Source organism: Pinus tabuliformis, chromosome 6, assembly GCF_031772625.1.
Source record: "Pinus tabuliformis cultivar Carrire ecotype Pingquan chromosome 6, CPIR1, whole genome shotgun sequence".
In the NCBI taxonomy this organism is placed as follows: Eukaryota; Viridiplantae; Streptophyta; class Pinopsida; order Pinales; family Pinaceae; genus Pinus; species Pinus tabuliformis.
Window position 1 is genome coordinate 784647819 of NC_142292.1, and position 72089 is coordinate 784719907.

The window sequence follows — 72089 nt, forward strand, 5'->3', positions numbered from 1 at the left end:
CACATGTCATAAACTTAGATGGATTATAACACTTTATTCACAAATTAAGTAATTGATTGATAACATTAAAAATAATTATGGAACATTGAGTGTCAACCAAAGCAAAGACACCCTAAATATTAGTTACTGTTCCCAAAACTCATCCACATTTCACAAACTTAGATTGATTACAATAATTAATGCACAAAAAATACTCATCCACATTTCATAAACATAGATTGATTATAATAATTAATGCACAAATTAAGTAATTAATTGATAACATTAAAAATAATTATAGAACATGGAGTGTCAACTAAAGCAAAAATACTCTACACTACAACACAAAGAGGGTTTTAAGACAATATTTAAGACAATTTTTGGGCAAATTGTCTTAACCTAAGACAAGAAACCTTGTGTATTTTCTTAAATATTGTCTTTAAGTAGGGGTCTCAAATTAAATTGTCTTAAAATTAAAATGTCTTAAAATATTGTCTCTATAAAGACAATATATAACACAAGAATTTTTGTGACAATTTCCTTTTTGTCTCTTTAGGGACAATTTTACTTTTGTCTCTCTAGGTACAATAGTTGAGATTAAAAACATATTGCCTTTAAAGAAAGAATGTCTTTGATCCTAACTATTATCTCTCTAGAGACAATAAAAGATTACATTCAAAGTTAATACAATATCACTTTTGTCCCTTTAGAGACAATATAAAATAATGAATCTAATAAAATATTTCATGATTGAAATAAATCAATATTAAAAGTATTTAATTAAAAATAAACTGCATTGATTAATTCATATTAGGGCACATTGGAATCGAACCACTGACCTCCTGCTTATAATGCAAGCGCTCTTCCATTCAGCTAGCACCCTTTAAAGAATTATGTGAGAGTTATGGTAGTCCCTGAAATTGCATATATAGGCATTGATTTTAAAAAATGCTTGACACATAATCACGTAATCTTTGTAAGATTTAAAATCATGCAGCCCCTATTTTTAACTTGATAAAAATAACTAAATGGAGTTAGTTCAATGTCACACCCATGTATCATGACTCAAACAACAAGCTACTATTATAAATAATTTACAAACTATTTAATCTAGTCATACAAAAAAAGTAACTAGAATTATCACAAGCTTTCAATATCTTGCCACAACTATTGAATGGTTTATGTTTAGCATGTTTCCATTATTCATATATTCCAACAATATGAAATTTTTCAAGGAATTTTTCACATCAAATAAAGATAAAGTATAGAGAAATTGGCATAGCCATCCTCCTATCTATCCCTAAACATTTTGCAGCAAGTTAGATAATCTATCAGAGTTATCATTTGATGGGGCCAGCCCATGTGGTCCAGCCGCTGCAGTGGTGAGGTGTAAACAACCATAGTGAATATAATAATGTGGTGGTTCTGTTGGTTGGTTATGTGGGTTGATTTGTAATCGGCGCCGTATGGATTTGTTTTTATGAGGGTTGTACCTTAACGCTCTGTCCTTTGAACATCTGTCCTCCTCGGGATCCCACGAATCCGTTCAGGGTTTGGGGTTTTCACCCTTTCGTGCCCACCTCACTCTTGTTATTTCGCTTAGTATTTTTGCTCTGCAAGCTCTGTAACTTGCGGTCTTTTCCTCTAGGTGCGGGTTCCTGTTACTTGTTTTCTCGGTTCGCTGTTACGACTCCTGGTTACCCTCTCAGCTTCAGTCGTTTCTGTTTGGTCCGATATGGCCCTGTTCCTCCGGCGTTTTATAATTGATTTGGTAAGTCTGCGTGGCGTTGCTTCTCGGCTTGCATGTCAAACGTTGCTGTGGTTTGAGTTTTCGTTATTTTCTTTCCTTAGAGGGTCCCCATATCTGCATATGTTGTTTATACCCTGTGTATGATTTCGATTTTCTTCTGTTGACAATGTCCGCCCCTGTGACTACTGTTTGCTTCTGGCACCGGTTCGGCTCCTCTTCACGGTTCTTGATAACTCGATGGCAGCGTCCTCAGTTGGAATCTCTGCATGCTTATCCGGTAAGTTTGGGTTCTATGCCGGAATTTTTTTTGTAACCTTCTTTTCCTATTCCTAATGTTGTGGCTCCTTCGTGAGCAGGGTTCCTCTCGAGGTTGGCTGGAAGTTATGGTTCTTCGAAAAGGTAGGGCTCCGTTGCCTTTTGTCTGCTCGCCTTTTTAGAGGGTTTTTTCTTTTACCCAGTTTATACTGTCGCCTAATCTAATTCTTCTTGCGCATGTTCTTGCAGGTGTGACTGTTCGTGGTTACCGGTGTTTGAGCTTCCGGCAGTTCGGCAAACAGGGGTAGTTTTCCTTTTGGTGTTTGGCAACTTGTCTTAGGGTGTTTTGACTTCAACTGTTGAACTTGGTTACTGGTCTTAGACTACTCTCCATATGTGCTTGACTCTTCGTTAGTTGCTGGGCGTGGGTATGATGCTGAATCTTGTGCGAGTCAGTTTCTTGTTTGATGTAGGGTTAATGTCTTCGACTGTGGTTTTGAATTTAGGCTCTTAACGCTGATAGAATGTAAAGAAAACTTATATTGGAAATCTATACATATATATTTTGACCGACTGTGCGGTGTATTCATATGAATTTTAATTTAGGAGAACGACAAGGACTTGTATCATTTTTTTCCACATACCTGTGATGAGGCTTTCCTTAATGGTCTGGTTGTATGAGCTTTGGCTACTACTTGTCATCTAGCTTGTTATTCTTCCCTCTGGACTCGAAACCTGTAGCAAACACATTCGGCAGTCTTGCATGATACTCTATTTGTACAAATGCACAGTTTCTGGAAGCACGATAGGAATATATATATATATATATATATATATATATATATATATATATATATATATATATGCACAGAATGTTTTTCTTATTATTACTTCTCTATTCTCTTACACGAAGTCGAACCCCTGCAATGGTTTGTTTCACCCATTTTATAATACTGTCTACAAATAGTTTTGTAACTGCTGTCAGGTGTGTTGTTGGTTATAACAGTTGTTTCATATGCGGCTTTTCCATAGCTAGTTAGTACATTCTGTTTTACATGTATTTCTCAACCGTAATATGGCTGTTTGGAAAACAAAAAACGCTACCTAATCACTACTGTTCCTAATTAAAATTAAAAACCATAACAATATTGTTTTTCTTTGTTTTTTTGGCAATTTAAAGAGTAAAGTAAAATAGATAAAAAAAAACAAAGACAGATCTACTGTCCATCCAACGAACTGTGTCCTCTGTCCTTTTCGGAAACCACTGCCCTGTTAACCAGATGCTCCTGCATCAGGCTCCCGGGGTAAAAGAAATTCATGGCTCCGTTCCATGAGTTCCTCCACCGAATAACCAGCCTTCTGTATCTGCGTCGCGTCGAGCCATGAGCTGTCCTCCATTGGACGGTCTCTCCACTTGACGAGGTAACACAGATATTCCTTCCTGCGTGTCTTCTTGGCTACCTGGGTGCTGAGGATCCCTTCAATCTCATGGGACTGAGCCGAAGGCAATTGTTTCTTCCAAGAACCGTCTCCAAATTGGGTGTCCCGTTCTGGCTGTACCACACTATCATCCCCTGCCTGGGCATTATATGGGAACATGTCTGGCACGTTGAATATAGGTGAGATGCCTATGTCAGGTGGCAATTGGATCTCGTAAGCGTTGGCTGAAAATTTTCGTAGGATCTTGCATGGACCAATTTTCTTATATTTCAACTTATTATATGTGCCCTTAGGAAACCGTTCCCGGCACAGATGTGCAAGGACCACATCCCCAACATTAAAATATACCTCTTGTCACTTTGAGTCTGCTTGCTGCTTGTATTTCTGCACGCTGTCCTGTAACCTTAGCTTGACTTTTTCGTGAAGCTCGCTCATTGCTTCTGCAAAATCTTCCCCATATGTGCTTCTCCGTTCCAGCTTTCCCAAATCTCGCAGTTCATGTATTCCCCGAGGGTGCATGCCATACACAATCTGGAATGGGCTAAGTCCGGTGCTACGATTGGGCGAATCGTTATAAGCAAATTCTGCCTCGGCGAGAGCTCGATCCCATAATCGTGAATTTTCTCCAGTCATACTCCGTAATAAATTCCCCAAGCTCCTGTTCACCACTTCCGTTTTTCCATCAGTCTGCGGATGATACGCAGAGCTGAAATTCAGTTGCGTGCCCAACTTTTTCCACAGGGTGCACCAAAAGTGTCCTGTGAATTTTACATCCCTGTCTGAAATGATAGTTCTCGGTAGGCCATGTAATCTAACAACCTCCGTGAAAAACAAGTGTGCCACGTACGTGGCGTCACTAGTTTTCCGGCAAGGAATAAAATGAGCCATTTTTGAAAATCTATCTACCACCACCATTACTGAATCATATCCCCGCTGCGTTCTAGGTAGTCCTAGGAGAAAGTCAATGCTGACTGAATCCCATGGCATGCTTGGAACAGGTAGTAGTGTGTAAAGTCCAGTATTCTGACTGTGTCCTTTCGACAGTTGGCAGACTTTACACCTGGTTACATATCTCTGTACATCCCTGCTCATTTTAGGCCAATAATAAAAATGTCCGAGTTGCTCCAAAGTTTTGTTGATGCCAAAATGTCCCGCTAATCCGCCACTATGCTTTTCCCGTACAATATTCTCCCTCATCGAACAGTCCGGGATACATAACTGCCCACCTCTGAACAATAATCCTTCCTGTAAATTATAGTCCAACCACGGGCTCGCATTCCTTAATACGGGATTTTGGCAGGCTTCAAAAGCTTCCTTGAAATCTGTGTCCATTTGGTACAAATCCTTCAGATGTTCGAATCCCAATACCTGTATGCTACTCTCCTGTAAGAGCAAGGCTCTTCTGCTCAAAGCATCTGCCACTTTGTTGGCTTGCCCACTTATGTGTTTTAACACGAAAGTGAAACTCTGCAAGTATTCTACCCACTTGGCGTGCTTATGGTTTAACTTGTGCTGCTGCATTACGTATTGCAATGCCGAATTATCAGAAAACAAAACAAATTCATTTCCCAGCAGGTAGTGCCTCCAATGTTTTAAAGCTTGGACCACTGCATAAAATTCCTTGTCATCTGAGGAATATTTCTGCCGGCTTTCATTCAGTTTTTCGCTGAAAAATGCTACTGGTCTATCTTCCTGACTGAGCACAGCGCCAATAGATGTTCCACTTGCGTCACATCGAACCTGAAAAAGTTTATTAAAATCGGGCAGCCTCAAGATTGGCCTCTCTGTGATCTTCCGCTTCAAAGGCTGGAAACTGTCTTCTGCCGCCTTGGTCCAACAAAAAGGCTGACTGGCCTTTTTGATGGTCTCTAACATTGGTGCGCAGATTTCACTGAAATTTCTAATAAATTTCCGATAAAAACTTGCCAGACCATGAAAACTACGTACCTCAAATAAGCTCTTCGGTGACGGCCAATTTATAATTGCTGCAATCTTTTTCGGGCCCATTTTCAATTCATTTTCTGCAACTACAAATCCCAGATAGACCAGCTCCTTTTGCAGGAAAGTGAATTTCTTCAAATTTAGCAGCAGTTTGTTCTGCTGCAACTTCTCTAACACCTTTCGAACATGTTGAAGATGCTCTCTTTTTGTTCTGCTGAAAATTAAAATGTCATCAAGATAAAATATCACGAACTTACCAATAAATTCCTTTAACATCTCATTCATCAACCTCATAAAATTACTAGGAGCGTTACTCAATCCAAATGGCATGACCAGCCATTCGTACAGCCCTTCATTAGTCTTGAAAGTTGTTTTCCATTCATCTCCTTCCCTAATTCTGATCTGATGATAACCGCTCTTGAGATCAATCTTTGTAAAATAAGCTGCTCGACTAAGACAATCCATCATGTCGTCCATCCTGGGTAAGGGAAATCTATATCAAATCGTAATTTTGTTTATAGCCCGCGAATCTGTACACATTCGCCATTCTCCACCCTTCTTGGGTGCAAGTACGGTTGGTACTGCAAAAGGGCTCAAACTTTCCCTGATCAGTCCCTTATCCAGCAACTCCTGCACTTGTTTACGAATTTCCTCATTGTCTTTCGGGCTCATCCTATACGCTGCCTTATTTGGTAAGCTCGCTCCAGGTATAAAATCAATATGATGGCTAATACTCCTCTTGGGAGGCAACTTATTTGGAAAATCGTCAACTACAATGTCTTGGAATTCTTCCAATAACTCCTGAATTTCTACAGGCAGTTTTGACTTTTCTGTATTCAGCAACATCGGTCTTGTCCTCCTTACAATTGCGTAATTGACCTCATTTTCCTCAATCTGTTTCACAAACTGTTTTCCTCCAATTAATAATGTTTTTATTCCGCTTGGTTCTATTGTGTCTTCCTCTTTGATGGGTACAAGCGTGTGTTTGACCCCATCTTTCACAAATTTATAGCAATTTCTCTTCCCATCATGTGTCACCTTCCGATCATACTGCCACGGTCTCCCAAGCAGTATATGGCACACGTATGTAGGCATAATATCACAGACCACCGTGTCGAGATATTTGCCAATGTGAAATTCTACCTCGCACTGTTCATCTACTAGTAGTTGGTGGCCCTTCTGTAGCCACGACACCCTGTAAGGTGTGGGGTGTTTTAACCGCTTCAATCCCAGCTTTTCCACCATTTCGGTGGCAACCAAATTGTCTGTACTTCCGCTGTCTATAATCAATTTACAGCACTTCCCCCGTGATTTGCAAACTGTTCGAAACAACGCTTTTCGCTGGGTCTGTTCAGCCACCTCCTTGGCTGGTTTCAACAACACTTTGTTCAAAATTAAAGCTTCCCCTGTTTCTGCCACGTTTTCGATCTCCTGGGGTTGTGCTTCAGCTTCCTCAGGCTGTGCAACAAATGCTCCCCTCTGGCCAGCGCGTTCAGCTTCCGGGCATTCGAAGGATCTGTGCCCCCACTTATGGCACCTGTAGCACTGGACATTAGTCCCTCTTCCGCGACCATTTCCTCTTCCGTGCTGATAAGATCGACCTCTTCGAAACAACGCTTTTTGCTGGGTCTGTTCAGCCACCTCCTTGGCTGGTTTCAACAACACTTTGTTCAAAATTAAAGCTTCCCCTGTTTCTGCTACGTTTTCGATCTCCTGGGGTTGTGCTTCAGCTTCCTCAGGCTGTGCAACAAATGCTCCCGTCTGGCCAGCGCGTTCAGCTTCCGGGCATTCGAAGGATCTGTGCCCCCACTTATGGCACCTGTAGCACTGGACATTAGTCCCTCTTCCGCGACCATTTCCTCTTCCGTGCTGATAAGATCGACCTCCTCTAATGCTTTCTCCCTTCTCCGCTATCCCTGAAGTTCTGGAACTGCTGCCTTCTTCGCTATTGGTGGCAGTGCTCCCTCTACCATAGGACTGTCCGCATCCTCTGCCATTCCCTCTCCCTCTCCTATTATTCTGTTTCCTGTTAATTTTCTCTTCAGCCTTTACAGCACTCTGGAAGGCTTCTTCAATATTTCGGGGAGAGAGAATATTGATTTCGTCCAATATTTCCATCCTCAAGCCATTCACATACCTCGCTGTTTTTTCTGGAGTATCGTCCGTATAACCAGCACGTAAATTTACTCGATAAAACTCTTCTGTGTACTCTTTTACAGTCATACCTTTCTGCCTTAAATTCTGTACTCGCCGATAAAGTTCAACCTGGTAGTCTTTAGGCAAAAACCTGCCCTTCAGTTTTGCCACCATCCTTGGCCACTTCCTTATCGGCAACTTGTTCATCCGTCTTCTGTCCGCTTGGACGCTATCCCACCATAGGGCAGTGTGTCCTTTTAGCTTAGTCGCAGCAAATCTAACTCTTTTATCCTCACTAATCTCCTCATTTTCGAAATACTTGTCTAACTCACTCACCCAATCCAATAAAACATCAGCGGACAGACTGCCATCATAATTAGAGATTTCCGGTTTGGGTTTGCTGCTGGCTAACAATACTGATCTCAACAGTTTTAATTCCGGGGCTTCTTCCTCTGACCCATCTGTAACAGTTGCTGCCTCGTCTTCACTGTCATCTCCAAGTTCCGGGTCTCTTCGCCTTCCTGCCTCCACTGCTTCCAAGCGAGCAGTAAGGATTCTCAACTGCTCTCTCAAGCCCTCGTCTACTATTCTGCGTGCACCTCTTCCTCGTCCTCGTCGTTGTACTTCCATCTTTCTCTACCTCCTTAAAAAAAAGTCGCTCTGATACCACTTGATGGGGCTAGCCCACTTGGTCCTGTCACTGCAGTGTTGAGCTGTAAACAACCGTAGTGAATATAATAATGTGGTGGTTCTGTTGGTTGGTTATGTGGGTTGATTTGTAATTGGCGTTGTATGGATTTGTTTTTATGAGGCTTGTACCTTAACTCTCTATCCTTTGAACATCTGTCTTCCTCGGTATCCCACGAATCCGTTCAGGGTTTGGGGTTTTCACCCTTTCTCGCCCACCTCACTCTTGTTATTTCGCTTAGTCTTTTTGCTCTGCAAGCTTTGTAACTCGCGGTCTTTTTCTCTGGGTGCGGGTTCCTGTTACTTGTTTGCTCGGTTCACTGTTACGACTCCTGGTTACCCTCTCAGCTTCAATCGTTGCTGTTTGGTCCGATATGGCCCTGTTCCTCCGGCATTTTAATATTGATTTGGTAAGTCTGGGTGGCATTGCTTCTCGGCTTGGATGTCGAACGTTGCTGTGGTTTGAGTTTTCGTTATTTTCTTTCTTTAGAGGGTCCCATCTCTGCATATGTTGTTTGTACCCTGTGTATGATTTCGATTTTCTTCTATTGACAATGTCCGCCCCTGTGACTATTGTTTGCTTCCGGCACCGGTTCGGCTCCTATTCACGGTTCTTGATAACTCGATGGCAGCGTCCTCAGTTAGAATCTCTGCATGCTTATCCGATAAGTTTGGGTTCTATGCCAGAATTTTTTTTGTAACCTTCTTTTCCTATTCCTAATGTTGTGGCTCCTTCGTGAGCAGGGGTCCTCTCGGGGTTGGCTGGAAGTTATGGTTCTTCGAACAGGTAGGGCTCTGTCGCCTTTTGTCTGCTCGCCTTTTCAGAGGGTTTTTTCTTTTACCCGGTTTATACTGTCGCCTAATCTAATCCTTCCTGCGCATGTTCTTGCAGGTGTGACTGTTCGTGGTTACCGGTGTTTGAGCTTCCGGCAGTTCGGCAAACACGGGTAGTTTTCCTTTTGGTGTTTGGCAACTTGTCTTAGGGTGTTTCGACTTCAACTGTTGAACTTGGTTACTGGTCTTAGACTGCTCTCCATATGTGCTTGACTCTTCGTTAGTTGCTGGGCGTGGGTATGATGTTGAATCTTGTGCGAGTCGGTTTCTTGTTTGTTGTAGGGTTAATGTCTTTGACTGTGGTTTTAATTTAGGCTCTTAACGCGGATAGTATGTAAAGAAAACTTATATTGGAAATCTATACATATATATTTTGACCGACTGTGCGATGTATTCGTATGAATTTTAATTTAGGAGAACGGCAAGGACTTGTATCATTTTTTTCCACATACCTGTGATGAGGCTTTCCTTAATGGTCTGGTTGTATGAGCTTTGGCTACTGCTTGTCCTCTAACTTGTTATTCTTCCCTCTGGGCTTGAAACCTGTAGCAAACACATTCAACAGTCTTGCATGATACTCTATTTGCACAAATGCACAGTTTCTGGAAGCACGATAGGAATATATATATATATATATATATATATATATATATATGCACATAATGTTTTTCTTATTATTACTTCTCTGTTCTCTTACACGAAGTCGAACCCCTGCAATGGTTTGTTTCACCCATTTTATAATACTGTCTACAAACTGTTTTGTAACTGCTGTCAGTTTTGTTGTTGGTTATAATAGTTGTTTCATATGCGGCTTTTCCATAGCTAGTTAGTACATTCTATTTTACATGTATTTCTCAACCGTAATATGGTTGTTTGGAAAACAAAAAATGCTACCTAATCACTACTATTCCTAATTAAAATTAAAAACCATAACATTATTGTTTTTCTTTGTTTTTTTGGCAATTTAAAGAGTAAAGTAAAATAGATAAAAAAACAAAGACAGATCTACTGTCCATCCAACGAACTGTGTCCTCTGTCCTTTTCGGAAACCACTACCCTGTTAACCAGATGCTCCTGCATCATCATTACCTGTTAGTAATGATAAAAAATGAGAGTCAACCATGTCCTCATATTTAACTTGCACCCTAGAAGAGAAGGCTAGTGCACAACTAGCATCTCCTTGGCCATTCAATGTAACCAAAGCTAACCATATCCTCTGCAATTACACTTCTAACAAATTCATCCATAGCTTTCAAAACTCAATTTAATCCTACTACATAGTAGTCAAAAGAGTATGGTATATTTTGTTTTACCACATATCCAAATTACACCACGAAACCACAAAAGTTGAAGTCATAATTAAAAAGAAAATTGATCAATTTGCCTTGAATTCATCTTCAGGAGTTGCAGTAGGTTCCAGCTCACAACAATTTTGGCATAAATTTGGGGATTCTTCATGCAAAAGTCTCTTTGCTAGAACTTGATGAGAAAAGCTAAGAAGCTCCTTTCTCGAAAACAAGTTAATTGCCTACTTCCTCTCATACATTTTCTTGAGACCATCAATCCTAACAAGAGAAACCACCCTCACTCCAACCTCTTCCACAAGCCATTTGCAATTTTTGCCATTTCATACCTACATTTAACATATGGACGAGTGTCTTTGTTCCAAGTAGAATTCCACTCTGTATAGGGCCCAAAGATTAGCCTTTTAGGGAAATATCCCAATAGTAACTTTAGGACTTTTCTCCGATGCAACAATATGAGAAATAATATTTAGCACGTTGTTGTTGGGATACTTTCCATGGTTAGAATGCCCAAAACCCTAGTAAAATCCATCATCCATCCAGTTAGTGATAATCATACCTTCAATGAAATTAAGATCCATTTTACAAGAATTACAATCTATGAAAACTAGTTGAAAGTGCAAAGTTTTAACCAAAGTTCTAAGCACAAATAGAAAAGTAGTTAGATTAGCAAGCACATATACAGAAAATGCAATCCTAAGTACTACATACAAAACATTTGTTGAACAACCAAAGAAATAAATAATAACAGAAATATTTTTCCAAATCAGAAGGAATTGCAGACAGAACAGAGAATCAACAAGGTGCACATGCAAGAAATTTATCAAGAGGTTCCTTATAGAGAAATTCAATGTAAACACACTCACCTGAAATCTTCCCTACATTAATCTCAATGGTTGGACCATCATTGCTAGAATTTTCAAAAGCATCCTCTCATCCGCCCCAATCACTATAGATGCAGACAATATTATGGCATTGTTGGCAATCTCCTTGATATTTACCACATTTAACCCAGTCGAGTTTTGATTGATATTATGGTTGAGATATATCCTCTTAAGATACAAAACCATGCTCTAAATCATCCTTTTTATCTTCAGTGATTTCAAAATCACTTCTAGTTCCTTCATCTTCATGTCCTTCTTCAAGCAAAATTTCCTCTGGCAATAACAAAGAAGCATTTGTAGGAAGAGAATTTCCTAGTGAACTTTCAACCTCATTGCCAGAATCCCTTCTCCCTTCGATGTTGTGTTGACCCATAGGTTGAAAATCATCATAATTTGTAGTTGCTCCTTTATGTGTTGTTCCATTGTAGTTCCTCTTAAGAAGTCTTCACATAAGAAGAGAGTTTCCCCAAAAATCCAACTTCCAGTATATCTCTGTATATATTGTACATATTCAATTAAAAATTATACATATTTTTTAAATAAGTACCCTGTGAAACATTGTACAGGCTAAGACAAGTCTTATTTAACTAAAGGTCATATAAAGGCCTTGAATTATTATTATCTACTTTCAAAGACATTGAAAAATATAACAAAATGATTCAAAAGTAACTCGTTCTCAACGAACGAGCTGGTATCCTAGTAGTGCAAAGAGAGATTCATGTTCAATCAAGCAACAAATAAGTCTATGTCATGCACATGCTCCCAACTTTTCCTGAAATCCATCAGCACCAGCAACTAATGCACGCCTGTCAATCTACATATAATAATAAGAGATAAGAAATCAGAATTATGAATTATGATTCAAATTATACCCAAAAACTTTATGCCTCATTCATAAAGCAATATATATACCTCTCCTTGCCTTAGGTTTCTTTCTTTATCAACCATTCTAGTCAATGCTTGAATATATTTAACACAATCATAGAAAAAACATATTCTAAGGCCATAGCAAGATCAGTTAATTCATGATATTCCAACCACAAAGTTCCCATTGCCTCATAATTACTCCATCTGTGCTAATGTTTCCATCGCAACAGTATTTAGACCCCCACCAAAACCAATTTTTGCACTCAACTCAAGATCTCGTGCTGATCTGAAAATCACTTGTGAGTGATCTCAGTTAAATAATTAATGAATGAAGGTATTACAGACTCATGTGCTGGTGTGTATCTATGTTATCTTAGGCAACGGATTGATTAGATTGCAAAAATACACACACACTAGAAAATGGAAAACAGAAAGAAAATACAAGAACACAACAAATTAATAAGGAGTTCACCCTATCCTCCAGGGCTACGTCTCTGGTCCAGCTTTCAGTGGTGGCCTTCTTTCATTGTGTCTTAAAACAAAGTTTTTATAGTGAGGAGCTCAATTTGAGTCTCCTGAAATAGATAATGCTTGGTAGGGTGGTACTTGGATTCCCCAAGCCATTAGAGTGCACAAACTCTTTTCCTTTCCAAGTCTTGACCTCTCTGGTCTTTAATGGGAGGAGCCCAATGTGGTACTCAATTCCTGATAGGTCCTCACGGGGATTGCTTAAACCTCTCAATCCTTCTATTTGCTCGATGCTGCGTTATGCTGCAGGTCAGCTTGGCTCTCTATTTTTCTGCCTCTTGCTTCACTGTCTCTCTCGTCCTCTCTTTCACTATTTTTCTTCTCTGGTTCTTCCTCTCGTTCTCTCTGTCTATTCATGGCTTAAAGCCAATACATGCTTGACTGTTTGCTTCCTCTTCTGCCCCTTCAGATTGCTTGCAGCTGTTTGCTTGGAGTTCCTTGCCTCTGCGTGATCTCCAACGTCTCACAGGGAGGTGGCCACTTGCCCTCTCACGAACTACGCTAGCTCTTCCTCAATGGTTCAGTATTTCAGTTACACTGTGGAATGACTCATCTGCCAACTCAACAGTCAAATCAAACTTCAAACTTTTATATGTTGCGGCTTAATTCCCTCGTCAAATCATGTTTTCCATCGGGTGAAATCTCCGCCGTCAGATCTGGAGCCCCGAAATCATACGGTGTTCACTCTTTTCACTCGATTGACTTGCTTGACTGTTAGCCCATGATGAGAGGAGGTTTTCTCTCTCATCTGCTGGACACACATCGTGCAATTTATGGAATCGCTCGTTCTCTGCCCAAATCTGCTTACCATCCAATATGCCTCCGATATTCCACCGGTTTTGGAGTGTGGGACCCACCTTTAGCCTTATCGCTTTCCCTACGGCTTCCCGGGTTCCCATGTGAATGAGCACTCTGGGCTTTTCCTTCTTGAGGGGTTTTGCCCAGCGCTAGTCGTGCATCAGAAATGGCCTCCTTTTCCCGATCCGGGTTTCCTATCTGTTAGTTTGCATCCTGCGTAGTCTCCATGGGCCTTGGTCAGCATGCTTTGACCGAGGTCCTCGTCGTTCCTTATTGGCTACAAACTGCCACTGTCCAGAGGTCTTCCTGATAGCTCTTTGTTCATAAATTCGAAGTCTGTCATGATTTGATACAGTCATGGCACTTTAATAATTTTCATGGATTCAATTCGGATCATGGCTTTCCCACTGAAAAAGCTTTTGGACCACCAAAAGTTGGTTTTCAAGCATCAACTAAGTGAGGGTACAATTGTCTCACTTGTCCAATCTCTAGACACTTTGCACTACTCGACTTTGAACCTTTGAGCCCAACTCTAAGGTACTCAACATCTCCCCTGTGCATCGTCCTCACCTTCCTGTCTAGAATCGTGTCTTCCTGCAATTCATTAAGATATTCAGGTAGCAGGTCATCAATAGAAGGCAATTGACTCTGCTCTTCGGGATCCTCAATTAGTGAAGGTTCAAACAATCTCAAGCAATCTGCATTTACGACTGAGTAGATGTTCATGTAAGCTGGTAGATCAAGGTGAAAAGCATTCTCACCAATTCTCTCAAGTATCATGAAGGGTCCATACCTGGCAGGCTTTAGCATTTTACCTTCACCTTGCATCCTGTCCTTGCTGATATACAACCAAAGTTGGTTACCAACTTGGAAACTATGCTCCATCCGATGCTTGTCATACCTTCCCTTGTATTTGGCTTGGCTCCTTTCCAGTTGTTCATCCCAAAGCTTAGGATGCTTGCTGCAATATCCCCTGAGAAATTGGATTACTGTCCTATTGACTACTTCTATCTGGCCATTAGTTTATGGATGAAAAGCTATGCTTTTCTTTAGTTTGGTGTCCATTAGTTCCCATAGACTTGACCAAAAATTTCCCACAAATCGGGTGTCTCGATCAGATACAATAGAAGTGGGTAATCCAAAATGAACCCATACATGTTCAAAAAATAGTTTTGCAGTTTGTTCAGCTGTAATTTGTTTATTACAAGGTATCAAAATACACATTTTTCTGAACCTATCCACAACAACATATAGATAATCATGACATTTCCTAGATTTAGGCATACTCCCATAAAATGCATGGAAACACTTTCCCAAGGGTGAGAAGGAACTAGTAATGGAGTGTACAAGCCTACTTTTCTATTGCTGGGCTTGCTTTTAGCACACATAATACACCCTCTTACATATCTAGAAACTGTCTCATTCATTTTTCGCCAATAACAAAATCTTTGCAGCTATGAAACTATTTTACTTACCCCAAAGTGACCTGATATTAGAGAATTATGTGTTTCTCGAATTATCTTTACTCTTTCAGTTTGTGGAATGCATACCTTCCCACAATGGCATAAGAGTCGGTCTTTTACATGATAATCCAATTCTTCTACTCATTTGCCTTGACTTAAAGTTTCATATACATCTTTAAAGTCTATATCTTGAACATATTGTTTAATGTAGCTGTCATGTAACACAGAATTATGCTTAAGTATAGTAGATGCATTTATAATGGGTCTAGATAACATATCTGGAACTTTATTGTGTATGCCCTTTTTATATCTAATGACTAAATGAAACTGTTGTAGAAAACCCATCCATCTACAATGTCTTGATTGTTGCAACTTAGTTTGGGAGTGTAGATATTGAAGTGGTTGATGATCAATATGTATTACTGTCTCTTTGCCCATTAAGTAATGTTTCCACTTTTTCACACTCTGTACTAATGCATACAATTCTTTATCATATGTACGATAGTTAACCATTGCAGAATTAAATGTCTCAGAATGATAACATATGGGTTTACCATGCTGTGTCAACACTGCTCCCATGGCATAGTCACTAGCATCCGTATAGATCACAAATGGTCTTTGGAGATCAGCCAGTGCTAGTAAAGGTGTTGTACTAATCTTTTCTTTCAACGTGTCGAAGGATTTTTGCTGTTTGCCTCCCCACTGAAACACCTTGTTCAATGCTGTTAAAGCATGTAAGGGAGCTGTAATTAAGGAAAAGTTAGAAATGAACTTCCTCCAATATTGTGCTACTTCTAAGAAGCTTCTAACTTCTATAGAAGATTTGGGTTTAGGCCAGTTTACAATGACTACCACCTTAGAGGGATCTATCTTCAATTCACCACCCCCTACTATGTGCCCCAAATAATTCAAATATGTTTTGCCAAATTCAAATTTTGAGAGTTTAACATAAATTTTTTCTCTTTTAAAAACATCTAATGTCTACTTAACACGCTTTAAGTGTTCTTCCCACGTTTTTCTAAATATCAGAATGCCATCCAGATACACAATAAAAAAATCATCAAGAAAATGTATGAGTACATTATTCATTAATCTCATGAAAGTAGCAGGAGCATTGGTTAAGCCAAAAGGCATAACCAGCCACTCATACAATCCCTGCTTTGTTTTGAAAGCAGTGTTCCATGCATCTTGTTATGCAACTTTTACCTAATGGTATCCACTATTCAAGTCTAGCTTGGAGAAATAAACAACTTCTTTCAATTGATCTAAAAGATCATCTATGCGAGGAAGGGGATAACGATTTTTTATTATTATCTTATTTAGTGCTCGGTAATCAATGCACATTCTCCATGAACCATATTTCTTTCTCACCAAAACGATTGGTGACCCACATGGTGATGTGCTAGGTCTGATGAACCCTTTCTCGAGCAACTCCTGTAGCTAATTCTTGATTTCATCATTCTCTAAAGCAGACAACCTATACATTTCAATGTTAGGCAATGGAGCATCTTGCTGCAAAATAATATCATGCACTATTTCCTTTTTGGGTGGCAAACCTTTAGGTTCTTGAAACAAGATATAATACTCTGAAACAACCTTTTCTAAATTAGCTTGCTATTTAGCATCACAACCCTCAAATACATTGGTTTTATCAGGTTTCTTTTCCTTTACAACCATCAGTAAGAATTGTTTGCATGAATTTGTCATTCGTTTCATCTGCCCTGAGTTTATGAGAGTATAATTATTCTTGAGCTTATGAGCTCTTACAAAGTATTCAATTCCATCTTTAACAAGTAGATACTTGTTCTCAACTCTATATAAAATAGCTTTTCTGTCATACAAGTAAGGACTTCCGAAAACAATTCCACATATATCCAAAGGAATTATGTCTAACTCAACCTCATCTACAAATGCTGACCCAAAAGAAAACTTGATTTTTCATTGTCTAGTCACTTGTAGTTGTGCTTTATCATTTAACCATCCTAATGGGTATGGTTTATTGTGAGGTGTAGTTACTAATCCCATCTTCTTTACAATTTCTTCAAAAATTGAATTTACTTGTGAGCCACTATCAAACAAAGAATCAATCTTTTGATGTTTGGAAATAACTCGAATATGGAAAAGCTCATGTCTTTTTCTCTCATTTTCTCCATCAATAGTAGATTGTGTGGAATTACTAGTAGATGCCCCAGAATTCTTACCTTTTATACCCGTGGCTGCAATGGTTGTTTCATCTCCTGAGTCTAACCCCAAATCTTTCTGAATAGTTACAACAGTCTTCTTCCTCTTTCCCTCGAACTTCTTAGGTCTCAGCTCTGGATGCAGAATCCAACAATGCTCATCATCATGCCCATCCTTTTTACAATGAGTGCATGAAGCCTTGCTTTTCTGTGCAGTGTTATCCTTCCTTGCTTTCGATTTCTGCTTTCTTTTCTCCTTATTCTTGCTTGCAGTGGGTTGGGATGATCCCCCAACTTCTAAACTTCCATTCTTTCCTCTAGCTTCTAGATGAGTAGCTTGTACAGATACCTCATCTATACTAGTGGGATTAAACATGAGGATAATGTCCCTCATGTAGCTGTGTAGACCACCAATGTACTTCATCAGAGTCTCAGGTGAGTCTAATGAGATTCCTAGAATCAATGCTCTCTTTCTAAATTCTTGAGTGTACCCTTGCACACTTTTTCCTTTTGAAACTATCGAAGAGTTTGCCAACTCATCATGACTTGCTGCATGTAGGCCAATGGATAGAACTGCTTTTTGATTGCAAAAACAGATTCACTCCAGACAGAGATAGTCTTACCATGTATTTTCATGTCAACTTGGGTCTTGCCTTCCACCAAACCAAGGCAATGCCTCCAAGGCATAGGCTTGCCAGCTAAATCTTGCTCTTCTTTGAATCGATATTCTGCACTCGGCAATAAACATCAATTTGTATAATCCAATTGTCTGGCTTTTTTGCTTTCAACTCTCCATCATATATAAGTAAATCAAATTTGACATCTAGTTTGATCAAAGATGCTTTCTTTTTGTGTTCAGGGCTATTAGGAGGTGTGAGAAAGATTTTTTCTTTCCCTTTGACTTTTGGGTGGTCATGGAAATGAGACTCATCTTCTCCTTTGTCTTTCTTAGAGCCTGATGAACCTTCATCCTTATGTTTTCTAAAGTCCCTATACATTTCCTCTACCATGGACTTTATGGCTAGGAAACTACCTATGAATTTAGGGTCTGGCCCCATAGAACCTTCCTCTGAGATTGTCTTCCGAGGATAGACCCTCCCAATTTCAGGATTAGTTTCGACCAACTCTCCTTCTCCTAACTTGAGCTTTGATCTAGTTAGCATTCAACAACTAGACCAACACAAGCTTGTCTAACCTCAACAACCTAAAGCTCTGATACCACTTGATATGAAAATCACTTGTGAGTGATCTCAGTTAAATAATTAATGAATAAAGGTATTACAGACTCATGTGCTTGTGTGTTTCTATGTTATCTTAGTCAACGGATTGATTAGATTGCAAAATGCACAGGCACTGGAAAATGGAAAACAGTGAGAGAAACACAGTAAGCAAATATAAGAACACACCAATTTAATAAGGAATTCACCCTATCCTCAAGGGCTACATCTTCAGTCCAGCTTTCAATGGTGGCTTTCTTTCATTGTGTCCTAAAATAGACTTTTTATAGTGAGGAGCTCAATTTGAGTCTCCTGAAATAGATAATGCTTCGTAGGGTGGTACTTGGATTTACCAAGCCACTAGAGTGCACAGACTCTTTTCCTTTCCAAGTCTTGACCTCTCTAGTCCTTAATGGGAGGAGCCCAATGTGGTACTCAATTCCCGACAGATCCTCACGGGGATTGCTTGAACCTCTCAAGCCTTCTATCTGCTCGATGCCGCCTTACACTGCAGGTCAGCTCGATTCTCTCTTTTTCTACCTCTTGCTTCACTGTCTCTCTCGTCCTCTCTTTCACTGTTTTTCTTATCTTGTTCTTCCTCTCATTCTCTCTGTCTTTTCATGGCTTAAAGCCAATACGTCCTTGACTATTCACTTCCTCTTCCACCCCTTTGGATCGCCTGCTATTGTTCGCTTGGAGTTCCTTGCCTCTGCGTCATCGCCAACGTCTCATAGGGAGGTGGCCACTTGTGCTCTCACAAACTATGCCAGCTCTTCCTCAATGGTTCGGTATTTTAGTTACATTGTGGAATGAATCATCCGCCAAGTCAGCAGTCAAATCGGACTTCAAACTTTTATATGTCACGGCTTAATTCCCTTATCAAATCTAGTTTTCCATTGAGCGCAATCTCCGCTGTTAGATTTGGAGCCCCCAAATCCTACAGTGTTTGCTCTTTTCGCGCAATTGACTTGCTCGACCATTAGCCCACGATGAGAGGTGGTTTTCTCTCTCATCCGTGGGACATGCATCGTGCAATGTATGCAATCACTCATTCTCTGCCCAAATCCACTTACCACCCAATATGCCTCCGATATTCCTCCGGTTTTAGAGCACGGGACCCGCCTTTCGCCTTAGCGCTTTCCATATAGTTTCCTAGCTTCCCATGCGACCGAGTGCTCTAGGCTTTTCCTTCTCGAGGGGTTTTTCCATACGATCAAAAACAACCTTTGGGCTTCCTATCTCCCATTTTGCGTCCTACGTAGTCTCCATGGGCCTGTGTCAGCGCGCTTTGACCGAGGTCCTCGTCGTTCCCTGCTGGCTAGAAACTGCCACTGTCCAGAGGTCTTCCTAATATCTCTTTGTTCATAAATTCGAAGTCTGTCCTGATTTGATACATTCATGGCACTTTAATAATTTTCATGGATCCAATTCATATCATGTGCAGCTGCTAAAGCTGTCGCCATTGCAGCTATCTTTTCCTTTGGTACAGGGTGAAGACTTCGTGATAAAGCAGGTTCCTTTTGAAATATTGTAAAGATATGTAGCCTTTGTTCTCTTCTTTCGAGAACTAACTTCTCACATCTCAAGGATGTATTTTTGGAAGATGCAACATCACTATCACCTACCCAAGCAACTGCCATTGCTAATGTCATTGCATCTAGAGAAGCATCTGAAGAAGCCCAACCTGGAGCTATCACTGCAATGACAGCCAGCAAAGGGCATACATTTTCATCACTACCATGAAATGAAGGAAAAGATAGAGAGTGAAACATAAAATATTTTTCTGAAGCAGCTGAGAAGACAATGCCTCGTAAAGCTCAATTATAGGGAATGTAAGTATGGTAGAAAATATGATATCGTTAGACATTGTACAATTGTTCCCATATCCTAGTACTATATAATTAACCAAATTATATGAGCAGGACATATATTTAAAAAAATTACATATTTAAGCATAATAGCTACTATAGATATCAATCCATTTAGTGAATTTAGACATCCATATTTTGAAGGAGCCACTAGTTGATCAATCCACCAATTATAACATAGACTGAGGGATCTCTTATGAAATCAGAAGTAGGATCATTATGCACTTGAACTCCATACACATAAAGAGAACAACAAAGAATTAACAGAGAGTCAAGACCAAGTCCAACAAAAAGGAACAAGAAAATCACTCCAACTAGCTCTTGTGAAATCAGAAATGGGATCATTATTCACTTCAACTCCATACATAGACAAAGAACAACAAAGAATTAATAGAGATTCAAGGCCAACAAAAGGAACCAGAAAATCACTGCATTTATTAGATTTGTCCAGTAAATTCCATACATAAAAGAATAGATGAGTAGAAAATTAATAGACTCAAAAGCCAACAAAAGGAACACAAGTATCATTTGACTCGAGGCCATATCAAGAAAAAAGAGAGTTAGATGTGTGACCAAGAAATATAGCATGAAGCCCTTCATTTATATCAGACTTGTGAGGATCCCAACATTTAAGAAGGGTATTGGTTGATATGCCAATTGGACAATAAATGAGAGTTGGTTGATATGCCAATTGTACAATAAATTACTTACTAAGTGTGCTTACAACTATGTACATTGAGATGCCCTCCTAGCACCCTGTCTCAAGTGATACCTGGGGAGGTATGAAAGGGAGGTTCAACCTAAAAAATCATCTTAAACAAAAAGGAGGAAAGGAGAACTCAAACTAACTCCCTACCATCACAAGGAAAACTTTCTTAACCCCAAGGCAAGTCTTTGGCAAGTGCTTAGTGAAGATGTCAGCAACATGCAATTTAGTGCAATAACATTGCAAATCAATAGTGCCCATGAATCAATTGTTGGATGTAATGCATGTGGACTTTTATATGTTTGGTGCATTGATCAGCTAGTGGCTCCTTGGAAATATGGATAATTACAGTGAAAAGTAATTATGCATAAGCATCCCATAAAAGCAGTTTAGAAGAAAATTTCTCCACTTAAAACTACTCCAAAAAATACCATTCCTACATGGGCAACTCTATGAATTCCACCAAGATGAGACAACATTATTTGATAGCTTATTGAGCTAACCATTTTTCCATTGCATGGAGACAAAACCACTAATCTATTACAACAAATTCAAGTGCCTCAAGAAATTATATTAGCATAGTCAGATTCTTTTTTAAATGAAAGCAAAAAAGATATTTTGTTAGCCCACAAATACTTACAACCAAACATGGTTTCCAAAGTTCCTATACCCAAGCCTTAAAAATAAAATTAGATAGAACTCAAACAAAAAGGTTCACAGAGTCTGCATTTCTTGAACTATCACATGCACCAAAATGAAAACCAACAAATATGTGCATAGGAGTTTCATCAAAAAGGATTCTATTACCTCAAGGAATCCCTTTAAGACAACCTTTCTTGGCATTTTTAGAGAAACAATCATTGAAATTTCTACCTCCATGAATAACCAAAGAAATGGTTGAGCCAATAAACTCAATTCATGCCTAAGGGCACCCCTTTTTAGGTTCTATGATGCCTTGTGAAAACATCAGCTACCCAGGCCCATTGCAAAAGGTATAGTCTATCAAAGCAAAGAATTAAAGACAAGTAATGGACACTGAATGTTAACAATACGAAGCATTAAGCCCTAGCGTAACACATATAAAACTCCATTTTAGAGGTGTTCATCCCATGTCCTTCCTAAAAAACCAACACCAAGTGATCCTTCTATCGCATTCATTAAGAGAGATTATCCATTCTTTCACAAAAATATATAATTTACAGCGAGATCAACTTGGACAAGAAAATTATTGAAATAAATAGTGATAGATGCTCTATATCATTGCTTACACTACCTATGAATTGAATTTGACCTATGCTTTCCTTGATGATGCAGGATCTGATGGTTTTGAATTTTAGGTACTACCAACCAAATTTGTATTTTGTTTCACCGTGATAGTCTACTGTTATGAAATATTTTCGGTAAAATATTGCACTCGTCAAAACCTGGTAGAAATCTTAACATCCTTTATTTTTCAATCTTGACATTAAGCCCCATAGCTTAAGATCATCCATGAACATATATTATGAGGTACCAAATTATGGGATATTTCTTAAATCCAACCTAGCCTTCTTATATGTTGTTAAATAGGAGAAGTTATCCTTCTTCCACAATAATTATTAGCAGAGGAACTATTCCATCTAATTGAGAAACCATGGAAAGATACATCAAAATACTGAATTTAACCCAGAATGCAAAAGTAGCCTCCTATGCAAGAATTTGGATGGTTTCCTATACAAGAATTTTGAAAAAGGCCAGTTTTGAAAACCTACTTCCCAAAAAATTCTAAAATTTGAGAATGTCTTTGATATGCACGATCTTCAACAAGTATAGGCACCTACAATGATCTTGTTGAATAGCAAGAAATATAGAAGAGGTAACGAAGATAAATGCATTGAATCAATGACCAAGAGTTTAAAAAAAAAAATTCTTTAATACCTCAGTAAAAATATCAGATTGCAAAAAAATGTGGCTTCATCCTATGCAGAAAAAAAGAGTGAAATAACAGACTGCAAACCATATTCTCTAAAACTATTCCAACTATCTTATGTTGTAGTTTATTTTTATTCCAAAGTATATGGTGTGGACACAATGATTGCTTTCATAGTTTCTATATTTAAAGCTTGTAAATTTTAATGTTTTCTTCATGCCAAAGAAAGATTGTAGTTCAAACAGTCATCATTGTCCTAGAAGATTTGTCTAATATCTAGTGTGAGAAAGAAGAACCATATTTTGGAAGGGTTTATACACAATAATTTCCAGCAATTTCTAATAGATTTGTTGGTAAAATGGTCAAAGCATTTTGTAGCTTGCAACCATTTCTATTATTACTGTAGAGTTTCTAAAAAAATTAAGTGGGTTCTGAAAAAGGTTGTTGGATTCCTGCTTTCTATTTCATGTAAATTCAAGTTGATCCATTAGTCTAAAATTTTGTTAGACACCTAATCTATTAGGGCTGGTTGGGAGGAATTCCAATAGTCATTGAATTCCAAGTGACCTCTTGGATGATGAAAACCAATGGTAATAAAACTACGTATTAATATGTAGATCTTGTGAATATAATAAATCCACACAAGTTATTCAAATATTTCCTATCAATTTTGCGTGTCTTTGACCTGCTATCATTGTAGGTTCCTCTCTAGCCTACTTGAATGCGTGGAAGCCATTAGTTTTGTCGCCTTAATGTGGGAACCCTAACCAAAATTGTGCCCTCTCTATGCATGTCAATTTTTCTTGATGAAACTACACCTAAGCATTTTACCATTTATGTTTTCCATATTGGAAACCTAACACACTTAGCTACCCCTATACCTAGTTTTGTCACATCTCTAACCAATTCTCAGCTACAAGTTTGTCAGTTTTATTTAATTCATGTTAAGAAAACATTGGCATATGATTCTTCCTCCAATCCTACACCCATTTCTACCCTGCATCATTTGAAACCCCAGAAATGTGCACTACTCTTCTCTAGTGGACTCTCTTATGTCTGTTGTAACCCTATTTACCGACAATTAACCTTCAAATATAGTCAACCCTATATTCAAAGAAAATATCATTTATTTATGTGTAATAAGAACTTACCACCATTAGTTGGCATGGTAGCCTTACCAAATGAATATTGTGCATCAAAAGAATTGATATAACAAAAAAAAATGCCATGTGTTGGAGAAACCAAACCTTGAAAGAAATGTTGCATCACACTTTGCAAATTGCAGCCTCATCAACAACTCCAATCTTTAGACTTTCCAATAATTCTTCAAACTTCCAAAATAGTTTTATGCCCCTCTATTCCTCACTTCCATGAAATATCCTCCAAACACAATCAAATTCCTTCGTGAGGGCTTCCCTATCCCATTGAGGGGCACAGTGTTGAAACATATCCTTCACCCACCCTAATAGTGTTGATGTCCTCTAGAATTTTAGACAACCCTATACCATGCTCCCATATCTGAAAAATTAAGCAAGCTAACATATAACATCTGGATATGCATATTAAAAAGAATCGGCACTTAGTTTAAACCACTAAATATATCACAACAAAGAACACAATCAAATTCCTTCATGAGGGCTTCCCTATCCCAATGAGAGGCATAGTGTTGAAACACATCCTTCACTCACCCTGATAGTTATGATGTCCTCTTACAGATCCTACAACTGAAAAATCATTTCAGATGACCCTATCCCATGCTCCCATATCCTGAACAGTCAATAAGTCAACGTATAACATCCTGATATCCATATTAAAAAAAATCAACACTTATTGCAAATGAATAAATATATCAAAACAAAGAGGCATATTGCCAATATTAGAATTTATTAGCACGTTGGTAGTACTATAATTTGTTTAAATCTTCATCTAGCAAGAATATGATAAACCTAAAATTCTGAAAATTTTGTCAAACTTTATAAACAAAAAAATATAATCTTTGAGCATCATTTCAATTTTCAATGTTTTTCAACTGCTTCTAAAATTGTAAATTCAAGAAATAAGATTGATACTAAATACCATGGAATTTAAGAAACTCGTGATGCATAACTTTTAGTCTCAATTGGATATGTTTCATATCCACTATGTCAATAATTACAAGACACTAAGCTTAACTCTCTTCTCCAAAACCAGCTTAACAAAAACAAGAAATAAAACTAAGTAGAAAACCTACAGGATTTACAAACTATTATCACCTCCCCAAAAAATGGTTTAAAGGCTCATACCTATGCTTATTTTTCTGGTCCCGGTTACACAATCTGTGTGTCCCCAGTGGGAACTAGTATGACAACCCACCCATCAATAAGTAAAGATACCATACCTACAGTGGCAACTCTATGAATTCCACCAAGACGAGACAACATTTTTTGGTAGCTTACTCAGCTAAGAATTTTGTACCAACAATGTCCATCCCCACTCCATAGTGAGTGACCCTTTCTTTGTGCTTATATTTCTTAATTGAAAAATAGAGACGAGAGCATATGCCTCACCTTCTAGCTAGGATTTATCTCGTATTAGGTTTCGCAATTCATATATTATATTCATTTGTGTGGATGGTTTGTTTATTTGCTTGTTTCTTCTATTCTGATTTCAAATATATCCATAATTTGGAGTGATACACTAGTAATATTTAATCTAAGATCTAAGATAATAAACTACGTAATAGAATATTTCAAAACAATGTAAGAACTAGCGTGACAAACTATTCTAATAGAATATCCACAAAAATTTAAAGATGAATGAAATCTTTCTTAATGATTGACAATCATTGGATTGACAAACTCACAATATGACCTAAAGTTTCCTACCTATGAGTGTTCTCCAGTGAAAACCTTATTATATTGTGTAATGTGGTGTGTGGATGTTCTTATGTTTGGCTAGCTATTTTTTTCTTGGTTTTTTATTATGGACCAAAGTAATAAATACCATGAAGCATATGCACAATAGTTGTTGAATAGATAAAGAATATATATTGAACTCTAATATAGTGTTAAACGCTAATGAATAGATCAAGAATATAGTTTCCTGATCTCATTGACACTAATGAATTCAAAATCTGGTCATTCTACAGAGCTCTGATAACATAAATAATTGTGACATTGCTTTTTATCTATATCGCAATTTCCACTATGATTGGATTACACTAGAACCTCATCTGACTGTGGGAGTGTTGGGGTGTTGAGTATTTCCTGGTCCCTAAATGGCATGATTTTCATTTTGGTTTACTGCATTGCTGGTATTTCAAATCAGTAAAGCCTCAAAGACAATGAATTATCGTGTATACATATTGTTAGTTGTGAAAGACTTGGAGCAACATAGTGACAGGAACACTGTTGTGGTTGAGATTCCAAATTTATGCTTTTTATTTTTTTTGGTGTTTGGTGTTGCAGGACGGCATATCAATCCTATTGTCACCTTTGGCCTATTTTGAGCTAGGAAGGTTTCCTTGCCAAGGGCTATTATGTATATGATAACCCAATGTTTTGGGGCCATTTGTGGGACTGGATTGGTTAAAGCCTTTCAAAAGAGTTTCCAAGACAAATATGGTGGCAGAGCTAATTTTTTGCACCCCAGATACACCAAGGGTGTGGATTTGGCTGCTAAAATCATCCGCAACTTTGTCCTCGTTTACATTGTTTTCTCCGTAACTGACCCTAAGTGCAGTGCTTGGGGCTCCCATGTTCATGTACGCTAAATATACATATATGTGGTAGTTTCATATTTTCATAGGGACATACAAAGGGCAGGAATTTTCATTAGACCTGCTTTTAGTGTGTAGGTTTTGGCTCCATTGGCTATTGGTTTTGTTGTTTTCATGGTACATTTGGCCACCATTACCATCACTCGGGCTGACATCAACCCTGCAAGGATGTTCGGAGAAACATTGATTTATGGCCACAAACAATCTTGGGATGACCATGTAAGTGTTTATTTCCATTTTTTTGTCCTTGTTAGGGTATATTGATAGTCTATTATAAGAACATTCTGGAGCTTAAGGTTTGACATATATAAAGAGAGTTCTTGGACACAACAAGTGTAGTATAGGAGAATAGAAGGAGTTAACACACCATATTGGGATCTTTTGAGTTTTCATGTCACTGCAACATGTTTCTTGTCAGCAAGTTATAATGGTAGATGCAGTGTGCATATAGTTTAAGAGTTATTCAATATAGACCAATGAATTTCGTAATCTAGATCTTAGTACTTGTTATATCTGAAAATTCGTGAAGATTTTGCTTATTAATATTATTAATACCAGCTGATTGATTCAAGTTAAGATTATTCATTTGGACTAGTACTTGATTAGGGAATACAGAAGCCTGATGACTATGCCTTGTTTGTGCAGTGGATTTTTTGGGTGGGTCCTTTTGTGGGAGTTACACTAGCTACTGCCTACTACCAATACATTTTGAGAGTAGCAACTGTCAATTCCTTGGGGTCATTCAGAGGAAAAGTTAATGCTTAATTAGGAAAGATTCATTGTAGGTTAGACTTGTCTGTGTATTAGGTACGTAGGTTTACAATAAATGAATAGTTGCCAAGAAGTATCACTAACAATGGATGAGAAACCAGTGAAGAAAATTTATTTGTGGAGGGTAACTTCTTCTCTCAGAGCCTAGATTTGGGGAAGTTGGCACAGACAAGGTTGTAGTAGACTTGCTTCTTTGTATTGAAAGTATTGTTGCATTAGTAGTAAAAATGCTTGTAGTTTCTCCAGAGACATCATATTTCACCGCTCACTATAGTAATCTACTAAAAAAATTAAGTACAACGAAGAGTAATGTTTCTCTTATTATACTTGAGCACATATTCTTTTGACTTTTGCTGGACCTTCTTCAGCTTGTAATATACTATTCTTCTTGTTTAGAATGCATAGATAAATTCTGTAATTTGAAATTTTGATTCTACATCTCGGAGTGTATTTTTTCACTTTAGATCCTTCATTGTCTCACCTGTACATAATACTCCATTAATGATCCAGGTGGACGTTGGTGGCCACCCACCTATCCCATTTGGACCCCCACAACTGTCTCTTTAAGTTTTTCAGTTTCCTTAATTATAGCACAGTTTACTATTTTTAGCAGTTTTTCGGGTCCTAAACTTCCGGAGCCGTTTTCAGGCCCTAAACGACGTTTTTTGGGAAATCCACCGCCATCAATTTTTCTAATAAAAGTTGTCTTTTTCGTCGTATTCCACGGAGAGATCTTTCCAACAGGCTATCATGCGCGTCAAACGGAGATAATACGACCAATTCGCGACCCCGGGAAGTTGGCTGTCCAACTCACCCCAAAACGGGGCCCACAATTTGGCATTTCATCTTCTAGGGTTAGGTTTCGGAATGTGAAGGGTTTTCCATTGTTTCTCAACAATAAATAGGCCTTTGAGCCTCATTGTAAAGACACTTTGAAACAGTTCAGAGGCATGTAGCCGACACATCTCTTCTCAGAGATAAGCTACCATCGCCCTAGCTAGGTTATTTCTATTTGTAAGCATATTTCAGTATCCTCCATTAATGAAATGAAGTATTATTTCCGCTACATCTCTGTTTTTATGGTTATCGCATCTCTATATTTATGGTTATCTCTGTAATCTATTGTGTTCCTGCTTAAATCCGGATCAATTAATCAAGTAAAAGGCATTCAAAATACTTGATAGAAACAGAGTAAGCTATGTAGAAAATGGTTTTGGCTAAAAAGAATTTCTTCATTACACCTTTATTTCTACTACACAAAATGAGAACAATTTACATGGTATCAACAATAATAAGGTAATGATCAAAATTTCTATCAAATGAGTAAAAAATATCTTATCATAAAGGAAGAAATCTACATTTACCCATCATAATGTCACAAGGATTTCAAACTCTAGCAAAGACCATCTAATTTGTATATGAAAGAGAGCCTTCTAAATGAAACAAGATTTCAATGCTTGGTACATACGAATGATATACAAACTCGTGATGGAAGTAATTGGAAACTATTCATGGAAGGTAAGTACAACAACCAATTTTACACTTTTATTCATCACTGATGTAAACTAGCAACAACGACCCTTAGTCAATAATATTAAATGTGCAAACATGGGTTTTGTAAATCGCAAGTCACACATCAATGAGTTGAAACCAATGCATAAGAGAATGGGTATGAACACCTATGGAAACTGAACAACGAGAATTGAATTATGTCCACATAGAAAAATTATTATTGATCCATTTTATCCTGTTGCTCAAGATATTCAATAATGCATGCAACCAATTATTGCAGTTGCATTTCTAACAAAATTTAGCAAGTATGTAGATTGGGAGATTTCCTGTGAATAAGGATCTTGAGAATATAATAATGTTATCGCATCCATTCCCAATGAGGATGTGGAAAAAATATATTTATGAAGTTTTAAATCAGTAATCCATATATGTGAAATATACACAAGAAACCAAAATATTGATATGAACCATGGAAGAAATAAAACTCACCTTTTAGATGAAGCTTCTATGTATAAATACTGCGAAGAAAAATACAAGTGTTATCATCTTCAATTTGTGTTGTCAAAAAATTTAGAGAAAAACTGGTACACAAACATATGATTATCTATAAATGTAGTAGTCAAATATCCAAACGAATTTGTGGATGAAAGAGATATATAGTGATACAATTACTAACAATATCATTTCAAAAAATAAAATTGCAAATCTCTTAGTGAGTTCCATAAGATTAATAAATAATAGTTTGAAGTAAATAAAAAAAATGAGTGAAAGTTAGGAAAAATTAAATAAGGTTATATATATATATATATATATATATATATATACACACACACACACACACACACAGAGATATATATGTATATATATATATATATTATATTTATATATGTGTATATATATATATATATTATATTTCTATGTATTTGCAGGAATAATTAACCGAGTATAAAGGGGAAGCCTCTTCTCAAAGATGTTGGAAATAATACTGAGAGGGGGGGTGAATCAGTATTATCACATTAATAAAACTTTTTCATTTCCATAATCAGATTCATATATGCTATTTCCACAACTTCTTATGATTAAGTTAATTGATCTTCAATCAGTGCATTAGAACATTATCAACCATATTATCAGTTAACAGATGCAGTAACATAGAGTAGATCATCACACATAAGGCACACACATGAACACCATGATATAAGGTGGAAACCCAATGCGGGAGAAAACCACATGCTGCAAGTCATCTCAATCTTCTTCTTAATAGGAAAATCCTTTTAAAATATTTTCTACTGGTGCAGTCTTATACCAGTACAGGAGCTACAACCCCTTTTGCTCTTGTACTAGCCGATCCATTTACTAGTACGTAGGCTACTACCTGCTACAATGCTCCAAAGATTTCCTTTAGCTCTTGTACTAGCTTAGATAATAGTACGTAGGTGCTGACCTACAATCTTCTCTCCTCCAGGTACCACGTTTCATCAATTTTCAGACTAGATACACTGAAGTACAACACATAATCTGAAAGGCCACATTTCATCCAATATTCATACTGGACCCAACAACATTGAAGCTCATAATCAAACAACCTTCTGAATTACCCAAGCACTAGATCAATACATATACAAGTGAGTCATCAATCAGATCTAGTCCATCAGATCACATAGAATGAGTCAATAAGAACCTGATCCATTCATCCATCAATGTATAATCAATCACTGCTGTTATCAGAACTTAATACCAGAAACCAGACATCACTTCAAAACCCAGAACACAACAATAATCAACAGAGGCAGCTAAATAGGTTTCATGAGAAGTACGCAGCTTCACCCATATAACACCTGCGTAGAAGTACGCACTGTGTCCAACTGCGTTCCTGCGTACCCACGCACTGTGCCTCACAGACTCCCTGCGTACCGGCGCTCTGTGTCCAATGAGCTGCCTACGTGCCTCCGCATTTGCAGCACTTCTGCGCCTGCGTATCGCCGCACTTTTCTTTCACTGTACTTGCGTACCTGCGGGTAAAGATAATTTCAAGACTTCAAGGATAACCCAGACTATCAGATCTATAGATCTGAACATGCGCCGAGGAGATATCAACCCATTAGTAGATCCGACTTGTAGTTCTCATGTTTCTCCTTGATTTAGATTCAACTCTCTCTCACAAACCGATTACAAGCATTTCAGATCTAGCTTCTCTTAAGATCTTCTCATTTCACACGTATCTAGCCAAATGATCTCCTTTGCTTTATATAGGCAATCTATTCCTAAAATCATGGATCAATAGTGGCTCAATAATAATAATATAAAACAATACCACGGGCCAAAACCCTAGAATCAAGAACGGCGGGCTAGATACCACGGGCCAAACATAAGAAACCCCAAGTGAGCGCGCTTCTCTGCCTTGAAGTAAGTGAACTGGGGGTACGCACCTCTTACATGGGATACCTGCGTGTATGTATGCACATTATGTATGACATGCCTGCGTGTACGCACCTTTTGTAAGGTGTACCTGCGTACCTCTTGTTTTCTTCATTATTTGTGAGCTAATCATCAATCTCTGTTATTGACCTGTTGTACAGTGATCCATCACCTGTATGAGTTGCCATCAAGGACAACACTTTAGCCATAATGCCAACAATCTCCCCCTTTGGACTTGATGGCAAAGCTTACTAAGAACTTGCCATTTGATTCCTTTGAACTGTCCTGCATCTATGTATTATGTCACATCTGATATCTCTTCTGTAGATTCATCTGAATGTATATAAGTGAGATGATCTTCTATGAGATAGTTGCCATCAAGTACAACACATGCATCATAATGCCAACAATCTCCCCCTTTGGACTTGATGGCAACAACACCAAATCACTCTCCCCCTTTGACATCAAGGGCAAAGGGTTATGCTCCCCCTAAGAACACGCTCCCCTTGACTATAAACCAGATCTACTGAAGTTTCTGAATGAGCTGCCCCTTTGTATATGCCATGGTGCACCAATCTGATAATGCTCTTTCTGAGAACAAGCTCAATTATCTGCTCTACTATATAGTGTTGTTCATGCTCAAGCTCCCCCTGACTGTAAGCAAGGTCTGCAAAAAGATGTTCTACAAGAAGAACATGACTCTATATATCATAAATGACCTTCCTATCACCAAAAGACTTAATACGTACATCCATCACCCAACCAAGTGGGGATACATCAGGAACTAAATGCATTACATCTTCATCCCAGGCATAGTGGGGAAACCAACATGGGTCGTTACATGACTTGAAGAGATGACTACAATAGATAGAGACATACTATGACATTTATAACAGAGATCAATCACCTAAGATAAACATCAGCAACAACACTGTATGATCTGCTCCATAGTATCTGTCAACAGCAACTTGCATTAGTGCATGAATCATCAAGGTATGTCCGCACCAATAGAATGTCAAACACCATGATGATCATCTATCATCACATAGGTAAGAGCTCATCATCATCACGTCTTCAACAATGCAGCTTTGAATAATCATCCCTGTATCCTACCAACAATCCTCATCCATTTGTGGCAAGAATGAAAGGAATCATGCATCATAATTGTAATATATGATCTTTATTCATATGTCAACAACAGCATATGAGTGACTCATCATCAAGAAGATGTGAATTTAAGCTAAGTGCTTCTCCTTATCCTCATTAGAGAATCAACCACAAATCTGATCCAAGAACCATGTGAACAACTCATAGCAAGATGAATCATTTAAGCATCATCACCAAGGAATATTACCCATAATGAAAACAATGCATTAGAAACATATGCTCCCCCTAAACTGGTGCCATCTGTCAGATCTTATCAACAAGAAAAGTCAGCCATTAAATGCCTTAAGGCAGATATGCAGTTTTTCATTATATGACCTGCATGGCTCCGCACATCATCTTTCGCTTCTCTCCGTATCCACGCACCTGTCCTTATGTGTTTCTACGTACTCACGCAGACAGCCTTCTACTACAGTGTGTACCCACGCACCTACGCCATCAGTTGCGCCGTGTACCTCACGCATCCTTTGCTTCTATCGCGCCGCGTACTTCTATGTACCTCCGCAGGTTATCCTTCTATCGTGCCCCGTACCTTCGATCTTGCTACGCACCTCTTCTTCTACCTCGCCGCGTTCGTCCGCATGTGCTCTTTCGTTACACCGCGTACATACGCACTAGGACTGTGCCTTTGCTGCGTATCCTCACACTTTCACTGTGTATCACCTGCGTACGCCCACACTTTCACAGTGAATGGTCTGCGTACCTCCGATTAGAACCCAATTAACAGTCCTCCTTTGTGCAACTGACATTCAGATTCCCAGATCTGATCTTGTGCTCGAGAGATCATACTTCATAGATTCACTTCACTTTCCCTACTGCCTTTCTTCAAACAATCATATACGCGATTGTGCAGTATCCAACTCGCGTATATACGCGACTTCCCTTTATGGAGTTTGCATATGAGATTCAGGACACTGAAGTTTTGTACTTTCAGCTCCCTCTGATTCTGGTATGTCTGTACGTTGTGCTGTGCCACCTTTTTTTGACTGTACTTCCTTTTTCCTCCATATCTTCAAGCGTGATGATGACATTTTCTCCTTTTGATATGGTGCCCACACTTTGTTCCTGCAATTCTTGGCTATATGTCCAAGCTTGTTACATGCATAACATCTTACATGTTTCATATTCCATTTGTAGCAATCAGCAGCTTTGTGACCATACATATTGAAAGCAAAGCAATGTCCATTAAAGTACCTTGAATGTGATGATCTTTCTGCATAATGGTCTTGAGCCCTTCTTCTTCTACATCTAGCTGCAACATGTCCAAGATTATGACATACATAACATTCAACATTATTCATGGGAGGAGTAAAGGATTTTCTTTGAGGAATCTCTTTCCTTGGTTGATGGTGAGATTGGTCTTTCATTTCTTCGTTGATCACTTTAGAGTTCCTTGCCTCACCTTGTGAACTAGATTCACCTTCAACAGATTCATGGAAACCAAGACCAGTCTTTATAGCAGGAGACCTTTGACTACTAAGAATATCATCCAAGACTTTAGAACTATCTTGAAATCATAAAAGCTTATCTTTTTCTTCTAATTTACCTTTCAAGATATTTACCTCAACCTGAAGCTGTTCTTCCTTTTCAAGAGATTGCCTTTTCAAATCTTCTTCAACTTTCCTTCCTTCTTCCATTTGTTCCCTTAGTTTGAGAATCTCCTTTTCTTGTTCTTCATTCAGATCCTGCTGCATTTGATGAACTCGGAAGACACATTCCAGATGAGATTTTAAGCTGATGACTTCATTGTCTTGTTTTTCAATTGCTTGATGTAGATCTTCATTCTGCTTCTTTGATTCTTCAAGATCTCCTTTTAGTGAGAGGATTGTAGCTTCAAGATTTTCATAGTAGCTGGATCTATCTTTGAGTTTCTTGATGGTTGTGCTTCTTTCGTTGACTTCTTTTCTTAATGATGTCACTTCATGCTACAATTTTTGACATTGGTCCTCCTTGTCCCTGAGTATTTTTCTTACCTTGTTTCCTTCTTCTAGTTGGGCCTTTAGTTTGGTAGCTTATTCTTTGAAGTCACATTCCCTTTTGTTCAATAGATCTTGTTGATCTCTAATTTTTTCTGTCAGCCTTTTAAATTCTGCCTCTATTTGATATCTTTCTTGTTCACCCATAAGAGCAAATTCAGTAGTTTCGCTATCACTTTCATCTTTTCCAAAAGGAAAGATAGATGGAACATCAGAGGATAATATATTCGTACCTGATAATGATTCTGAATCTGATTCTGAATCTGAAGAGCTTCTTATACCTAGTCCCCAATCGATTCTCCCATTGTCATAGTTCTTCTGAGATGACTTCTTCTTCTTAGGTGCTTTCTTCTTAAGTTTCTTTCCCATTGTTCCACGGATCTCCTTCAAGCGATCAAGCTTCTATCAAAGGACTGGCTCTGATACCAATTGTTGGAAATAATACTGAGAGGGGGGGTGAATCAGTATTATCACATTAATAAAACTTTTTCATTTCCATAATCAGATTCATATATGCTATTTCCACAACTTCTTATGATTAAGTTAATTGATCTTCAATCAGTGCATTAGAACATTATCGACCATATTATCAGTTAACAGATGCAGTAACATAGAGTAGATCATCACACATAAGGCACACACATGAACACCATGATATAAGGTGGAAACCCAATGCGGGAGAAAACCACCTGCTGCAAGTCATCTCAATCTTCTTCTTAATAAGAAAATCCTTTTACAATATTTTGTACTGGTGCAGTCTTATACCAGTACGGGAGATACAAACCCTTTTGCTCTTGTACTAGCCGATCCATTTACTAGTACGTAGGCTACTACCTACTACAATGCTCCAAAGATTTCCTTTAGCTCTTGTACTGGCTTAGATACTAGTACGTAGGTGCTGACCTACAATCTTCTCTCCTCCAGGTAACATGTTTCATCAATTTTCAGACTAGATACACTGAAGCACAACACATAATCTTAAAGGCCACATTTCATCCAATATTCATACTGGACCCAACAACATTGAAGCTCATAATCAAACAACCTTCTGAATTACCCAAGCACTAGATCAATACATATACAAGTGAGTCATCAATCAGATCTAGTCCATCAGATCACATAGAATGAGTTAATAAGAACTTGATCCATTCATCGATCAATGTATAATCAATCACTGCTGTTATCAGAACTTAATACCAGAAACCAGACATCACTTCAAAACCCAGAACACAACAATAATCAAAAGAGGCAGCTAAATAGGTTTCATGAGAAGTACGCAGCTTCGCCCATATAACACCTGCGTAGAAGTATGCACTGTGTCCAACTGCATTCCTGCGTACCCACGCACTGTGCCTCACAGACTCCCTGCGTACCGGCGCTCTGTGTCCAATGAACTGCCTGCGTGCCTCCGCATCTGCAGCGTTTCTGGGCCTGCGTATCTGCGCACCTGCAGCACTTCTGCGCCTGCGTATCGCCGCACTTTTCTTTCACTGTACTTGCGTACCTGCAGGTAAAGATAATTTCAAGACTTCAAGGATAACCCAGACTATCAGATCTACAGATCTGAACATGCGCCGAGGAGATATCAACCCATTAGTAGATCCGACTTGTAGTTCTCATGTTTCTCCTTGATTTAGATTCAACTCTCTCTCACAAACCGATTACAAGCATTTCAGATCTAGCTTCTCTTAAGATCTTCTAATTTCACAAGTGTCTAGCCAAATGATCTCCTTTGCTTTATATAGGCAAGCTCTTCCTAAAATCATGGATCAATAGGGGCTCAATAATAATAATATAAAACAATACCACGAGCCAAAACCATAGAATGAAGAACGGCGGGCTAGATACCACCGGCCAAACATAAGAAACCCCAGGTGAGCGCGCTTCTCTGCCTTGAAGTAAGTGAACTGGGGGTACGCACCTCTTACACGGGATACCTACGTGTATGTACGCACATTATGTATGACATGCCTGCGTGTACGCAACTTTTGTAAGGTGTACCTGCGTGCCTCTTGTTTTCTTCATTATTTGTGAGCTAATCATCAATCTCTGCTACTGACCTGTTGTACAGTGATCCATCACCTGTATGAGTTGCCATCAAGGACAACACTTTAGCCATAATGCCAACAAAAGAACCCTCTCATATTCAGAAATGTTGGAAGAGTAGAGAGTATGGATCCTTGAGAGGGGACACGTACTAGTTAGAGCTAATTAATATATGTAGTCAATAGATTTGTATCGACAGTTGAAACTCCTTTTGAGACGCACACTATTGGACAAGAATCAGTCTACAAAGGACCTATTACAAGCCTTAGATCATATTTATGGATACCTAAAACATTATGCTTGCTCACTGAGAATGATGGATGGGAGGTTGGTGAGAATTGACCAGCATTTCACCATCCGTCCAACAGCCAATAGACCCTCGACAAACCCAACAAGAACCTATCTTAGTGGCCTAGTCCATGTGATGGATCATGTTTATGTTTATGGATTTATTTTTGAAACTGATTATATATATGACAAGATATGCCAATATCCTAATTAAGCTCGTTTGAATTTAGTTCTATTAGTTTTGATAGTTTCCAACAGAGGTATGATTTTGATTATGGTTTTGTATTCCCTACGACAGATCAATGAGACATGATAATCTTTCATGTAATCTCCTATTTTTGAAAACTATAAAATTCACTACATAAAAAACATATTAAATTATTAAAAATGCACTTTAAAAAATATTAAAATTTGTTTTATTACAATTAACTAATGGTAACTATCACATAGTTAACTGAAATCATTATTACCTCCCATTATTTACACTCACACAAATTCAAGCACTATTTAATAAATCTCTATGTCTTCAATGAATAAATCACATTTACAATTTTCACAATCCACTCACCTGAATTCTGCATATAGAAGCATGGTTTGTTTTCATATGACCTCCTTGCATTCCCAGGAGACATTACAAAAAGGATATGATATATGAATCATAATATATTGCTTCGAGAAATTCACATGCTTTTGGGTAGGAAATTTGGAATTACTAAAATCTGGTTGTATTTAATTTTCACAGTCCACTCACATAAAGTATGCATATATAAACATGGTTGTATTTCATATGACCTCTTCTCATTCCTAGGAGACGAGTCATCTCTTGTGATGAAGGAGACGATGATAAGAAGCAAAGAAATACTACTGGTGCCCATAGATGGCAGCATATTTGTGACAGGGTAACTTTCTCCTAGGATAGAGGATTTAAGAATGGTTTGTTGGATTTGATTGATTATTACATCAATAGAAATATGAGCATGTGCAGAACAAACACAGACACACTTTTTACTGCGTAAATTACCAATTCAAGAAACATCTCCAATCCTACCCATTGTGTATATAGATACATCCCCTAGCCCATTGTATTACATATGCCTCCTAATTTTGAAAATTACTTCTCATCAATAATAGCTCATTTATTGATTGATGTGAGAGCCACCTCTGCCAACATTATCAACAGTTAAATGTATTATTATCTAGGACAAGTGATGAAGTCAGATAACTTGTCTCTGCATAGTTTTCTCTATGCAATGCAACTTTTAGGGCAGATTTCTTAAAGCACTCTCAGAAAGATTTGTTGAGACAAAAACTATTAGGAGTAGGGCACACTCTGTACTACCACTCTATTTTGTTTTCGATTAAAAAATCCTAACAATTGACAATGTATGATAGAGATACATTTCTACACTCACCAGATGAAAGAAAACATAGGAAAATATGCTCGGTTTCAATGGAAACCTCATTTATTCCCAAAATTTCAATGAAACCTTGGTAACTTGTGGGCTCCTCTAGCCCCAATTCTCACTATGGTGTGCCCGACCAAAATGACATTTCAAAAAGGAATGTGGCTTTTTTTATTTTACACAAATATAACACCACAAAGAATTATAAGAGAAAGCATGCATCCTGAGGTCTCTAATTTTCCACTCTTCCCATGACATGAAAACTAGAGGTGAATTTTCACAGAAAGTACAAAACTAAATGAGATCTATATCTTTTTAATTTATATAAAATGTATTCTAATCATGATATAAGAAATATAGTTCTGAATTCCCTAAAATAAACCAAAAATAGAGAGATGGGCCACAAAGGGAAATTTTTGTCAATGTCATCTCCCAGGGTTTTAACAAAGAAAAAAATCAATAAGATTTGAGCAAGAATCATAATTAAGACATAAAAAACTAATTTTAGTTCAGGTTCCATACCTCAACATGCAACAAATATTCATAATTTCAGTTCTGGCGATATTGTGAAAATATTACCCTTGTCGTAGCTGTTGAAAATCATGGAGACATTTGATGGAGCAAAGGCTATGGAAACCCTCCATTTTGTAGTGCATGGCATGATAGTCGCAATGTCATATTGAGAGTGGCATGACCGATAAAAAATGGTTTCCAAGCCTCTTAGTGGCAATATTGAATGCATGAAAACCTAACTGCCCATTTCCATTAGCCTTCATAGATAGATAAAGTTGGTAACACAATGTAGTCGAGGGTGGATATATCCCCATTTTATTAGCCCCTTACAATACCATACCCATATACCCATATCATTAAGCATATAATATGCAAAAACGCTGAGGTGAAAAATCTCGTCATATGCACCTCTCTCCAAAGACATGTACCATCACCTTTGACCCTGCTGCTCCTTGGGAAAGAGACAAGTACTCGGACACATCCAACCAAACTTTGTTACCAAATACAAGGCCCTCTCTCAAACCTCCCAGATTCGTGGCAATCGTAATTTGATTCTCTATCTTGCAGCTCTGGCTTGAGCCTGAATTCCCTAGATAAGCTGCTAATCAACCCTAAACAAGAAGTCCATCTTTGCCACAGTCTTGGCATGGCTTCCCTTTAAGACAACCAGTGTTTTCCTTAACCCCTTTGTCCCTAATCAACACCAATGCATCCACCCGATCCACAGATTTGTAGCATGTAACTCGGTCATCCCATAGCCTGAAACAGGGATTCCAGGTTCGCCACAGCCTCTTCACGACCCTCCACCAAGATAGACAATGTTTTCATTATCCCCTTTGTCCCCGCTAGAAATTTGCACATCCATGGATTCACAGATCCCATAACCCTAAATAGGGAGTCTAGGTTGGCCATAGTCTCGACATGCTTCTCCACCAAGATAGCCAAAGTATACTTAGCTTGTTTGTCCCTACTCGACACAGACGCATCCATGGATTTGCAGATTTACCTTTGCCTACTTCATATACTTCCCTAGAGGATAGGCTATGGATCAAATCAACCAAGATGATTGCATTCCCAAGGGCCATGAATCCCTTTTCACAAGGCATATGATCTTTCCAGGCGTCTAGACATAACATGTAGTGAGTTGTTTGCATAATTCCTCCCCAAGCATAGTAGGTATCAACTACTTGCGCTCTTTTTCCCAAAGACATAACAGATAGCTCTTTCCTCGATAATAACATAGTCATCAAAATAAAAATTCAATACAAAATAATTTTTCGAAACAATGTAATTATAATTTTTTCTCTTTATATGGTGTCACTTGTGTAATTTTAATTGATACGTTAAATTTATTGAAGTGTCTTCATTGTTCCTAATAGGTAGAACTAGTGGAATGCAATTCCAACGTGAACAAATGTCATTCCACTATCGAGATTTATATATTTAGAATTCATTAATAAATGTTATTGCTTGATATGTTTCTCAAGAAAGGAACCCATTGGAGTACACGGAAAAACAAAATGCATCGATGTATAAAACAATTTCCATGAAAACCATAGAACTAAGTTACTTCAGTGATATTTGTCCTCGTGTCATTGATAAAATTTTCCCTTATAACTAATTGATATTGCGATTGTTAAGTTACTTGATAAATTCTAATATATCAATGATTAATTATACATGTTTTTAATAATAAAGCGTTAAAGGTTTAGTTAACATCTAGTAGCAATAAGGATTACTTAAATTGGTAAATGCACTTACAAAAGAGTTCATAGAGCTCTCGATACAAAATCTTATTAGTTCCTTTAGGGTTACTAGTTGGTATTTTAGTTTCCAGTTGTTGGCTTGTTGGGGCTTGACCCAGGTTCAGAGTTAGTTATCCAAACAAATCCCGGTACTACTGGCCCTTTCGGCAACAGTCCACGTAGCATATACTGAGGTCTCACTCGAAGTAGTATGGGAGGGTGCTAGAACCAGGTTTCCGCACCCTGGAGATGTCTGGTGAGTTCGACTGGTCCGCAGTTTGACCATGCACGCAGGTTGCTTCGCGCACTTTCCTGTACCTTGCAGCCTAATATACTACCTTCACGTAGCACTACCCAAGGGTTGAACATCATGCTCTTGCATTATTACCCATGACCTTACTAATATTTAGTTGTTAGTTGATTATTTTATCCTACTTGCGTGCTTTAAGTTATACTTAATAACATAAACCATTCATTCAGGTGCATGCAGTAAATAAACAATATAATTGGAAATTATATCAAACATGCATTAACCCAAGACCAAATACACAAAATCATGATAAAACTTCTCTTTATTAATTTCTTCCTTGGTTACAAACTCGACTCCGCCTTGCGCACTCAACTGTGGACTACTAGGCTTCTATGCACTCAGCTACAGAGCCTTCTCTTACTCTATGACCCAAAGACACACTTCGCACTATGATTCAATCACTTAGACTTCTCATGCTTTTACTTATATTATTAGATGATTCTTATAAAATTAGATCCTCACTCTATTTATATAATCCCATGGTTCGCAGACCATGGTTAGGTCTATCCAGTCAACATTACATTTACAAAATTAGGGCGGACAACCCTATGACTCTATCATACTCTCGTGCACTGTGCCCACAATTCGTGGAGCTTTACAACAAGATTCGGTCAAAACTTGGGCTTTGAGCCCCAAAACATGCCTTGGGGGGATTCGGCCCCCAACACAAACATCATGACTCGCCCTCGAGTCACTCTGTCAGTGCGACAATCTTTGCACATAGTACCTCCAAGTGTTCTCGAACTATGCAAAGGTTAGTAGTGCACAAAGCTGCTGCTTACTGGATCTCTTGCATAAGTTGTTCCAAAACCTTTCTGTCGGGAGTGCTTCTTTGCATCAATATGTGCATCCCTTGCATGTGTGCAAGTTTTCCTTCGATGTGTGCTATGATGGTGAAGACCTCGTCCATCCAAGGCTGAACGTGTGCCTTCAAGACTACTTCCTTATGTCATGCTGCATCCACCTACTCCTTCAATGCTTTATCCTACTACATCCGTGCTAGCCTCTAGGTGAGGACCACTATCTATGCAGTTCCTTAGACACTGTCATGCTACTATTGGAGTTCTTGCACCTTTGTCTCCAAGCGCTGGATGTCGGGGTCCTCCTGCAGAGTTGTGAGGACTTCAAGTGATTCTTTGTTTCTGCATGCAACTCCAACCTCGTGCAGCTCCTGGGTACAAAAGTTTATAGTCGCGCGCTCCCTTCCAACTGCCTGGAGCACTAAGGCCATTCCTTCCTCGGCTAGTCAGGCGGCTATGCCACCTATGTGTAGTTTCCTCTGATCACCTAGCATTCCTTCTAGGAAATACCTACCTTTTACCGTTACTGCCTGCATCGTGCACCTTATCCTCTGTAGCACAGCAGCTGGGTTACTTCTCTTAGTAATATGCGGTCCAAGCCAAGGCATCAGATTGATCAATTCACGACAACAGTCCTCAAGCTTGTCAACGTGATCGTGTGCACCCTGTTTTGTCACCGTAGTCTTCTTATCGAGAAACTCATCCCTTATCTCATCTTTCGGCTTCTTGACTTCTGCATCTACCAGCGTGCTTTTCTTTCTTAACCGTACCCTTTCTTCTACAAGTTCTTGGAGTCTAAGGTTTCCCTATTGGGTTTTAGCTTCCAAGGTTCTGCGAACCGTCATCCCTACCAATGCTAGATTATGCCTTCCAAGTAATAGAGGGATTACAACGTTCATCTCGTATTCCAGCCTTGGTGGTGCCTATGCGGTCAGGTTCTTACACGTGGTCCTATATGCCCATAGAACTGTTGGTACGCGCAGGTCCCGTTCAGTCCGTTTTGCATTGTGGACCCTGTTCAGTACTTCGCACACTTTATCAAAGGATTTCATGCGGATAACCTTCTACGTGCTTGGTCTTATCATAGCTCCTGGTCCCAAACGGAGGGGTAGTTCATGCCATTGTCTTGCCCATTCCTTCTTGTTGATCGTGTTGCTTATCGCGAGGATGGTGTGCGTTCGTGCGGGTTGCGTACCATATGCATGTATCCATCTAGAAAGGTGGGTGTGCATGTCGTTTTGTCCTAATACTTGGCTTTTATCCGCATCTGAATTTTCCCAAATCATAGGTGCATCATCCCTCTGCATTCACTCCATTCCTCAAAACTCTGCTAGTGTGTACCTCACCACCTTGCAGGTGTAGCGCGCAGTACCCATTTCAGAGCATTGAAACGTTGTTGTTCTGGTACTCCTCTCTAAAAAAATTTCAGAAAATCATCCACCTCGCTCAACCCATCATACATAGGTAGATCTCTTGCCACTTTTTCCACGCAGTGCAACGACCTCGTCATCATGCTATAGTTGAGTGTTGTTACCTCGTGCAACCGATTCTGACATCGTTCTATTTCCTCATCTGAATCCGAGGTGCAGGAGCTTTCACACTACCATGAAATCTTACCATCCACTGTTGGATTTACCCAGTCCCACTCCCACACTGTTATCTTGTAGATACAGTCTAGATCGTCACCACTATCGTAGTCGTGCACTCATTCTGTATAGTGCGATCCTTCCGCAGGGTCCAAAGGTACCACTACACGCAATGACATTTTCTCAAAAATCATCTGCTGCTTCTTTAGATTTATTACTTCATTCATGTCAGTGGCCCAATCTATTCCCAGTAGCACAGGATAGGAATTGGCGTCATCAACAATCTCTATCACTTCGAAATTTTCAAGCGTGCTCACTCCTTCGATATCTATTGTTATTACTTGCAATCTCCCCATAGGTAGGATCTTCTACTAGTTTGCCATTCGCAGTTGGATTGGAGACCATTGCAGCACAGTCCTGCCCATGCACTCCCATGTCTTCTTTGGGAGGACATTCATGTCTGATCCTAGATCCAGAATTACTTGATCCATTTCATACTCCCCGATTTGCGCGATCAATCTCATCTCCCTTCCTATTCACATCATGTGCTTCCGAAGCTTCTAGACTACACACGGTTCTCCTGGCGTGGTCCCAACACATCTAGTTATGGTTTCTTGCAACCCCTTCACAACCATGTTGTCGTGTATCAGCTTCATGCATGTTTCCAAAAATGTATTGAGAATTGATGGGTCCATTTCCGGTTCCAGCCTGTCTTTACTTCCTAAAGTAGAGGCATCTGAGAAACTCTTCTTAGCTTCCATGAATGTCTCTTTAGCGCGCTCCAGATCAAATTCCGGTTCCTTCATCGGATCCTTGTGAACCCATGCACTTTCTTCGAGATGCTTGCCTTGTCATCCCCCGTTGTGATACTGCTTCGGAGTATGATATTTACATTCAGGTCTTCCTCGGATAGCTCAGACCTCATCATTTACAGGCTTTGGGTTGCTGAAGGTTGGAGTGCTCCTTTATTGCGAAACCTTGCTATTAGCGTGGGACATTACTCCGTCTCATGGTAAAAATGCATATAATATAAGCATGATTGTCATGTTGGATTTGTAAAATCATAGGCATAATGCCCCAGTCCTCCGTAATTGTAACATTTCAGTTGGCCGCAACCTATTCCTGGTCCCATTCCTCTGCCGCCTCATCCGCGCCCCTGAAATCTAGCGCACGCCATTCTTGCATTCTGATTGAGGGGCCATGTCTCCATATGAAATTTGTAGGTAGGAGTTTGATCCATCATCATTTCGTAACTTCTACAGGTGTGCTCATCATGGCCTACTGACATGCAGAAATTATAGAACAACTACTGGAAATTCTCCGTATACTTCTATAATAGATGGTAGTTATTTGTAGCATGATTCCCTCCTATCTAAAAAACCACGCACCACAACCTAGGCACCATGCTTGGTCCTCCCTGTGCCTCCGGTCTTAAAGTCATTGGTCCTCCTCCCGCCAGGTAGTTTGCGAAAACTGGACAATGGTCCTTTTCATGTCCCTGGCCTTTGCACTTTATGCACCATACCTCCTCGCATGCTTCTGGGTGAGGTGTCTTGTCTTGTTCCAAACTCTGCATCTCAAGGGACAAGTTCTTTAACTGTGCGTGAATCTGTTGGATTCCCAGGTTTGGATCTTGTACTGGAGTATTGTGCAATCTCATAGCGACCTCCAAAGCTTCTGCTTGAGTGGTTAGCCTTTGTTGCGACAACAGGTTCCGTAAATGTGGTGTTAATGAGGCTACAAACCATTCACGGTGTTGCCCATCTGTTAATGTCATGTTCACTACACAAATTGTTCCCTTCAGTCTTTCATCCAACTACCATGGGGTTTCGCCTGGTAGCATGGCGATCTCCTTGAATCCAATAATCGACTGTGCCTCCAATTTTGGCCTGCTAAATTATTTGTTTAGCGAACTCTAGATATCCGTTGTCCCTGCATTTGGATTGTCATTGGAATGTTTAATTTAACAAGTCACCGCGCGATCTTGTAGAGCATTGACTAATGTCGCCTTCTTTTTATTGTCATCCATGACACCTTGTACTTCCTGTACCGCTTTTACCACGAACCAAAATTGGTCTGGATCTTCATTCCCTACTCCCTTGAACACTGGTAGTGTTATCACGCTAGCCATACTGCTTCAAGGTGGCGGAGGAGGTGGTGTGGGCGAAGTCAGGCGTGACGATGGTGAAACTGGTGGTGGTGTGGACGCGGGTGGTATGCGCGGAATTCTCTTCCTTATCAGACTGATCGCACTTCTTGGTTAAGCCTTCATGAGCTCTTCTTTGCCACCTCACAGAGGTGATATCAAGGGCTGGTTTTGAGGCTTGTGCTACTTTCATTTCTATAGATCCTCACACTCCAAGCATCCCCAAACATCAGTTTATTCACATAACCCGCTTTTCACACAATATCATTTTAATCCAAGTGTTCAAAGATTTGACATACTTACCTTGTGGTCCCTTGAGGAAGCGTCATTCTGCCTAACTATAGCTGACTGAAGTATCTACCACAAATTTAGTGATGAACCCTCATATAATCCAATCTAGCAAGTGATCGACAACACGTGCGATCTTGTCTTCTAATTCTTCTAGTCTATGCACCAACTCTGGAGTCAAGATAATAGGTTTATTAAGCCTACACCTTCCTTGACTGTCTGCTAGCTTCGCGATCTACTCGTACAACTCAGTAGGGAAGGATGCAAAGAAAATTTTTGGATTTCCATATATAAGTAGCAATCTAACCACTCTTCAATTCGTTTCTTTGTCAGATTCCAGTGATGTGACATTAGACATCTCTTATGCAGATCCCGGTCCCAACAATGGAACCATTTGTTGGCTTGTTGGGGCCTAACCTAGGTTCAGAGTTAGTTAGCCAAACAAATCCTGGTACTACTGGCCCTTTCAGCAACAATCCATGGAGTGCGAATTGAGGTCTCACATGAAGTAGTATGGGAGGGTGCTAGAACCAGGTTAACACACCCTAGAGATTTCTAGTGAGTTCGACTCGTCCGCCGTTTGACCCAGTGCGCAGTTTGCTTTGCGCACTTTCTTGTACCTTGCATCCTGATATACTGCCTTTATGCAGGCCTACACAGGGGCTGAACATCACACTCTTGCATTATTACCCAATACCTTACTGATATTTAGTTGTTAGTTTATTATTTTAGCCTACTTGCATGCTTTAATTTATACTTAACAACATAAAGAATTCATTTAAGTGCGTGCAGTAAATAATCAATATATTTTCCAATTATATCAAACATGCATTAACCCAAGAACAGATACACAAAATTATCATAAAACTTATCTTTATTAATTCCTTCCTTGGTTACAAACTCGACTCCACCCTACGCACTCAGCTACAGGGGTTCGTGTACTCAGCTGCAGACTACTAAGCTTTTGTGCACTTAGCTGCAAAGCCTTCTCCTACTCCACGACACAAAGACACACTTCGCATTGTGACTCAATCACTTAGAATTATCATGCTCTTACTTAGATTATTAGATTATTATTATACACTTATAGCCTCACTCTATTTATACAATCCCATGGTCTGCGGACCATTGGTAGGTCTATCCAGCTGACATTACATTTACAAAACTAGGGTTGGCAACCCTATGACTCTGTCATACTCTCACGCCTCGAGCCCGCAATTCCCAGAGCTTTACAACAAGATTCGGTCAAAACATGGGCTTTGAGCCCCAAAACATGCCTTGGGGGGATTCCATGCCCAACACTAGTTACTATTGTGCTCCATTTGAAGACCAAGAGAGGGGGTAAACCTATGGGGATTGAAAATGTATCACCATCCTCCTTTAGCACTTTTCATACACTAATGAGTGAGGAAAAACATTTTTTGAAAAATGAAATGATAAATAGTTCATTTACTAAGTAACAGCCAAATATTAATAATATATAAGGTATATATGGTAAAATTAATGAACCCATTTGTAACACCAACTCCCCAACTATTTTATGTTATGATTACTTATTATCCTACCTACTAAAAGATTGATTGCTTGGGAATTTCTTGTTGGTGTTATTAGTATATATACAAGGTATGTGTATGCTATCTACATATCCATAACTCATGTGGATATGATAGTATTCTATGGTCTATTATGTTAAAAGGTTCCTTAATGACTAAGCTTATGATTCGAGTTAAGTTTGATTATGTTTGATTATCCTTTTAAGTATAGCCATATGAATAATTTATTAGTAAATTAATTTTGGTCCTCTCATGACTATTCGGCTTTGATTAAATATAACTAAAATTGTTTGATTATTTATCATGTATTAATTCTTATTATTTGAGGTGGGGTGTCTGTTATGGGACTTAATGAATGGGTATGTGAACCATTAATGGGGAATAAATATTTTGGGGAAGGAGAGGGAATAAGTCTTGGAAGGAGAGGATGGCGAGAAGGAACACTGATCATTTTGTTATATTAGGGTTTGCTGAAGTTTTGGGGAGAGAGGAGATGAATAAAGTTGAAAGAGTTTGGATATTAAGGGTTCTCTAAGGAGGCTAAGAGAGGTGATAGGAACTTGATTATTTAAGCACAATATTTGAAAACACTATGGATGGTAATTAGGGCCTGGGCACATAGGGTAAGGTAATTTGTGGAGGTTTCATAGGGTTAGGATGTCAGGAAGATTGTTCCTAGTTCGTTGGCTCACAACTCCAGTCAGGTGGGCTTGAAGGTCATGGAAAGGAAACCAGCTTCATGGACCTCACAAAATTTATGTACTCTTCTTATTGTTGATGTTATCTAAATTAGTTTATGAATATTATGTGTGTGTGTACATATTTCCACATATATATTTACATGCTTGTAAAATGTTGTTAATTCAAATGAATATGCAAAATGTAACATGGGCACATGGTAGTTCAAAATTCTTGATGCCTTCTCTTAGGAATCACAAATGGTATCAGAGCCCAGATTCAAAATATAGGACCTAAAACTACTATAATAGCCTTAAACACTATTCATCCATCGGTAAAATTTATTACCTCCAATCTAGCAAACTAGGTGCATAGGCCTACATAAAAGAACCCTTAGAAAAGGGTACATCTCTCAAATTCCCAAATTTATGCATAAAACCATTACATAATAGGTAAAAACCCAAACATATAACCATGAATAAAATGCCACAAGGCCACAAATAGAGCCACCATCGAATAACCCAAAGCATATATGATAGGAACCAAACCAATTATGAAGCCCCAAGCATTGCCACCGCATTGCAAGCCAATAACACACACTAGAAGATAAGCAGAGAAAAAGGACCGCAAGGCCCATGGAATCACAACATCCTTCACACCGACGAACCCCATCCCTAATTGTCTCAATCATATTGTTCCCCAGCACTAGCTAACCAACACGACAACACATTGAGAAGAATATGTGATCAACGATGGCATCAAAAGGCACAAATGTATTTGCTAGTGCCCCCTTGTTGTGTATATATCTCACCAAAGAAGATGAGTTTAATATGCTCTTCCTCAGTGAAGAACAATTGTCATTGTCCTTTCCATCCGCTAGAACAAACCTCACAACCTTTAGCATCTTCACCATGACCAAACCTACGGTCATGAGTGGGATAGAAGAAGAAATACTTTTGAATCTGCAAGTAACCTCTACTGATGCACAAAATATTTCATGTAGTTATCGTTATGATGAAGGTACACTTCTATCAAGTCTTTTATGGCATGCTAGATTTGGACATTTGAACTATGGAAACCTTTCTTTGTTGAAGAAAAATGGTGTTGCTGGTTTGCTCATTGTTCCTAGGAAACTTAAGCAATGTCATGCTTGTATCTTAGGAAAGCACAACAAACAATCATTTCATGATTCTCATTCCAAAGCACATAGAAATATTGAACTCATTCATTCTGATTTGTGTGGCCCAATGTTTGTTCCTTCTGTAAATGGAAATAAATATATGATGACATTTAATGATGACTACACCATAATTTGTTGGGTTTATTTATTGAAGAACAAATATGAAGAATTTGAAGCATTTAAGAACTTTCATACATGGATCAATGACATCCATCCTAAGCAAACATGCCATCAGTGACACTAACATAAGTATAAATGGTGTTCCTATTTGCACAATCTCAAGAATAACCATCAAGGTTGATGAATGTACTCCAAGGAAAATATGGACCTACTCTATATCTATGTGTGAATTTCATATCAATGAATTGTACATATAAGCCTTGTATAGTCAACAGAGGATAATTTCATTTCACTGTTTCAGGAAGTTGTAGGTCTTCTTGTCTTTGATTCATCAAAAGGATGCAACCATACATATACATATAATGCATAATCCCTACTGTCAAAATGGTATGCAAGGCTTGCTGGAGAAAAGGTATGTGGCAGCCTAGGCAAATACAAACTTGAAAATATTTTTGGTGAAAAGGTGCTTTAATTATTTTTTTAAGACAATATTAAACAAAGTTACAACCTACAAGCATGCAAACTTTGAAATTTCCATATTTTATATGATAATATAAGACAGTAAAATGATATTGCCTCCTTGAGAGCTTGAGGTGGCTACATTGGTTCACAAATTTTAGTTTAGAAATATTGTGGTAAGGATGAGATTTTGGGGTTCTCAAGTGTTCCCAAGTGTTCCCAAGACAAACAAGTGTATCCAAGTTGGAGCTAGATGTTAACCACAATATTGTGGGGTAACCTTGGATGGTCCTAAAACTATTTCTTGAAGAAAATGATTTTGTTGTTATCTGTGGAGCTAGATTTGGATTTTAATCGTGTTGAACGTGTGAGGATAATGAAAATAAAATAAAGGTAGAGAGTGAAACAGAGTTGTTCCTAAGCAGAAAGAAGTAGAGAAGGAGTGACACAGAGGCCTCGCATCATCATTCTGAGCCAGAGAAAGGGCCAATGCAGAAGAAGTGAGTGACTCACAAAGAGCCACATCATCCTCCTCAGCCAGTCATGAGTGACACAGTTGGCCAGGAGAGTGATTGAGCCACTGTCGGGATTGCATAGAGCCAAGAGGCTCAGTTTATTTAGTTGTTGGGGCATAGGAAGTTGTGGGAAGATTGTGGATTGTGAAGCTGGTGGGGTATTGTTGCTATCGAAATAGAACAACTAATGGGATAGAACCAAGGTAGGGGGAGTCGCTACCTAGGAGGATTTCTAGCCAAGAAATCCAGATCAGTATTAGAGGAGCAAAGGGATTGGAGAGGAGCGGTTTGTCAGTTGGCATAAGAACCTCCAGGAGGGACGTAGAGACTCAGAGGGAGTCAAAGTGAGAAATTCTAGGAGGGAAGTAGAGACTCAGAGGGATTCGAAAAGAAGAGAAGAAATGATCATGAATGGACTGAGGGATTGGGACAGACCATCCAACTTTGTCATCTGGAAGGCCAAGATCAAGACCTTCTCCTTAAGAACTATGGCTATCCGAGTTGACCCAGCTGAAAATGAAAGGTATTAGGATGTAATTGCCAAGGAAAAGTATGCAATCCTTGATGGAGTCAAGGATCATGTAGTTCAACATATTGCTGAGAAGAATACGATAAAGGAGATGTGGGACACCTTGACAACATTGTATCAAGGAACTAATGTGCAGAGGAAGATGCTACTAGAGAATCAGTTGCGGTCGTATCAGATGTAGAAGGGGGAGCAGATAGATTTATTCATCGGCGGGTTGCAAGAGATTCAGGACTAACTTACCTCAATACGGGCCACGCCAGATTAGGAGTTAATGGTGGGGACTATTCTGAACGCAGTCTTCGAGGAGTGGGAGACATTCGTCAAAAGAATTTTGGGTAGACTGAATCTTCTAGTATGGGAAGAATTGTGGGTAGCTCTTTGCCAATAAGAGATCAAATGGCTGACCAAGGCAGGAAGTAGAAGCAAAGGAGGTTGAATCAAGAATAGGGAGGAAGAGTATGCGGCTATGACATCTACAAGGTAGAAATGGAAGAGGAAGAAGAATGGCATATCCAAGATTAAATGCTTCAACTATGGGTAGTTGGGCCATTATGCAACCTAGTGTCCCAGAAAGAAGAATGAGGGAGAGGGTTTTGACTCCAAGGAAGTGCCAACTAAGGTAGAGAAGGAGGTAGAGGATGATGGTGATTGTGCCATGAGTGCTCATGTACCTTTAGGGAAGAGGTGGGGAGACATTGAGCTATAGTCATGAGGAATACAAGAGATTTGGGGAAGGATACTTGAGGTAACCAAAATCTTGGATCATATCTGGCTACGGGAGCCGCGAAGTGACAGTAATAGGATGATGGATGTCGGTAGAAGCAGATGCAGATGCAGTGGAAGAGATTGCTAGAGTGCAGGGATCTGTAGCAATGTAATGGGGGTTGCAGCAATGCGAGAGGCACATAGGAGGTTGCAGCAGTGCAGGAAGGCACAAAGGGGTCTGTAGCGGTGCGAGAGGAACATAATTGTTGCTGCAGCATAGAGAGCTTGAACATCAGGAGGGTTTCCAGCCTGACAAGGCAATCCATAGTTGGTTAGATCAGTTACCATCATCTCAGTAACTGAGTTTCAGTGTAGCAATAGAAGTGGTAGTGCTATAGGTAGCACAATGCAACAAGAAGAGAGAGGGTTACATTGCAGATACAGTGTTGGGAGAAAGGACCAACAACAACGCGGATGTAGAGGGAGCTGTTGTATAGATGTAGCAGTGGTAGTGGTAGAGCCATGGGAAGTAGTACAGAATGTAGCAATGTAGAGGATGTTAGGCAGCAGGCCAAGCATTAGCACAGGTATCGGTGTCAGATGATCATAGTGATGTTTAGTGGTCGAGTAATACTAGAGCACATTCCTTGCTAAGAGTGGTTGTTTATTTTGGGTAGCATCACATTTGCTATAGCCATGAAAATTGATGGGGAGACTAATGTATATGAGATCTCCAAGACCCAGAAATGGTTTGGGGAAATTCTACCCGGTGAGAGAGATATTAAAATAATTAATATTTTTAATGGATTCCTAAGTCTAAACTTAGGAAAATAAAAATATTAATGGGTATTAATATAAAATTGGGTTAGAAGGTTCTAAATGACATGGATCAAGCCAAATCAAATCTTAGCCGTTGATTAGAGATTTCATCTCGGCTATTCAACGCTTAACGAAAAATGTATAAGAGGAGCCTTGAGGGTCAGATGGAGATACACCAAGATTGATGAGTCAGTTCAATTTTCTGGAGAGGGGTTTGCTGAGAGAAATTGAACCAATGATCAAATTTGCAGTGAGGGGTGGTGAGTGCATAGCAGAGAGATAGAGATAGTGCCGAGAGACCAGCGCAAAGGCAAAGAAGGCTACGCAGAGCCAACAGGAGCCACGCAAAGGGCCAAAGTGACTGCGGAGAGGGGAAGAGGGCCTCCGTGAGTGACGCAGAGGGCCGGAGAGCCAACACAAAGCTTCTGTAGGCTGACACAGAGGGTTCTAGGCTGACGCAGAGGCCAGGAGGGCTCACACAGAGCCTCAAAGAGGTGTTGGAGAGAGTTTCATGGAGAAGATTTGCCAAATATATGCTTCCGAAGAGAGGTATTATTGCTAGATTGATTTCTCTATTGGGTGAGCTAGTTTGGCACCCAGTTGTACTCAAGAAAAGCTGCTTAATACAAAACCCTCATAACTATTGCATTGGTTTTCCCATGTAGGGTTTTTCCTTCAACAATTGCCAAAAAAGAATTGTGTCCCCTGTGTGTTTGTCTATTTCTTTTAGTTGATGATTTGTAGATGGTTGAGACTGTGTTTGTATTTAATTTAGTATTTATATGGTTAATTAACTTATTCAGTAATTAAAAAAGTAGGTGAAATAAACTAGATAGTGTAGGAAATTTCGAATGAGTTAGACATAGAAATTTCAACAAAAGAAACCTTTTGTGCACAGGTAAATATCACACTCTCTGGTCCACTTGAGGTAGATCCATTCATTAAGCTCTTCATATTTTGGCCAGAACCCATTAAAACGACAAATGATGGATTTTGTGTGTAAAATTGGGAAGAAATCACTTACTTCTGGTAATTCAAGGGAATGATATGGAGCCTTTTCCATGTTTTCTACAATATATGGACTTGGGATTGTTAGATTTGGGGCTTGTTTGTCTTATGTTGCATGTTTCCCTCTTAAGGCATCTTTGAGAGAAGCCTGATCCTTGTCAGTCAGATCACTCTTTCTATTGTGCTTTCTCGTGGGGCCCTGCCTTCCAAAATTTCTCTATGAAAAGAGGCACTCGTAATTTTATTCATGGCATTCAAAATTGGAAAATCAACTATCCTTTTAGCAATGATCTAGCATTTGTCTACTAGCAATAATGTTGTTTTGTCAAGGTAAGGTACGCAGAAGGTCATAATAATGTAAATGTTGACACCTAATCATAGGGATTGGGTGAACAACTGTAATTATTGTAAATAAATAATGAAGGAAATAGAGAGTCATCGGGAGATGAACTGAATAGTCGCTCCCTCTTGTATATAATAATGAACAACCTGAATGAATAAAACAATTACATTTGAGGAGTTACCTCCTGGTCTGACATGGTATCAGAGCCAAGTTCCCAAAATTAGTTGTAACTCCTTGTATCAGTTTTTCTACCATATTTTCTCTCTCATATTCTTTGCGCTCTCTGGGCTCTCTGCCATATCATATTTTTCAATCATTGTTTGTGCCCTTTGCACTCCCTGGGCTATGCATAATTGTCCTCCTGCATTTTCTCTTCCCTCCTAATAGTTGGCACGCCCGGTGGGACATGACCCTCTCCCCTTAGCCTCGCTCCCATTACCATCATGGACGTTCCACCGAATACGCGGTCTCTGCATTTTCATAAGTCCGGCCTACAATTTCTGGTTGGAAGGATTGCTCAGATGTGAGACCAGGCGACTGGTATTGCTCTTCAGGTAGGTGAGGATTTGCTTCTTTTAATAGTGGTTCTGGTGCACATTCTGGTTGGAAGGAGCAGTGTTTGGAGGTTATGTTTAGGAACCAACATAGCATTGTTTGGAGGCTGTGTTTAGGAGCAGGTGGAGCAGTGTTTGGAGGCTGTGTGGTATACGCTGTGGTATACACCATTTTACACCTCTCCACAGACCTTCCCTTAGTTGTGCCTCCACCCGCATACATCATTCATATGCTTGCTTACCTATACTGCCATCACCACACCCTGCATACTTTAATGCTACCTGGTTATATTAATGTTGTCTGGTTTGAATACACAGTTCTTGTATTACGTTGAATCCAGTTAATACAAAATTTTGTGTATTACGTTGAATGCTGATATACTTTTTCCATAATACGCTCACCATATATTTACGCTGCCCCACCCATATATTCCATACTTTAATGCTGTCCAGTTTAATGCATATTGATATTTGAATTTATGGTCCTGTCATATTAGAATCAGATTTTTTTTTTCCAATAGGAGTAAAATTTTGCAACAGAATTATTTTTCTACAGAACACAGTTTTTAAAATGCATTCATTGATATCTATTATGGGAGTGGTTCTCACCGGCAAGGAGAAATATCCAGAATGGTCACGCAAAATTAAACTCACTCTCATTTTTAATGAGCTATGGAAAGGAGTATGTTGGAAATGGAGACAAAGAGCAATAACAGCCTACCTCAGACAAGGAATTCGCCATTTGGGAACATAAGAACAACAAGGCTTATGCATTGATTGCAGCATCAGTAAATGAAGAGGTGAGTCACCACATTTTTCCATTTTCAAATGCTTTCGAAGCCTTACAAAAACTGAAGATACTCTATGAATCACACTCTGCTCTTGAAGTTATTCAACTCATGATTAAATTGTTCACCCTTGAATTCGAAAACGATGATCCTCTTGATCTTGCATCATAAGTAAAATCTATTATGCATGATATCAAAGTCACTAATGTTGAACTAGATATTCCTCTGATAGCTTTTCTCAAGGCACTTTATCCCACTTACTCAAATTATCTTGAGTCATTGCAAGCAAATGGAAACCTCCAAGAAATTACCTTTGACTCCCTTGTAAAAAAAATTGTTGAAAGAGAGAAAGCTTTTTGGAAGAAGGCAACTCCTTAGTCTTCTAAAGAGGTTGTGTGCCTTACACATAGAGAAAATAATCTTGCTCAAGATTCTTCCAGACGAAGAGGTGGTCGAAGAGGAAGAGGAAGAAATTTCAGAGGCAAGGGGCAAGACACTCTTAAAGAGAAAAGTCAGATTTGCACTACATACACTGCAAAAGAGATGGATCACATGATGCATCCACATGCAAGTTTCCTTGGGACAGAATTGAGCAGGAGAGAAACCAACCCAAAGGTAAAACTAATGACAAAGAGAAAGGTAAAGAACCTGAATCGACTTACTATGTTGTGGCACATTTTAATATTGGAGTAAATGAAGGCTTATTTAATGCTTCACTTGCTTCTTGGAAAAATGATTGGTTGCTTGATTCAGGAGCAACCTACCACATGACTTTTAGAAGAGATTTTTTTTAAGAATTCAGTGACAATGTTTATGGAGAAGAGTACTTTGTAGACAAATCAAAACTCAAGCCATCAGGGCTTGCCACAATCAGGCTTAAATTGCCTGGTCTTTCAGACTTTCTTCTGCATCGTGTTCTATATCTCCCACAGCTAAGGAAAAACTTGTTGTCCTTGGTCCACATCCACCAGCAAGGAAACTCCATTCATATGTTTGATGGCAAGCTTGAGGTGAGAAAAACATCAGGCCACTCACTTGTCATGACGGGAATAGAAGAAGAAAGGCTTCTCAAGCTGTAGGGTACCTCTGCTCGTGCACAAAATATCTCATACAATTCTCATTATGAAGAAGGTACATTTCCATCAAGTTTATTATGGCATGCTAGATTTGGACACTTGAACTATGAAAGCCTCCACTTGTTGAAGAAAAATGGTGTTACTCGTTTGCCTGCAATTCCAAGGAAACTTAAGCAATGTGATGCTTGCATTCTAGGAAAGCATAACAAATAGTATTTTCATGATTCACATTCCAGAGCACATAGAAAACTTGAACTCATTCATTCAAACTTATGTGGTCTAATGCCTATTCCTTTTGCAAATGGAAATAAATATATGATGACATTTATTGATGACTACACAAGAATGTGTTGGATTTATTTATTGAAGAACAAATCTGATGCTTTTCAAACATTCAAGAACTTTCATACATGGATTGAAAATGATGCACAATCTCATATTGGATCTATTTGCACTGATAGTGGAAAATAATACACTTCAAATGAATTTGAAAACTATCTTCGCCAACATGGGATCAAACCTCAAACAACCATGCCTTATAATCCCCAACAGAATAGAGTAGCTGAAAGAATGAATAGGACAATCTTAAATATGGTGCACTCCATGATGTTTTTCAAAAATGTAAAATTGATGTTTTGGGATAATGCAGTTCTATGTGCTGTATATGTAAAGAACATATGTCCATCGAATGATCTTAGAAACAAGACTCCTTATGAAATGGGGTATGGGCACATTCCTTGAGTAAAGAAACTCAGGGTTTTTTGTTCCACATGTTATGCCTTGATACCAAAGGTAAATAGAAACAAACTTTGTGCAAGAAGTGATAAGTGTATCTTCCCGTGGTATTCAAACACCTCCAAAGCATACCATCTCTATGATGAAGTCAATAAAAAGTTTGTTGTATCTAGAGATGTAATCTTTCTTGAATCATCCCAAACTAACATTGTTGTTGAGCAACAAATTGATCACTTGGATAGATTCGCAAATTGAAAATCATTTCAAGAATTTGATAATGAGATTCCACATCTTGAAGGGGGATTCCTATACTAGATCAACCTATGGAATCTTCTTTTGAAGCACTCTCTCCCCTGCATGAAACTCCAAAAACAGATGATACTTTAAGAGATGTGATTGACAGAATTGGGAGACTCAATATTGATTTAGTTCCAACTCAATCAATGGAGTAGCCTAGACCATCTAAGAAAGGTCCCCCAAAGTGGCTGACAAAGACACTTGAAAGTGTTCATCCTACTAAGGTTGGAAAGACATGAACTAGAAATTCAAACCAACAAAATGGAGGTGATGTAGATGACTCTAATTCACCTATTGATATGGATGTTTCTTATGACTATGAATTGAATTTGTTGATAGATTTTGAGCCAACTTCCTTCAAAGAAGCTGCTTCTCATGATGAATGGAAAGAAGAAATGAAAAAGGAGTATGATGCCTTAATAAAGAATGGCATTTGGAAGCTGCTTGATACTCCATTGGGAACCAAACCAATTGGCTACAAGTGGGTCTAAAAGAACAAATATAAAGCTGATGGCTCACTTGACAAGCACAAATCCAAGCTTGTGGCAAAAGGTTTTGCACAAAAGGAAGGGGTTGATTATGAGGAGACTTTTGCCTCCACAGCAAAATGGGCTACCATCTGGACACTCTTTTCCCTAGAAGCTTAGAATGATTGGAAAATCCATCAAATGGATGTAAAATCTGCTTTCTTGAATGGAGATATAAAATAGAATGTTTTTATGTCCCAGCCTGAAGGATTTTCTATGAAAGGAAATGAAAATAAAGTATGCGAACTTGTGAAATCCTTGTATGGCCTCAAACAAGCACCGCAAGCTTGGTATGAAAAACTAACTGATCATCTTCTTAAACTCAATTTCAAATATTATGATCTTGATGATGCAACTTTGTTTGTCAAGAAGGTTGGCAAAATAGTGGTATATCTTATGGTTTATGTAAATGATCTTTTGATGACAGGGAACAATGAGATCTATATTTCGTCCATAAAGAAGGAATTGAGGAAAGGTTTTGAAATGACTGATTTGGGCTATGTTCATTACTATCTTGGTATTGAAGTAACTCAACATCTGAAGTCCATATTCCTTTCTAAAAAGAAGTACATTGGAGATCTATTGAATAGGTTTGGCATGAATGAATGCAATCCTCTGACTAGTCCAATGGAATAAAACTTAAATCTCACATCCATTGAAGGAAAATAATTTGAGGATGCAACAATGTATAGATAGCTTGTAGGAAGTCTCAACTACCTAACTACTACTAGACCAGATATTTCGTTTGTTGTTGGAATCCTCTCCAAGTTTATGCAAAAGCGTTGTGAGGGACATTTTTCTTCTGCAAAAAGAGTTCTAAAGTACTTGAAGTGAACTCAAGACTTTGAAATCAACTATACATAGGTGGGTGACTTCAGCTTGATTGGATACTCTGATTCAGACTTCGATGGAGACAAAGAAACTGGGGTATCTACTTCAGGTTATGCCATGAGTCTTGGATCAGCAGTTGTCTCTTAGAGATCACGAAAACAATCAGTTGCAACAGGTTCCACAACAGAGGAAAAATATGTTGCAGTAGCTGAGGCAACAAAAGAAATTGTGTGTCTCAGGAAAATTATTGAAGATTTGTAGGTAAAACAAGTACAATCTACTCCACCCATGATTAACAATACCTCGAAAATAAAGCTGGACAAGAACCCAAAGTTCCATGATCGGACGAAGCACATCAATACAAAATATCATCTTATTCGACATCATGTTGGGTCCAAAACAATCCATCTCCAGCATTGTTCCACTAATGAACAGATTGTAGACATCTTCACCAAAGTGCTTAGAAGAGAAAATCTTGAAAGATTTAGGATGATGCTTGGACTCACCAACATCCCTTCAGATTAAGGGGGGGAATGTTGACACCTAATCATAGGAATTGGGTGAACAACTATAACTAGTGTAAATAGATAATCGAGGAAATGGAGAGTCATCAGGAGATGAATTGAATAGACACTCCCTCTTGTATATAATAATGAACAACCTGAATGAATAAAACAATTACATTTGAGGAGTTACCTCCTGGTCTGACAATAAATTGCAAGAAAAATTCTAAAATCAGTTCTACAACAAATAAGCCTCATTTTTTCTCCTCAATATACCCAAATTCAAATGGTGGAAGCCTCCTTTCTTCTCCTTGATAAACCCAAACTAAACTGGAAAAATCCACACTGAGTACAACACTAGTAGGATCATACCCTTCGGTTAGGGTTTTCCATAACCTTTCAAGGGTTCTATAATATTAGATAAATGTGCGGTGGGTAGATTTTCCAAGAGATGAATCACCAAAAGAAGAATATTTTTTTTTCTTATAAATTCTAAAACATATAAAACAAGATATATAAAACTAAAAGAAAAGGACTCAATATTGTAATTCTCTAATGTCGGGTTCTTTAGGTTTTGATTTCTTTGAGTCTCCTTCTTCTACAAATATGGCTTGATCTATTCCTCTCTTCTTATTCCTCATATTCTCGAGACAATCACTTTTATAGTGACCCTTTTTGTGACATTGATAGGACTCTATCTTAGACATGTCAACTTTTTTCTTTGGTCCCTTGGATCTCTTTGCTTTATGATGAGTAACATAATAATTTAATACTCCTTTGGGATTGGTAGACATAAGTATCCTTAATTATTCTTGACTACATGAAACCCACAATTATTCAAAGGTGGGAGCTACTTTCCAGTTGTTCAGAGCTAAAGCAAATGCACTCCAAAATGGTGGCAATCCTAATATAGTAGTGAACACCAATTATTTGTCTAGAATAATCTCATCAATGGCCAAAAGAACGTCCCTAAGTCTAGCTATTTTCGCAAAGAAGGTTGCCACAATATCTTCCTTTGTCCTCTTTATATTTGACAACTCATTCTTCAAACTTGCGACTTGACTGATGTTCTTAATAGTGACTAGATTTGACAAGGCTTCATACATCTCTTGAGCATGATTTATTTTAGCTACTAATGGGACATGGTGGTATTTTATCCCTTCTACCATTAGAGTCATAGCCACCAATTCTAGATCCATGCATTTTGCTTTGTCAGCATCAATGGCTTCTTCTGTAGCCTTCTTTACATTTCTTTTTACTAAATCTAGTACCTTGTTCTTCTCGAGGATCAGGTCAATGCTCTTATTTTAGGATATGGAGTTAGATTCTCCTTCAATCTTGTTCTCACCCTTTATAGAGTTAGGCATCTTCCTTGAATCTGATAGATTCCTTCCCTGAGATAGTGCCTTTGAATGGATCTGCCTCTTTCTTCTTTCTTCACCAAAACTCCAATACCATGTTGGAAAATAAGAAAGGTAGTAAATATTTTCTTCATCTTGATAATTACTTGTGATGTTTCTTGTTATTACAATTCTTTGTTTCTCCTATCCCTAGTTCATCAAGAAATTACAAAAAGAAACAACACATAAAAAATGGACACAAAATGTAGGCACATCCCACAACAAAACCCCCCTCGAGGGGAAAACCTAGTCAAATTAATTCTTCCTTTCAATAGTGTTTTTAAGACTATTCACCCTAGACCTTGACCATGCCTTCCCTCTACACAATGTCATCCTCTAGAAGATTGATCCCTTCCCAGCAACGCCGACTATGCAACAACTTGTAGCAGCTAACAACTTTCGACAATAGTTTAACTTGGGAGACTTTGTTCTCCCAAACCAAAACAAAAAAATCAGAGAGACCACCACTAAAATTTAGATTTTCCTTGACTCCTTAGACTCCCAAAAGCTCTCATTCACTTCGACTTCCAGGACATAGACTTTCCCAACTTCCTACTTCACACTTTTTTCCCAACAAATAGATTTTCGCACTTCTGCCCATAAGAGAGAGAATGAGAAGTGATGTTGCAAATGAATTCATAGTCCTCCCTTTTATAGGCTTCTTTTGGGATTGAAAGGGTCCTTAGGCTAACTTGATATTCTCTTAGGCCGACATGCTTTGAAGGTTCCATAATTCATATTTGAATCAATACTAAAGTTTTTTTATTATTCAAAATCCTAAGAAGGGTCTCTTTAAAGATACAATAATTCTATAGACCTAGAATAAATCCTAGAAGTCCTCAATGGGGACTTCGACCTAAAACATGGTGACCCAAGCATGAAACCCATGCTTTAATAATTCACAACAATAATAATAAAAATCCTTTTCTTTATTATTTTGTCAAGTACATTACATAATGACTCAAGTACATTATTGAAGATGGCACATAGTTACTTTTTCCAACATCCCGTTCACTGAATCTTGATAGCTATGCCAAATCTTGGGAAGGCCCAGAAGGGTTATGCTTACCAAGTCATCCTCTGAAACAATAACACCAACTCCTACAAGATCATTACATACTTGTGTGAACCTCCTAAGATAATGCGGGATAAGGTCATTCTTCTACATCTTGATATTTAAAAGTTTATTCATGAGCACCAATTTCCTGTGGACACTACTATTCCAGAACATATATGTCAGTTCCTACCACATTGCATAAGGATTTTCTTTCCCATGGAAACTGGTGAAAATGCAGTCTCGTACTCCCTCCAATATTATTCTACATGACTTGGCTACATCTTTCTTCCATTGAGAAATGTTTTCAGCATCATATTTTGTTTGTTTTGCAACATCTCTCTTAATGTTTTCTAGCAATCCATTGTCATCGAATACCTCCTCCATGTGATCCTTCCATGCAATGAAATTAGAGTTTCCTTCCAATGCATACCCTATCCTCAGCCTGTTGAAGGTCATCTTCTCAGCTTTTAAGAGATCCTGCTACACTGAATTGCAAATTCGAACCTCCTGAGAAACAACTTTGAAACTTCTAATCTAATGTGAATCCTGCTATGATACCATGTATAAATTATGATGTATATTTTCAATTGATCATGATTTTTTTCAAAATCACAAGACACAAGTCTGCCCTAATGCTCTGCATAAGTTAAATCACAATTTAGAACAAAACTTTTAGACATGCAATAAGAAATAAAAAACATGCACACAATATTTTTTCTAGGGAAAGCAATCTTCTAAAAATAACAATGCCTTCTTGCATTAATTTGATCAATATATATTTATCGCAATTTGTTTGCCCAACTGAACACAACCTACATGTTAATAACCTATCTCTCTGCACACTAAGAAGGTCTAACCCAAACTTAGTCAATTTATGCCTCTAACCCAAACTTAGTCAATTTATGCCCCTATTTCCTTGCGCAATTCCTTGAGAAATTAGGCCACTATTATTTAGGAAATTTTCCAAAATGGATTGCGCAATTCCTAAGGTTGATCACCTGACTGCATGCAATGTTTATACACTCAATACCAGTCTATAACTGATGTTACACTGCCTTCGAATCTCCACCACAACTAGGGAACTCGAATTATTTTCATGCACTAGCTATTTTGGTTTGATTGATCATTTAACTAGATGATCACTGAGTTTGACTGATGTCCCACTACACAATTGACCTTCCACTAGTTCCTCCAATAATTAGAACTAGTTTAATTGAAAACAACATGAGATAACTCACTTTTATTGCTACAAATTAGCAATCACACATGCTTAACTAAAATCTAGCTTCTCTAACACAAATTTTCAGAGTAAAAAGGGTGACACAAGCCATGTTATACAAGTTAATTGCATCCAAGTTGCATGCTCATGTAGAAATTCAAATTTTCTCAATGTAATCAAGGCAAAATCAAATTGAGAATTTCTTGCTGCATTTTTCAACAATCCTTCAGGTGAATCTGATCCATGTTCCCAATGAAAATTAGGAGTTCCAACACAACAATGTGCTAATGACAACAACCAACGGATAGAAGTAGCATTTAAAATAAATAAAATACTAAAAAGCACATATTAAAACACATTTTATGCAGACCCCAATGTTGATCTAAAGATGATTTGAGGTTGTCATTGATGTCAACCCAAGAAGCACCAAGGATGACCCTGAACTTCCATGGCACATTGGGCATCATCATTCATGGTCTCCTGTCTCATAACTATTATAGGAATACTATACTCAAAAATATATTTCTATCGGTATATAGCTCTCCTCATAATTCCTCGCGGTTTGCACGTTATTCAAGATTGAAGTTAGTAACCCCAATTAGTGGGCTAAAACCCCATGGGGTTATGGCATGACATTTATCATCGATTTTGGTCATTTAATAGTCAATAACTAATAATTTTTTAAGCTCCTAAAATCCATCCAACATTCTCTATAGAATCCCCTCTCAACAATATAAAAGTAAATCTCATATATCCTCCAAAAGTAGTGATCGTGGCATATTCGCTATAACTGCATTTCTATGAACTCTTAGATGTTGAAACTAAAAGCCCATTTCAACTGAAATCTGGATCAATGGCATGAATGAATTGTAGATCTTGGTTCACTAAATTTTCGGAGATATGATATGTGAAAGCTAGGGTTTTTGCAGGCTCCCGAATTTCATCTCAAAGAGGTGACCTTGGAGAAATCGTCATAACTCTCTCTGAGAAGCGGATTAGTATTCTATAAAATGTGGCGGATAGTGTATGGATTGTAGTTTTCTGTATATCAATTTCAAATCTGAGGGAGGAAACAGTGACAAGTGATACATTGTACAAGTTCGCTCTACTGAACTAGTCCATAATTAGGTCATTGTGAGAGATTGGGCATAAATTTTCCTTGAAGAATCCCAATCGGATCAGACCTATGGCATTGGAAACAAGACTTAGAGGGCTACTACAAGACTGAAGATCACATATTGGGGATCTGAAATCACAAACATACATCAGATTGAATATCATGCTCCTAGAAGTGAAGAAAAAACTAAATCATGTGTTGTCAAGGGGTGCAAAGGACCAGACTTTCTAGGGCAACAAAGAGAAAGGGGTAGAAAAGTGATGCAGCAAAGGTAAGATCCAAGTAAGTATCTTCTGTATATGCATGTTCTTCTTTTAATTGCATTAGGTTCTTTATATTCTAATTTGTTATTTTTGTTTAGCACTGACATATGCTCTGTAGGATGAGTTAAGTTTTGTTATTATCATGTCATGGGTATTTCCTTGAAGGAGTTTTGCATGAATTATATATTCATCAAGAAAATACTCAACGCATAATCTAATGTTATGAATAGTGAGAAAGGGTAGCATGACAACAGAAACAATAAAGGTGCAAAACATCAGCAATAAGTTCACCACATGAAGTCTTCAAGTGGGCATCACTGCATATAGTCATTGTAAAAGTATCATTGTACAGAGTCATTGTAAAATCATCATTGTAAAAGTTGTACAAGTGTCTATCTGCGAAGAGTTGAAGAGGTAGTGTCGGGAGGTCTAGGATCATCATTAGGTGGTGGTGTCATAGTTGGGGTCATGGTCTAGTGTGTTTTTTTCTCCTACATCATTCTATATCATTGTAAAGTGGAACATTTTCCCTGGTACAAGAGTCCATTCTTATTTTATTCTTCTATAGGTTGGTAGGGTGATGCTAGGTTGGTGCATGAAGTTACCAATAGGTTCAAGCCTATGAAAACATCATATGGTGGTGCTTGGATGAGTTGTAGCTCATTCGGTGTTGGGGCATCCACTCAATTAACTACTGAAGAATCTCGGGCGTTGGAGCATCCATCCAGTGGGAGCTGGAGAATAATGTTTTTCTAGATTCTAGGAAGTTATAACTTTCTTTTCAATTGGAGTTGAAGATTAAAGAATTATTAGAAAAGCGTTGAGGTGATTTTTGTCTCCGATGGGGTTTCCACCTTAAAAACTGTGCGCATTTGTGTTCCTTTTGTTTACTGCTATCATTGTACAAACACTAATAATATGTGAAGATTAAGTAATGCTCTAAAAGATTAATAATAATACTAATTGAAAGGAATATTGATTCAGCCCCCTCTCAATATTTCCAACAACTGAAAACTACTCCAACTATGTTACTGCCTATCCACCTTCATCGAAATTGCCTCCATCGCTCCTCTCATGAAGCACACCTATGTTGTTGGCCTTCATCGCCTTAAATTCCATAAGTTGTTATCGGCCTCCATCCCTCTGCTTCCTGAAGAACCCATCAATAGCGTAAAGACGGACCCCTAATCCTTTACATTTTTTACTAGCGCCTCGTATTGAAAATTTTAAGACAAAAGATTTGTTTTGTCTTAAAAAAATATCTTAAAATCCCCCACCATGTAGTAGTGTCAAATGCAATGACATACAAGTTGTCTCTATTCGCATCAGTAGAGATCTAGGGGACAAAAGAGGAATTGATGTATGAGAAATCTTGTGAGGAAAAGTTGTCACATTCTTCAAAGTCAGCTACCCTCGCAAAATTAAGAGACGAACAAATCATTGTATTTATATTAGATAACGTGAATGGAAAGTGAAATAATAGCCTTGGTATAGGCACGGGTGAGTAGTAGTCTGCAAGTTGGCAGTCTTAGGGCGCACTGTGAGAGTCAGTGTTGTAGTTGTTAGATAATATTTTCTTAAATTGATATGTTTTTGTCTTAATTGTTAATTGTCTTAAATGAGTTTTGTCTTAAGTGACCATTGTCTTAAATATGAAGTTTTGTCTTAAATTGTCTTAAACTGCTTTTGTCTTAAATATAAAGTTTTCTTAAAATATTTTTGTTTTAAACTATTTTTGTTTTAAATTTAAAGTTTTGTTTTAAAATATGTTTTTATTTTAAATTTAAAGTTTTGTCTTAAAATATTTTTGTCTTAAACTATTTTTGTCTTAAATATAAAGTTTTATCTCTCATTGTTTTTATCTTAAACTTTATATTTAAGACAATTCAATTGATATTAAATTTTAATGTAAAATAAATAAAATAAAAAATAACTTTTAGAAGATATGGAAATTTGCACGAAAAAATACTCAAACTGTTATTACTTGAAGAAAGAACTGCAAGCCTAATTGAAATCACATTTGGATATTAAAATGCAACTATGAGATTTTTCACCTAAACACACATCTGAATTTTAAACGCAGTTATGAGATTTTTAAGGTAAATAAATATTGACATTTTTCCTGCGCGATGAAGTGCGAAGTTGAACATCATGCTTCTCTCATTGGACCTGAATTTTTAAAGTTAGTACAGTAACTTAGGTGCTTTTCAACGATAACAAAAGTTGGTTAAGTTTCACGTATAGATGAGTGCCACCAAATTCGGTGGTGTCCATGCCTGACACAAAAGTCACAGCCTTTTTAATTCCAGTGGATGAGAGATGCTGTATAAAATAGGTTATACAGCCTTTTTAAAAATTAAAAAAGAAATTTCGCGTGATGAAAAAGAAGTCCATTTCAATTTTTATTTTTTACAAGAGCTCAGATATAAGGTGATAGATTTCACAGAAAATTTATATGGTTTTAATCCCGTTGATGAGGTCTATTGTATAAAATAGGTTATACAAACCTTTTTATTAAGAGTAAAGAAGTAATTCCGCATCTTCCCTACAGTGTAATGTCCGGATTGAAACAAAGACTTCTACATTACAATAATGAGTTTAATAATGAGTTCATTGATAAATGGCAATATATATTACGTATACAGTGTTAAATTTGGAAGCATGATTCAAAGATTAGGACATACCGGTCATATCGGATTATATTTTATAATGAGTTTATTGATAAATGGCAATATATATATATATATTAGATATAGTCTTAAATTTGGAAAGATGATTTAAACATTAGGACATACGGTGATATTGGATTTTATTTTATAATATATAATAGTTATTGATATTTTAATATAAAGTTATTTTTACTAATTTATTTCATACTAATTTATTCCATAGTTTAATATAAGTAATTATTAAGTGGCTAATGTCAATATTAATATTAATATTGTGTCGTTCTTCCAAATTTAATATAGTAAAGATGTTGTAATGTCATGTTTAAAATTGACAATAAGTCAAATTACATAAAAATAAAAATAAATAAAAAATTAATGTAATATAAACATTTAGCTTGCTCAAAATAAAATATACTATAATATAAAAAAATAAAATAATTTTATAAAAATACAATTATAATAAAAATATAAATGGTCATAGTACTAACCCATGGTATTGAGAAACTATAATATTGATTTGGAATGTAATTTAAAGAGAAATTAAATTAACTTAGATCTATCAAAAATCCACAAAAATTAAATCGATAAAAAAAAATAAATCCGTAACAATAACAATAAAATGATTAAAAGTATTAAGTTAAATAAGCCACAGGTATCGATAACTGACTAGAAAATTATATAAATTACGACTTTGTATAAATATCATCAGTGAAAATCCTAGTAATATGAAAGCATTTATGCAGTGTTTTCTTATTTGATCGATCAACCATCTAAATAAAAACCTGACTAGGGTAAAAATATCAGTGTTAAAATCGACGAGCATCGAGCTAGGGTTTTTCCTGCGTGTTAATGAGTTTATGGATTTGGCAGCCATTACCGGTTCCTTGGAGGGCCCGAAGAGTAGACATGAAGACCCCCGTTCATGGAGGCAAGGACTCGGCTAGGCCTTCGCAGCTACTCCTCCCAACTTAACCCATGGGCTCCCCATAGTCTGCTCCCCCAGGATGTACAGGTGTAGCTACTTGCCGACTCAGGTGGTTTCAGTTCCCCGATGACTATGGCAAACTTCTAACTTCGAACGGTTTTGAACTGAGGAGGTGGACCTAGCTTGGGTATTGCTCGGCAACTGCATAGGTACTCGGGCTCATTTATTTTTTTTCCGAAGGCTAGCTGCAAGGGGATTTGCGGCAAGCCTAAGGTGGCTTTAGTGTTTTGGGAATGGTTTTTGGTGGGATGCTCTACATGTTTTGGAAACTTGGTTTCTGGGATGTTGGCTCCTTCGTCCTCCATGTGGTTACTGCTTCCGTGAAATCTGTGGCTGCAAACAGCCTGAACCAATGCCCTTCCATGCGCATGCCAAGGTCTCCCATGAAGCTGCCGATTTGTTTGTGCTGGGTAAAGGGGTTTTGAGAATACACCTACTCTGATAGGCCCAATATGCTCTATTCGGTCCGATCATTGGTGATGTTCGATCTTCCCCATGCTGCGTAGTTGGTCTCTGCCATTAAAGGGGAAGCTGGCTCATAAAACTAGATTTATGATATTCAACCGACACCCACCATTGTTCACAACCTAAGATTAAGAGGGAGGGCAGGGACTGTCAAACATCCTGCTATGGCTGGAAAGAATTCCATGAGCAATACAATGAAATACTTAGAAGACAAAACAAACCAAATGAATGGAGGCCCCTCATTCAAAAATATTCTCCAGGGGAAAAGAAGAGACTATGTTGAACAAATGGGACCTGGGAAACAGGTAAGCTCAAACTGTTTCCAATTTTTTTAAAAACTCCTACTGGATCTTCAGGTTTACTTTGGGTCAAAAATATAGACAAAGTATTAGATCTGAACCAAAGCATCATGGGGAAATACAGATGCCTTGGCCATTCACATAACTTGATCTTTGAAGGAAAAATACTACAAGACCACTAGCCCTTGATAGAGTATCACATCCAAGTTGATTCCACCATTACACTCAACCTGAGATTATGCGGTGGGGCTACCCAAGGGCAAAACAGTTTCGGAGGCAACACCTAGATAGGCTCAAGATCAAAACAGAAGCACGTAAATAGGGGACTCTCATTCAAGAACATTCTGCAGGGGAAAAAGATAGCCTTAGAACCATCCAATCAGGTAGGAAATGCTCCAAGCCCACACATAGTGGAGTAGCTAAACTACACCCCAGAATTAAACATAGATATGCTGGAAACTGATGAGAAATGCACCTCTTATGAATCCTTGACAATTATTTGTCATTTTAACTGCTTCTAGCCTAAACCAGTAGAGCTCCTCCACTAGATTTTAACAAACTGGTCATTAGAATGTGATATTCATCTCTGCTCAAAAGGTTTCTTTATTGTAAAATTCTCAACTCCTGAAGCTAGAGACAAAATTTTACAGGAAGGACCATGGTTCTGGGGCTCAGCTGGCCTATTAACCACTCCCTGGTTCCCTGAATTTGATGAAAACACCATGGTTGTCGTCTCCAAAATACATGTCTAGGTCCGAATGCACAATCTCCCCCTTCATTTCTAGGAGGATTGAGTTCTAGCTGGAATTGGCAACAATTTTGGGCAATTCATAAATACGGACTCTTAAAGAATAGAGGAAAGGGTTTTCACTTATGCACGCATATGTGTTGAGGTAGACCTCAGTAAAGGCCTTCTGGACAGCATCTGACTAATCCACAATAAGCGGATCTAGACACAGATTTTGGATTATGAGAACGCAGCTTGCAGATGTAGGAATTGTAGACAAATAGGGAATTTACACAACTTTTGTCCAGAAGCTGTAAAGGATACTCGAAGGAAAAGGAATTTATGGAAAAAGCCCAAAGGATGGCAATATCCCCCACTAGAACTTGAAGAGGAGGAGGATGAAGCTGGGGATGAACCATCCCCACAAGGGAAAATTCAGAATCCAATGGAACCTGAAACACAAGGGGAACCCCACAAAACCCAATAGAAGCTCGGAATCACAGGGTGCAGGCCTACTTGATCCCTGATGAGGAGGACATCAGTGGGAATAAGTGAATTCATCATCAGATAATTCAAACTTAGACAAGGACAACGCCAAAATTGATGCAGGGAATCATCTTTCTCTTGTCTCTTTAGTGCCCTCCCAAGGGTAATGGCGAAGGGTTGAGAAAAAGAAGGGGTGAAAAGTTTAGCTTTTTCCCATCATGTACGTTATCTTGAATTTTTCTGCTTGTATCTGTTTATCATTTGGTCTCTGACTTGATGATGTGGCATTTTAGCCAGTTCAACATGTAATTTTTTTTCATTAACAAAATTACGCCTTTTCCTTGGAAAAAAAACTTGACTAAAAAAATTATATATATAGTACGACGAATGGACCCCGCAAATTTGTATACATATTATCGGTAAGAATCCTAGTGGTATGGCAACATTTTTGCAGTGTTTTTTTATTTGATTGATCAACCATCTAAATACAAAGTAACATACAAATTGTAGTTGGAAAAATCTAAATTATAATTATAATTAGATTAGTTACACTTTGGTAAAATTTTATAATTAAAGATCAAATAAAAAAATATAATAATATAAATAAAGATAAATTCTATTAATAAATTTAATTGAATATTATATGTGTTTTGTGTTTAAATTGTTTTCAAGTGATTGGACACTCTTATTCATATTATTAGAAAATTTTGGAATAGCACTGTGTAATATGTTTGACTTATTCAACGTTTAAGATGGAGACTTCATCTATCATCAGGGACAAGGATCTGTCTCTTGTCCTTAATGATAGATGGAATCACCCTTCCAAAAATTAAACTGATCACACATATTACATACTACTATTCCTCAAATCTCTAACAAAATTGTTTTTGTGAAAATAATCTTAAAATTTTTGTATTTAAACATTTTGAATTATCTAATATAGTTAATCAAGATTAATAAAAGAATCGATATTCTAACACATTTTTCTGACAAAAACACACACGCGCGCGCACACACACACACACACACACATACACACATACGTGCATTCTGCCAAAAAAGTTTAACGTAAAGCAATTAAATTTGAGGTGATGTTCTTTTTTTCCTTGTATCTCTAACTCACTGCAACAAGAAAAATTCAAATGGTAGATGTTCAGGTGGAGGTGAGAAAGATTTGAATAACTCATTAGTGTAGTTTTTAACAGTTTTGACATAAAATATTAATAATCAAAGGAAAATAAACGAAAGATGAGGTAGACTGTAGAGTGACGAGCAAATTTATGTCGGTTCTAGGAACCCGCAATCGATTTAAGTTTAGGATAGAGGGACAAAGCTCATCTATTTTTACTATAATGTATTGTAGTTGTGGTATCAAAAGATTATTTTGAAAAAAAAAATGTAATTTCGATTTTCATTTTGTTTTAATATCGATTCTCGGTTAATTAAACATTTATTATTATTATAATACATGGTATTCTATTTTCTTAGTTTACAATGTTAGTACGAGTGGGTTACACAACTACAACATAAAGGAGGTTTTAAGACAATATCTAAAATAATTTTTGGACAAATTGTCTTAAATTGACACAAAAGAAAACTTGTGTATTGTCTTAAATATTGTCTTTAAGGGGTGTGTCAACTTAAATTGTCTTAAAATATTGTCTCTATATAACACATGCATTTTGGTCTCTATAGAGATAATAGTTGAGATTAAAGACATATTGTCTTTAAATATACAATGTCATTGATCCTAACTATTGTCTCTCTAGATACAATAAAAATTACATTCAAAGATAATACAATATCAATTTTGTCTCTTTAGAAGCGATATAAAATAATGAATCTAGAAAAATATCTCACCATTGAAATAAACCAATATTAAAAGTATTTAATTAAAAATAAACTGTAATATCATTGATTAATTCATATTAGGGCACATTGGAATCGAACCACTCACCTGCTACTTATAATGTAGGTGCTCTTCCATTGACCTAGCACCCTTTAAAGAATTATATGAGATTTATGGTAGTTCTTCAAATTGCATATATAGGCATTCATTTAAAAAAAATGCTTCACACATAATCGCGTAATCTTTGTAAAATATAAAATCATGTAGCCCCTATTTTTAACTTGATAAAAATAACTAAATGGAGTTAGTTCAATGTCACACGAATGTAGCATGGCTCAAACAACAAGCTACTATTATAAATAATTTACAAACTATTTAGTTTAGTCATATAGGAAAAAGTAACTAGAATTATCACAAGCCTTCAATATCTTGCCACAACTATTGTTTAGCATATTTCCACTCTTCATATATTCCAGCAATATGATTTTTTGCAAGGAATTTTTTACATCAACTAAATTTAAAGTATAGAGAAATTGGCATAGCCATCGTCCTATCTATCCCCAAACTTTTTGCAGTAAGTTAGATAATCCAGCACAATTATCATTACCTATTAGTAACGATAAAAAATGAGGGTCAACCATGTCCTTATGTTTAACTTGCACCCTAGAAGAGAAGGTTAGTGCAGAACGAGCATCTGCTTGGCCATTCAATGTAACTAAAGCTAGCAGCCTACTCTGCAATTACAATTCCAAAGATGTCATGCGTAGCTTTGAAAGCTCGATTTAATCCTACTGCATGGCAGCCAAAAGAGTATGGTATATTCTGTCTTACAACATATCCAAATTACACCTCGAATCCACAAAA

The 72089-nt window shown here is 38.0% G+C and overlaps 1 pseudogene; it reads left to right on the forward strand.

The window, feature by feature from the left end:
* Positions 1 to 8742: 8742 nt before the first annotated feature.
* LOC149261089 (putative aquaporin PIP2-8) lies at positions 8743 to 27329 on the forward strand (annotated as a pseudogene).
* The last annotated feature ends 44760 nt before the right edge of the window (positions 27330 to 72089 follow it).